The sequence below is a fragment of the Miscanthus floridulus genome, chromosome 5, assembly GCF_019320115.1.
Source record: "Miscanthus floridulus cultivar M001 chromosome 5, ASM1932011v1, whole genome shotgun sequence".
Classification (NCBI taxonomy): Eukaryota; Viridiplantae; Streptophyta; class Magnoliopsida; order Poales; family Poaceae; genus Miscanthus; species Miscanthus floridulus.
In genome coordinates, this window is record NC_089584.1 from 69,108,630 (window position 1) to 69,180,718 (window position 72,089).

General features: G+C 44.1%; 1 protein-coding gene and 1 long non-coding RNA gene across 2 annotated transcripts; both read left to right on the forward strand.

Annotated features, from left to right (window-relative positions):
* Positions 1-38,454: 38,454 nt before the first annotated feature.
* Positions 38,455-39,032, forward strand: LOC136452301 (arabinogalactan peptide 2-like). The gene has a single exon (XM_066452923.1). The coding sequence runs from the start codon at positions 38,470-38,472 to the stop codon at positions 38,752-38,754; it is 285 nt and encodes a 94-aa protein (XP_066309020.1). The 5' UTR covers positions 38,455-38,469; the 3' UTR covers positions 38,755-39,032.
* A 9,912-nt stretch (positions 39,033-48,944) lies between these two features.
* LOC136452302 (uncharacterized) lies at positions 48,945-49,606 on the forward strand. Its single transcript, XR_010758800.1, has 2 exons — positions 48,945-49,010; positions 49,210-49,606. It is a non-coding gene; the product is annotated as an uncharacterized lncRNA (long non-coding RNA).
* Positions 49,607-72,089: the final 22,483 nt, after the last annotated feature.

The window sequence follows — 72,089 nt, forward strand, 5'->3', positions numbered from 1 at the left end:
TTGGTTGGGACATTGAGGTAAGATGACCCCAAGTATGGCACTTAAAGCACTTCACATGCTTTAGCCTCTCTTCTTCTTTCTTCAACTTGAGCTTTTCTTCATTGGGGCAACCATTTGCAAGATGTCCCACTTCATGGCACTTGAAGCACATGAAATGAGAGAGCTTCTCTTGTTCTTGCTTCTTTATCTCTCTTTCATATCTTCTCTTGCCCCATCTTTTGCCCTTAATCTTGCTCTTGTTGAAGCCAATGCCACTTATGTCATTGTGGCTTTCTTGATGATTGACTTTGCTAGTCTTGAAGCTGACTCCACTCTTGTCACCAAAGTTTCTTTGAGTCTTCAACATATGCTCAAAGGTGACTTGAGAGTTGTAGCACCTCTCTAACTTGTTGCTCAATTTCTTCACTTGTTCATTAAGCTCATTGTTCTTCTTCAAAAGGTTAGTCTCACAAGACAAAAGACATAGAAGTAGAACAAGCATCTATATGTGAAGAGCATGGCATATCTAATAAATCATCACAAGAGGTGGATACATGCTTCTTGCCTACATCACAAGGGTTAGCAATAATATGTGATTGATCAATTGACCCATGTGATGAACTCTCATTATTTTTAAGTTTCTTGGTAAATATTTTAATGAGAGAAGCATGTTGTTCTAATAATTCATCATGAGATGCAAGTAGTGTCTCATGATTCAATTTAAGCTCATCATGTGAAGATCTATATGCATCAAGTAAGTCTTTATGTTCTTCACAAGAGTTTTTTAGAAATGAGTTTTCATTTTCTAATTTTAATATTTTAGCTTTCTCATTTTCTAAAGACATGGTCATGCTAGCAAGTCTACTAACAAGCTCATCATATGAATCAACATGATCAACCACATTATCATTTGATACTTTGGTGTCACCTTGTGACATGAGACAATGTGGTGTGGTTGGAGAGCATGTAGTAGCATCTTCATCATGGCTTGAGCATGAACCATCATTACCATCAAGTGTGCATGGGGTAGCATCATCACTTGCAACACTTGTGGCATCATCATCAACCTTGTCAAGTGAACTTGTAGTTGATCGATCATCATCATCATCACTTGACCATGAGGTGGAGCAATCTTCCACAATCACCAAATTATGGTTATGCTCAACACACTCATGCGCCTCCTTCTTTGGTTCATCCTCCTTCTTGAATTTGCCATCATCCCATGTGGAGGAATCACCGAAGGTTTCCTTGATGGACTCCCATATCTCACGAGTGGTTCCCTTGATGTTTATTTGTTTCATCAAATCAAAGCTTAAAGCATCCATTAGAAAACAACAAGCATGTGCATCAAATTCATAGAGAACTCTTTGAGCTTTGGTGAGATTTCTATGGTCCAAGACATGGGTGAGACCACTTGTGACAACCCACCAAAATTTAGGTCCCTTTGCACGAAAATGATCAATCATGTGATTTTTCCAAAGTGCAAAGTTTGTGCCACCAAACATGTGTGCCTCACAAACATCTAGCCCATTAGACGCCATCCTCTCGGGTTGGTGAAGACCACAAATGAGAGACCGGGCTCTGATACCAATTGAAAGGTTCGAGATGGCGACTAGAGGGGGGGGTGAATAGTCCTTTTTAAGATTAATCACATCGGCTAACCGAAATAAGTATAGAATTAAAACTATTGGTCTAGACAAGACTATACCCCTCTATCTATGTTCTCTAGCACCTTCCAAAGATACTAATCAAGCAACAAAGGTGCCGGGCTAGCTAAAGCTCACCTAACCAATTCTAGGAGCAAGGTCACACAAACCTATGCCACTAGTACTTTAAGCAATAAGGGAGCTCCTACATATGCTAGTAAGCAAAAGCACAAAGCCACCTAAGCTCACTAGCAATGCTCAATAACAAGGCAACCAATGCCAAATTAGAGAGCACAATTACTTAGCTACACAAACTAAGCAATGTGACTAACAAGGTTACACAAATCAAATTGGCCACGTAAGGGAGCTACTTCTATGCTACACAAGCAAGAAGGTAACCAGCAAGCTACACAAGCTAACTAATTACAAAAGCAACAACACAAGCTCAATGTATATGAAAGTAATCGCAAGCTTGTGTAATGGGGATGCAAACCAATAGGAAGAACAAGGTTGACACAATGATTTTTCTCCCGAGGTTCACGTGTTTGCCAACACGCTAGTCCCCGTTGTGTCGACCGCTCACTTGGTGGTTCGGCGGCTAATTGGCATCACCCGCTAAGCCCGCACGTCGGGCGCCGCAAGAACCTACCCTGAAGGTGAGGGTAGCACAATGACATGCTTTACTATGTTGCTCTTCATGACTCCCGTGGGGCAAGCACAATGCCCCTCACAAGGCTCTTCTCTAGAGCAGCGCACAAGCTTCTCGCGGGCTTCAACGGAGACCACCACCAAGCCATCTAGGAGGTGGCAACCTCTAAGAGTAACAAGTACCACCGGCTTGCAACTCGATCACCTCGTGCCACTCGATGCAACCTCATGATGCAATCGCACTAGAATCGCTCACTCACACAATCGGATGATCACTATCAAGTATGTGTGAGATGGAGGGCTCCCAAGCACTACTACACAAGCCACCAAGGCTCTAGTGTGCTCCCCTTATCCAAGCTCTCGGCCAAAGGCCGACCACGGCATCTATTTATAACCCCATGGGCAAAACTAGCTGTTACCCCTTCACTGGGCGTTTTTCGGGTCGACCGGACGCAGCACTAGACACTGCACCAGACGCACTGATCGTGAATACTGGACGTGTCCGATCGCTATACTAGACGTGTCCGGTAGCTCTCTGACCGCCACGTGTCCTACCGTTGCTCCAACGGCTCTCTGACAAGACGACTGAACGCACAATCCAAAACGACCGAACGCTCAGCCACTGAGTCCGGTCGAGTCCAGTAAGCCTCTAGGGCTGACCGGACGTGTTTGTTAGAAACTGACCGGATGCTGAGCCCTAGCGTCCGGTTGAGTACAATAAGCACCCATAGACGACCAGACGTGTCCGGTCACACCAGACCAGACGCTGCCAGCGTCCGATCAACTGTTCCACCGAACACCGATTTTGCTGATTCACACTGGACGCGTCTGGTGTGGCGACTGGACGCGTCCGGTCGCTAAGTACGTCGCCAAATACCGAACGTGTCTGGTAGCTCTATAACCAGCGCGACTAACTCATTTTCAACTCTCTTCTTCACCCTTGCTCAAATGTGCCAACCACCAAGTGTATCACCTTGTGCACACGTGTTAGCATATTTTCACAAACATTTTCAAGGGTGTTAGCCACTCAACTTGCCACACCACTTGATCCTAATGATGATGCAAAGTTAGATCACTCGAGTGGCACTAGATGACCGATATGCAAACAAGTTTGCCCCTCTTGATAGTATGGCCATCTATCCTAAACCCAGTCATAAACTTCTCTACACACCTATGACCGGTGAAATGAAATGCCCTAGGTTATACCTTTGCCTTGCACATTCCATTCCATCTCCTCCAATGTCGATGCAACACAAGCACCAACACGATCAATAATGATATGATCCACTTCATATCATCACGTGATCATATTGGTTCATCGATCTTGACTTCACTTGCTTTTCACCGTTGCCTTCGTCCATCGATGCCAAGTCTTGCTCAAGCTTCACCACCACGCGGTCCATCGCTCCAAAGCCTTTAACTTGCCCTTCATGCTTGCAACCGGTCCATTAAGCCAAGTCTTGTCTTGATCTTCTCCACCTTGATCACATGACTCAATGTCATGTCTCATGTGCAATGAGCTCCTTCATCATCATATGTGTGAGCTTTGTAACATCTCCAAGCCATTTTCACCTTCATGGCATATGTTGCTCATACATATGTACCTATGGACTAATCACCTGTGTATATCACATAAACACAATTAGTCCACCTAGGTTGTCACTCAATTACCAAAACCACACAAGGACCTTTCAGCTGGTTTGACTCTGGCAACTACAGCATCAAACTTGTCCCTCTATGTTCGAGCATCCTGCTCCAGCACATCGAATTGTGCTTTGACCCTTCGACGGTAGTCTGCATGCATTACAAAGTTCTGTCAAGAAAGGAAACTACTTCAGCATTAACTCCAACCAGGGAGTACTTACCGTTCAACTCCTCAGCCAGTTTATCTACTCGCCCTGTCTCCTTTGCCTTCTCCTCTTGGAGTTGTTCGAGGGCTTGGCACAGCCGGCCGAGCACCGTGTTTTGCTCTACAAGCACAACAGTCATCGCCAAAAATATGGTTGTTCAGCAATACAAAGCACATTCACCGATAGACCGTACCTGCTTTCTGCTCGGATACACTTCTGAGCTGCTCGAAAGTTGGTTCCAATTGCATGGAGGCACTCATCAGCTCCTCAGACTTGCACCGCAGCTGCTCGGATGTAGCCACTAGCTGCTCAGACAGGACCCCCTTCTGGTGTTCCAAATCTCACGCGTTGGACTCAACAAGGTCTCGCTCGCTTTGGGCTCTCTGGATGTTTCTCTCCATCAGGCTCATCGCCTCTCTATGTTTTTCGTTCTCTTCGGCGAGGGGTTCCATCCTCTTTATTAGCTGGTGCTGCTGCTCGATAGTCTGAGTTATCCCCTGCAAATACACAATTATAATGATGAACTTCGATCTCCAACGTCAAAGATGACCACTCTAGATGTAGTACTAACCTCGATTTGTTTCATCACTCTAGCGAGGGCGGTCTTCAATCTCCTCATCTCCCTGGTGGTGTCTTCCTCCTCAATAACCACCACTTTGTCGCCGCACTTGCGGAGGATTTGGATAACTTGGGGTCGAGGTTCAGCGCGCTCAATCTCCTCCACCTTGTCCTCTTCTATTGTAGCTAGAGGCACCACTGGGGGGCTCCATCACCAGACAGTGGCTTCGACCATGCCTTGCGACACCTTAGGAAGCGCCATTTGTCCCATGGGCACCACTGGCTTCACCGCCCTAGACTCTGGTGCATTGCCGACAACTCCAGCCTGTGCTCCCAAAGACCCAGTGGTTCCCACCATTGCCTTGGGCGTTGCCACCAATCCGTCTAATGCCAACACTGCTCATTCATCGTCACCAAGATCGCCAGCAGCAGCGGTTGACTCCTCTGACTGTTGAGCCCTTAGGGACTCTAGGACGATAGCTATCGATGTTGCTTCCACCATGGGGTTAGCCCTCGGCTGTTTGGTAGTCTGGACTGGTGGGGTCAGACCCTCCGCATGTTTCGCTCTACATCAGATCAGTACATTAAGCACCGAAAAAGCTAAGAAATGACAACAAAGTAACTCCAAGGAAAGCATACTCATGGTTTGGTCTGCCAGAACAATTTCTTGAACCAATGATGCCTACCCAAGCACCTAGGCGCAACCATGGGGTCGACTCCTATACTCTAGGGTGGAGGTCCGGTTTCCTCCACCTTTGGCCTCTGTTCTGCCTACCGCTCTATGACTCCCTCCACCTGCTATGTAGGGACTCCCATCGTCTACTGCTTGGGGACTCCCGTCGCCTGTTGCTTGGGAACTTCTTCGCCTCTCCTCGCTTGTTCCTCCATGCAAGTGCTGTGCAGAGGAGCTTTAGTGCTCGGCGGAGGAGCCACCAAAGTTTTGTTGTCGTTCGACCACTCGAGCACCACGGTCCTTCGTTGTTGAGTGGTTTGGTCGCCATCAAGCGAGATGCGACTCGGTTTGAGGGGACTGGCGGCCGTCGTCTTCCTCTTCTTTCAGGCTGACTCGTCTACCGCTACTCTTTTTCCTCGGACTTTCTTCGATACTAGGGGCAAATTTTCTGTCTGACCATCCTTGGACTCTGATGAAGCGCTGGCCGCATCTTCCTTAGGCTGAGCTGGTGGTTGGGCGTCTACACCCCTCGGCCAATCACCCCTCGGCATGCCGAAGAAGTACACTGCTCTTTGCTATGAATGGATCTTTGCATAAGTGCATCAATTCACTGCTCAATAATGCTTTAGGATTAAAAGTGTCAGGAAAAAACAATCGAGATGGTTACTTGAGGAGGCAGATTTGTATAGTTGAAGGCCCTCATTTGCTTTGGCCAGCTGAACGAGGCGTTGGGGGCGAATAGCTCTGTGGCTTGCTATAAGACAATTTGTTTCGTTAGCCATTCTGTCCTCTCTCGGGTCCCATCGTCATCACCTCTATAGTCAAAGCCCGGGTGGGCCCTCTCCATACAGGACTAGATTTGGCGCACTATGAAGCTCGTCGCCACTAGTTTGCCACTAATCTCTATGCCTTCAAGCAGGTCAAGGAGCTCCATTACTTGTTCCATGTCAGCACTATTCGGTTTCTCTGACTAGCTTTTCTGGTTCTCTGGGATATGGTGGATGTCGCAGCGGATTGTAGGGTGACTCTGTTTCATGTAGAACCACTTGGAGTTCCACCCTTTTAGAGAAGTGTTCAGTGGTACATTAATGTACTCGCTGGCCATTCCACCCCGGAGCTATAGATATATGCTGCCGACCACCTTGGATCCACTGCCGCCCTTCTTCTTCAACCAGAATAGGTGTCTGAAGAGGTTGAAGTGTGGCAGAACCCCTAGAAACATCTCACATAAATGAATAAAGATCGAGATGTGTAAGTGTTGGGGTGGAGATTGCATAGACTAATCGCCCAGAACTCCAGCAAATCCCACAAGAAAGGATGAACAGGGAACCCCAACCCACGCTAGAAATAATCCTCGAAGACTACAGCTTCATCCGTGGTAGGCATCGGGAAGGGCTCACCATTGGCTGGCCGCCATCCAGTGGTGACGTAGTCAGGAATCACGCCTGCCTCCACCAATCTCTCGAGCTCCGCTTCCCCCATGCGCGACGGCACCCACTCTTTGTTGCGACTGGTTCCTGCTCCTGCCTTCTTTGGGCTCGCCTTCTTTGGGTTCACAGCTCTCCTCTTTGGTGCCATCTCTCAGATCTGGATAGGGACTGACATCGGGAGCGTGCATGGATGCGAATCTAGAAATGTGAGGGCTGAGGATGAAGACAGAATAACAAAGCGGCAAAGGTATGAACGAGGGATGCGGTGGCGTAGTTATAAAGCACTTTCCCTACCCTTTCGCATTTAAGGGTTTTTGGGAAACCGTTCTCGTGATTTACGCCCCTCTGAATTCTCCAACGCAGCTTGTTGGGCCGTAACATGGGCTTTCGCACAACCGCATCCCACGTCGTTAAGTTATCGCTGCCGATGGTTATCACTCGCTAAATAATCGCTGACTTCTCTGCCATTTATTGGGGCTCAGTAACAGTTACTATATAGCCATCACTCCAGTTTTTTCGCCATGGTAGGGTTTTTTAGATATCTCCATAAATGGCTCAGGGACTGGCTGCTAGCTCAGCTAGTCTTTTTACTATTTTTCTGTTTCTGACCCTGGCACCACATGACTGCATCATCTACTGTTAGGCTCGGGGACTAAGTGGGCACACTTCACCTTGCGGTGAATGTGTGCTCTCTCATTTTAGGGCCACAATCGAGGGCTTGCTGCCTGCTCGGCTGGTCATTTATTATCCCTCTACTTTGGACCCTAGCACCACATGACTATGTCATCTACTATCAAGCTCAGAGACTAAGTGGGCACACTTCTCCTCGTGGTGATTGTGCTTGCTTTATTCTCGAAGACTCTGGGTCTCTTGAAGCTAAAGAAGACTATCTCCTTTCCTCATGGTCGGACTCTAAGTGGGCACACTTGATCCACTGCAAATAAATTTTTGTTTCTAAACTTGAGCTCCTTACACCCTTATGGCAAGCCATGCTTAGGTTATGCTGCTCGGCTACAATTCGTGCTTCTCGATGATAGTACACACTGCTCGGCAATTGTACACAACTATTCACAACTGTGTTAACAAAAGTTGCTCGGCAATCCACTGAGAGGCATCCCGCGATGGTAGATTGATTGGTGGAGGTACGCGTGATTAGGAACCGTATGGTGACACAAGGCGCAGAGACAATGATTTAGACAGGTTCGGGCCATCTGATCGATGTAATACCTTACGTCCTGTGTCTTTGGTGTATTGTATTGATCTAGATAACCATGTAGATGTATCGATCTGTCCACTAGGGGACCCCTGCCTCTCCTTATGTACTCTAGAGGGGTAGGGTTATAAGGAAAGTATCCTATTTGGTACTATATAATAACTTACGGTGCACGCCGAGCAGCGCCGTGCACGCCTTGATCTTGTGGGCTGGGCCACCTCTGATGGTATGGCCCATGTCTTGTCTTGTGGATACCAGGAGCCATACCCCCACAGCTAGTCCTCAAGCCTGATAGTAGGTGACATAGTCACATGGTGCCAGGGTCAAAAAGTAGAAGACCAGCTAAGCAGGCAGCCAGTCCCCAGGCGTAGCCTCAACATGAGAACAAGCACATTCATCGCAAGGTCAAGTGTGCCCACTTAGTCCCTGAGCCTGCTGGAAGATGAAGAATGAATCTTGTAGCAGGGTCAAAGAAAAAGAAGTCTAAAAGCTTTGTCGACGTCATCCGACATGCGCGCATCAAGACCCCAGACATGCTGCCTATGATTAGCACCCTGATCCGAACAACATAGAGTAACTTGATAGCACACCGATGAGATGTAGCAAGATTCGACCACCAAGGGAGCACCGAGGAGTCCCCAGTGTTGCTGGCGATGTTCGAGCATCGAAGAGCGAGAAGTCCTCGGTGTCGCTCACGATGTTCGAGCACCGAGGAGTCCCCGGCATCACTGGCGATGTCCGAGCACCGAGGATCGAGGAGTCCCTAGTATCGCTGGCAATGTCTGAGCACCGAGGAGCGAGGAGTCCCCAACATTGCTGGTAATGACCGAGCACCAAGGAGCAAGGAGTCCCCGACATCACTAGCGATGACCAAGCACCGAGGAGCGAGGAGTCCCTAACATCACTGGCGATGACCGAGCACCGAAGAGCGAGGAGTCTCCAGCATTGCTGGCGATGTCTAAGCACTAAGGAGCAAGGAGTCCTCAATGTCGCTGGTGATATCCGAGCACCGAGGAGCGAGGAGTCCCCGACATCACTGGCAATGTCTGAGCACCGAGGAGCGAGGAGTCCCCAGCGTCGCTGGCGATGACCGAGCACCAAGGAGCGAGGAGTCCCCGACGTCACTGGCGATGATCGAGCACCGAGGAGCGAGGAGTCCCCAGTGTCGCTAGCGATGTTCGAGCACCGAGGAGTCCTCGACGTCGCTGGCTATGTCCGAGCACCGAGGAGCGAGGAGCCCCCGGCGTCGCTGGCGATGTCTGGGCATCGAGGAGCGAGGAGTCCCCAGTGTCGCTGGCGATGTCCGAGCACCAAGGAGTCCCTGACGTAGCTGGTGATGTTCGAGCACCGAGGAGTTCCTAGCGAAGCTGGCGAGGTCTGAGCACCGGCGTAGCTGGCGACGTCCGTGCGGTGAAGTGTGCCCACGTAGTCCTCGAGCACGAAGAAACCGAGCGCCGAGGAGTCCTTGGCGTAGTTGGCGATAAAGCACGAGCGATGAACAGTCTGGTCAATTGGTCGGCGGTGAAGTGAGCATTGACTAGAAACGACTGGCGAACAGTCTGATCAAACTGGCTGGCGATGAAGTCAATAAACCAAGCGGTCCGACCAGTTGATTGGTGGAGAAGTTCAAGCACTAGGTGGTCCGATCACCTAGACGATGACCCTGCAATACAAACATGTAGAACGGGTAGTACATGATGTAAATATATATGAACTTTGGAGAAAAAATAGCGTATGTAGCTCGATGATCAGTTGGAGCAAAGATGTATTTATATTTAATATAAACCGCCTGACTAGTTAGTGTGTAGCTGAGTCTCCAGCCCTAGCTAGCCCATAGTCCATAATGTTGAGCGCAGAGCCCGTGCACGTGTAGGAGGAACAGGCATGACAAAGAAGCCGATGTCGACCACCCATAACGCAGAGCGCGGAGCCTGTAGCATGTGTAGGGAGGAGCCGGAGATAGGGCCGTCTCTGGAGGCGTCCGAGCATCAATGTGACTGTTCGGGGGTTTGAAAAATCATTTGGAGGGCAAACATAGAGAAAACAGTTCGGAGAAACATCATGGCAATATACGGAGATTGGGGAATATTTAGAAGAATATTAAAGCGTGACTTAGCTTTAGACGGAAAGTCTGGTTGGTGACGTATGGCGTTATTTGGTCATCGTTGACGGCGAGCACCTAGCGGGCGGTGAGTTGTTGGTGAAGACGACCTTAGAGGTGGTTTTGAGATCGGATCTGCTGTCATAGGGCTGGTGTAGCCAGCGATGAATCGTCGTCGTGGACCGACATAGATCTCCACGAGATTGACGACAAGAACACATTGTTGATTTGAGGTCCATCTGGCTCGCCATGGGGATCAAGCGCACACCCCTACTTGGCATGCCAACAGTTGACAAAAGATGCTCAATAGTCCACCTAGGGTCATCCCGCAATTGTAGATTGATCGGTGGAGGTGTGCATGATCAGGAACCGGATGTTTTACACAAGGCGCAAAGACAGCGATTTAGAGAGGTTCGGGCCGTCTGATCAACGTAATACCCTATGTCCTGTCTCTTTGGTGTATTGTATTGATCTGGTTGGCCATGTAGATGTTTTGATCTGTCCACTAGGGGACCCCTGCCTCTCCTTATATACTCTGGAGGGGTAGGGTTACATGGAAAGTATCCTATTTTGTACTATACAATAACTTGTGGTGCACACCGAGCAGCGCCATACACGCCTGGATCTTGTGGGCTGGGCCACCTCTGATGGTGCGGCCTATGTCTTATCTTGTGGATACCAGGGGCCATACCCCCACAGCTAGTCCTCGAGCCTGACAGTAGGTGACGTAGTCATGTGGTGTTAGGGTCAAAAAGTAGAAGACCAGCCGAGCAGGCAGCCTGTCCCTGAGCGTAGCCTCGAGATAAGAATAAGCACATTCACCATAAGGTGAAGTGTGCCCAGTTAGTCCCCGAGCCTACTAGAAGATGAAGAATGAATCTTGTAGCAGGGTCAAAGAAAAAGAAGTCTGAAAGCTTTGCCGACGTCATCTGACATGTGCGCACCAAGACCCCAGACGCGCTGCCCAAGATCAGCACCCTGATCCAAATAGCATAGAGTAGCTTGATAGCACACCGATGAGACATAGCAAGATCTGACCACCAAGGGAGCACCGAGGAGTCCCTGGCATCGCTGGCGATGTCCGAGCGCCGAAGAGCGAGGAGTCCCTAGCATCGCTGGTGATGTCCAAGCACGGAAGAGCGAGGAGTCCCTAGTGTCGCTTGCGATGTTCGAGCATCGAGGAGCGAGGAGTCCCTAGTGTCGCTGGCGATGTCCAAGCACCGATTAGCGAGGAGTCCCCGACGTCGCTGGCGATGTCCAAGCATCGAGGAGTGAGGAGTCCCCAACGACGCTAATGATGACTGAGCACCGAGGAGCGATGAGTCCCCAGCGTCGTTGGCAATGACTGAGCATCGAGGAGCGAGGAGTCCCTGGCGTCGCTGGTGATGTCCGAGCACCGAGGAGCGAGGAGTCCCCAGCGTCGCTGGCGATGTCCGAGCACTAAGAAGCGAGGAGTCCCCGGCATTGTTGACGATGACCTATCACCGAGGAGTGAGGAGTCCCCGATGTCGCAGGCGATGACCGAGCACCGAGGAGCGATGAGTCCCCAGCGATGCTGGTGATGTCCGAGCACCGAGGAGCGAGCAGTCTCCAGCATCGCTGGCGATGTCCAAGCACCAAGGAGCAAGAAGCCCTCGGTGTCACTAGCGATGTGCAAGCACAGAGGAGGGAGGAGTCCTCAGCATCGCTGGCGATGTCTGAGCACTAAGGAGTCCCCGACGTAGCTGGCGATGTCTGAGCATCGGCGTAGCTGGCGATGTCCGTGCGGTGGATTGTGCCCATGTAGTCCTCGAGCACAAAGAAACTGAGCGCCGAGGCATCCCCGGCATAGTTGGCGATGAAGCACAAGCGATGAACAGTCTGGTCAACTAGTCGGTGGTGAATTGAGCATTGACTAGAAACGACCGGTGAACAGTCCGATCAACTAGTTGGCGATGAAGTCGATGAACCAAGCGGTCTGACCAATTGATTGGTGGAGAAGTCTGAGCACTAGGTGGTCCGATCACCTAGATGATGACCCTGCAATACAAACATGTAGAAAGGGTAGTACATGCTGTAAAAATATATGAATTTCGAAGAAAAAAATAGCATATGTAGCTCGGCGATCAGTTGGAGCGAAGATGTATTTATATTTAATATAAACCACCCGACCAGTTAGTGTGTAGCTGAGTCTCTAGCCCTAGCTAGCCCATAGTCCATAACATCGAGCGTGAAGCCCGTGCACGTGTAGGAGGAACAGGCGTGACCAAGGAGCCGCTGCCGATCACCCATAACGCAGAGCGCGGAGCCCGTAGCATGTGTAGGGAGGAGCCGGAGACAGGGCCGTCTCTGGAGGCGTTCGAGCATCAACGTGACTGTTTGGGGGTTCAAAAAAATTATTTGGAGAGCAAACATGGAGAAAATAGTTCGGAGAAACATCATGGCGATATACGGAGATTGAAGAATATTTAGAAGAATATTAAAGCATGACTTAGCTTTAGATAGAAAGTCTAGTTGGCGACGTATGGCATTATCTGGTCGGCGTTGACGGCGAGCACCTGGTGGGCGGTGAGTTGTTGGTGAAGATGACCTCAGAGGTGGTTATGAGATCAAATCTGCTATCATGGGGGCTGGTGTAGCCAGCGATGAATCATCATCGTGGACCGACATGGATCTCCACGAGATTGACGACAAGAACGTGTTGTTGATTTGAGGTCCATATGGCTCGCCATGGGATCAAGCGCACATCCCTACTTGGCGTGCCAACTGTCGATAAAAGATGCTCGGCAGTCCATAGAGGGGCATCCCGCGATGGTAGATTGATCGGTGGAGGTGCACGTGATCAGGAACTGGATGGTGACACAAGACATAGGGACAGCGATTTAGACAGGTTCGGGCTATCTGATCGACGTAATACCCTATGTTATGTGTCTTTGGTGTATTGTATTGATCTGGATGACCATGTAGATGTATCGATCTGTCCACTAGGAGACCACTGCCTCTCCTTATATACTCTAGAGGGGCAGGGTTACAAGGAAAATATCATATTTTGTACTATACAATAACTTGCGGTGCATGCCTTGATCTTATGGGCTAGGCCACCTCTGATGGTGTCTTGTCTTGTGGATACTGGGGGCCATCTCAATGCAATACATCAGAACATAGGATATAGGTATTACATCATACTGACGGCCGAATCTGTCTAAATCTTGTGTCTTGGTGTTTGTATTACCATCTCGCTCTTGATCTCGCTCACGTTTACGACAAATCTACCTTCATGGGATACCCCTTGGAGGACTGTCGAGCATCTTTTATCGACAGTTGGCACACTAGGTAGGGGTGTGCCCTTGATCCCATGGTGAGCTAGATGGACCTCAAATCAACAACACATTCTCCTCATCAATCTCGTGGAGATCCATGTTGGTCCACGACGACGATTCATCACTGGCTACACCAGCCCCCATGATAGCAGATTCAATCTCGGAACCACCTTTGAGGTCGTCTTCACCAACAACTCACCGCCCGCTAGGTGCTCGCCGTCAACACTGACCAGATAACACCATACGTCGCCAACCAGATTTTCTGTCTAAAGCTAAGTCACGCTTTAATATTCTTCTAAATATTCTCCAATCTCCGTATATCGCCATGATATTTCTCCGAACTATTTTCTCCATGTTTGCTCTTCAAATGATTTTCTGAACCCCCAAATAGTCACGTTGATGCTCGGACGCCTCTAGAGATGGCCCTATCTTTGGCTCCTCCCTACACGTGTTACGGGCTCCACGCTCTACGTTATGGGTGGTCGGCAGTGGCTCCTTGATCACGCCTGTTCCTCCTACACGTGCACGGGCTCCACGCTCGATGTTATGGACTATGAGCTAGCTAGGGCTGGAGACTTAGCTACACACTAACTGGTCGGGTGGTTTATATTATATATAAATACATCTTCGCTCCAACTGATCGTTGAGTTACATACACTATTTTTTTCTCTGAAGTTCATATATTTTTACATCATGTACTATTCATTCTACATGTTTGTATTGCAGGGTCATCGTCCAGGTGATCGGACCACCTGGTGCTCGAACTTCTCCACCGATCAACTGGTCGGACCGCTTGGTTCATCGACTTCATCGCTAACCAGTTGATCGGACTATTCGCCGGTCGTTTCTAGTCAATGCTCACTTCACCACCGACCAGTTGACCAGACTGTTCGTCGCTCATGCTTCATCGCTAGCTACGTCGAGGACTCCTCGATGCTCAGTTTCTTCATGCTCGAGGACTACCTGGACACACTTCACCACACAAACGTCACCAGCTACACCGGTGCTCGGACCTCGCTAGCTTCATTGAGAACTCCTCGGTGCTCGGACATCGCCAGCTACGCCGGGGACTCCTCGGTGCTCGAACATCGCCAGCGACACCGGGGACTCCTCGCTCCTTAATGCTCGGACATCGCCAGTGACACTAGGGGCTCCTCGCTCCTCGGTGCTCGGACATCACCAGCGACGCCGAGGGCTTCTCACTCCTCGGTGCTCGGACATCGCCAGCAACACCGAGGACTCCTCGCTTCTCGGTGCTCGATCATCGCCAGCGACGTCGAGGACTCATCGCTCCTGAGTGCTCGGTCATCGCCAACGATACTGAGGACTCCTCGCTCCTTGGTGCTCGGTCATCGCCAGCGACCTTAGAGACTCCTCGCTCCTCAGTGCTGGGTCATCGCCAGCGACATCGAGGACTCCTCGCTCCTCGGTGCTCAGTCATCACCAGCGATACCGGGGACTCATCGCTCCACGGTGCTTGGTCATTGCCAGTGACGTCGGGGACTCCTCGTTCCTCGATGCTCGGACATCACCAGCGACGCCGGAGACTCCTTGCTAATCGGTGCTCAGACATCACGAGCGACGCCGGGGACTCCTTGCTCTTTGGTGCTCGGACATCGCCAGCGACGTGGAGACTCCTCGCTCTTCGGCGCTCGGACATCGCCAGCGACGCCGGGGACTCCTCGGTGCTCCCTTGGTGGTCAGATCTTGCTATGTCTCATCGCTGTGCTATTAAGTTGCTCTATGCAGTTCGGATCAGGGTGCTAATCTTGGGTAGCACGTCTGGGGTCTTGATGCGCGCATGTCGGATGATGTCGGCAAAGCTTTCAGACTTTTTTTTCTTTGACACTGCTACAAGATTTATTCTTCATCTTTCAGCAGGCTCGGGGACTTAGTGGACATACTTCACCTTACGGTGAATGTGCTTGTTCTCATCTCGAGGCTACGTCCGAGGACTGGCTGCATGCTCGGTTGGTCTTCTATTTTTTTACTCTGGCACCACGTGACTACGTCACCTACTGTCAGGCTCGGGGTCTAGCTGTGGGGGTACGGCCCCCGATATCCACAAAACAAGACATGGGCCGCACCATCAGAGGTGGCCCAGCCCACAAGATCAAGACGTGCACGGCGCTGCTCGACGTGCACCGCAAGTTATTGTATAGTACCAAATCTGATATTTTTCTTGTAACCCTGCCCCTCCAGAGTATATAAGGAGAGGCAGGGGTCCCCTAGTGGATAGATCGATACATCTACATTGTCATCCAGATTAATACAATACACCAAAGATACAGGACGTAGGGTATTACGTCGATAGACGGCCTGAACCTGTCTAAATCGCTGTCTCTACGCCTTGTGTCACCATCCGATTCCTGATCACGCGCACCGATCAATCTACCATCGCGGGATGCTCCTCGGTGGACTGCCGAGCATCTTTTGTCGATAGTTGGGCTGGGCAGCACGCGGCCGTAGGCCAAAAAAAATTGAGATTTCTTTTTCTATTTCTTTTTATTTTATTTTATTTTGTTTTTCCAAAAACAATCACCGGAGTTTATTTACAGAAATATATTTCTTTCTCCATCTTTTCTTTTTAAGTTTATGAAATGTACTACAGATGCGACGTACGTACATACACAACATATCTCATATTTGATGAAGTTACTAAAACTTCTCGCTATCAACGAGCACATCATCTAACACTAGAAAAGTCATATGCAACGGGTTCCAAGACATATCTATTGAGCACAAAGAAGACAAATCAAGTGGCACAGAAACTAGCAACGAGACCTATGCACTCTAAACAAAATTATACTTGGAACTATGAGCGCTCTAGTTTTATTCATGGTTTATTGATAAACAATGTAACTATCCTCAATGAATAAAGTGCACCGAATTATTTCAAAAAAAACACTAGAAAAATAGTATCATTAAATCCTAAAATAAATTTATATACATATGAGAAACCAAGTTTAAATCTGACTCTACATTCGGTTCGCACTTCTTTCACTGTCAATTAAAATTGTGGTTTAAACGTTCCACTCAAGTGTGTGGAATTTAGCTTTTCTGCCTAATGCATTTTAATAAAATCAGAGCCTTCTTATATGAGCTTAGATGACGACGAGATCTACTGACTTTGAAGCACATAATTTTTTGTTTAAAATTATCTTGTGTCATAATTGATACTGAACCATAGAAATATATGAAGGGGTGCTGAAATCAAAGGCTATTTAATTAATCAGACAGGACTGGCCTCTTTGTACTATTTAAATAGGTCAATAGCGTTTAGGTGAATAGTGTAATCCAAACAAGTATCAGCTTGTTCGGTTCACTGGTTCGTATCGTTGCTGATTTGTGAAGAAATATTATTGGCTGGTTTGTGTGAGAGAAAAATATTGTTTCGGCTGGAAATTTACGATCGTTTACGATAAGCCACAGCCAAACGAACAGGCTGTATATCAACAGATCTACCATACATTATCGGCATGTTCAGCTTGTCTAGTCTCAACTTGTTTCAGCTTATTCTCTCTCATATAATACTATTGAATCAGCCGAAACCAGTCGAAATACAGTATTTTTCTGTACCAGCCGAACACCCCCTATATCAGTTATTACTTCGACACCCCTGTTCACTTGGCTTATAAGCCATATTTTTTTATCCAACGAACAGTATTTTTCTCTCACAACAAATCAGCCAACAGTACTTCCAGTCATGGCTTATCAATCAAGCGAACATGACGCAAGTTAGATTTAACAAACTGACACTAAGGTAAAATGACTCTTATGTTCGTACTTATTGGAGGTAGTTCATATGAAAAGGTCGGTTGTCATTTGCTACCGCTTAGGTGTTTGGATGCGCATGTATTAATCCCAATCCATATGTGTTGAAGTGGATTGTAGTGGAATTAAACTAGATTTCATTCTATTTCACTCCAACACACGTGGATTGAAGTGAATACATATGCATCCAAATAAGGCCTTAGACAATTGTGGTAATTAAGAAATTTGCATGCAACCATGCAGTACGTAGTATATTAACATCCTCGTGCCAAAAAAAAACTGCATGTTAATATGGGAATTAAAAGAACTGCTAATTTCTAACTTCAGCTCGCGTGTAGCTGCTCATAATCCACGTTCATGTAACTTTGGTTGCCCATGGTTTATCAGCTTTAGGGACAAGTCTCAGACCGGGTACTGTCTCAGTTTTGGACAGTATTCCAGCTTGTATCCGTTACCGTGTGGCCAAAGGATTTGGCCTCAATTGCTGCGTAATGGACTTTTTTCATGTTAAAAAAATCAGCATGTAAATGAAGTAAACGTGGAAGGAATCAAGGAATACTAAAACGACATGTTTTCTGGAAAAAAAATGAGTCATGTAATGTCAAGATTTTTTTTAGAAAGACACTCAAGAGAGTAGAAGTTTTGTCCAGGTGGGATTAAAGTATAGAAACGGATTTTTTTTATATAAGAGAAGGGAGATGGAGAAATTGGATGATCCTTCTCTCAGGAAACAATTTCAGAAAACACGTTGTCATGGTTTATGCAGATAGGAACAGTATATAGTAAGTGTTTTCACCTGAAAGTGATATGCAAGTGCTCCATGCTCCTGCATTTGAGGATTAAGTTATTTCTTTCTTTCTTTTTTCTTCAATTCAATGTCATTCAGAAAATACAACCTAACCTAACTGTGCTCCCATCAATTCAATGACTTTCAGAAAATACTTGAGTTTGTTTGCCAAAACATATATAGAAATTCAATAAGGTTCCCATCAAAGGAATCACGGGGTCTGAATTCTGAAATTGCTTTCAATTAAATATACTACTAAACTGTACACCCGTCGGTCATATCAGTCGTACCTTTTTAGCAAAAAATAGTATTTTTTCTTATAATAAATCAGCGAACAATATTTTTCAGTTTATCTTCTCAACGAAGTGAACAGGGCAAGCTGGTGTGCTGGTCTGCTGACCTGGATAGCTGGCTGGATCATCAGTAGGCAGTTAGGCTAGACTCCAAACCATGGAAATTCCCCGTTCCAAACGGCATTGTTTGTCCTGAATTGTTAGGCCTTGACTTCTACTTTGTAATGGCGCTCCTTATGACACCCGTAGTTGTGGATAAAAAAAAATCACCGGCCCTTGAACGTTGGGATAATAATGTTATTACTGATGGTGATATAATGTTATTACCAGCGACGAAGCCAGCGGGGGGCTACCCGTGCTCCAGCCCCCCCTACGGCCATGATTTACATGGAGCCCGGGCTTAGCCCGGGCTACCGCCATGAGGAGGAAGAAGAAGGCAAGGAGGGGCTGGAGGAAGAAGAAGAGGAAGCCAGCCCTGGCTTTGTCGATTCCTGGCTTCGTCGCTGGTTATTACTGATGATGATATGAAAAGAGAAAAAACATGTCAATCTTCACGAACTTCCGTTAATATTAATATTCTTTTTGTTTTTATAAACGTTTTTTGTCTTCACAAACTTCCGTTAATATTAATATTCTTTTTGTTTTTATAAACGTTTTTGTTTTATAAGAAGTTGGGCACTTGGGCTTTAGAGATAGGACCATCGACGCCAACCACTATAATACTAATCGTGTGACACGTGCACCCTTCATTTCAAAAGGAAAGTTTATTATGCTTTTACACATAGCGCGTATCCAAATGCGTAGCAAAATTCATATATATAGATAGATAAGTCATAACAACTTATAATTTAGAAACGAGAAAGAATATCATTCAATTTATCATGTAATATAGTTTCATAGTATATCTCATTGATATCATAAATGGTGATATTTTTCTCTTTTAACTTGGTTAAATTTATAATAATTTGATTTTGACTAAATCTATAATGGCTCCGTTCGGCTTGCTGAATCTTGGCTGAAACTGATTGAAAAATACTGTTTTGACTGAATTATTATGAGAGAAAAATACTATTCTAGCTAAAAAAATAAGTTAAATATGGGTAAGCCAAACGGGGCCTATATCTTTTTTGAGACAGGAAAATAGTATGTATTATGTGCAATGGTCATACTTGATAACTGATTGATACTGACATTTTATGACACATCAACAGCGGGCCTCTCTAGTAGCTGATAGTGTGCCACCACACGCCTCTGCCTTGCCATCGGCAATTAAGAGAAACAAGGACTCTTTGCTCTCTTTCTTTCTCACGTCAAAATTCTGGAGCCAGTTCGGTTGACCGGTTCGTATCGTTGCTGGTTTGTAAAGAAGTACTGCTGACTGATTTATGTAAGAGAAAAATATTGTTCTGACTGAAAATTTACGATCGTTTACGACAAGCCACACCCAAACGAACAGGCTGCTGGTTATACCCCTTCGATCTAAATAAATGTATTTCTAGGTATGCATATGCACCTAAAAAATTATTTTGAGATGAGGAGTAATTTGTTAGGTTTTAAACTAAATAAACTTTACCCTTTCAAGCTATCTAGAGCATTGTCTTCGTTAAATCCTACCTTGTTTTGTTTTCTCATGGAGGCCTATGATGCGCGTAGTTACCTATGCGTCCAATTCGACAATCTTCCCAATATTTTTGTTTTCTTAGGGTTGATATATGATTGAAGAGGATAGTTAAGCCTCAATAACTTATCTAGTGATAGGAGAGGCTCTTCATCCTTACTTTTTTTAAATTTAGCTCATCTTTCAAACTTCAATTACTACAAAATTATAGTGGGGCTTTAGTGTGGCAGGATCGCCTAATCTAATGCCTCCCAGAAATACTCGTCTTTCATTAGTCACTAAGTACTCAAGAGAGGACACTAAACTATGCAGTTCCGTCGAGCACGCCCTAAGAGAGAACTCGAAAATCCACATTTTTCCCTCAGGATCATAAATGAGAGAATAAAGCTTACAACATTCTAAAGCCATTCTTACATCACTTTATTGCAGTAACAACATATTACCTCAATTAATTATAACAACATAATATAACAAGGTTATCAGAGTTACAGAGGAAACAAGATTAATTTAATGATATGGTGGAGCATTAACATAGTGGACATTTTTATATAAGATAAGAGATGCTAGCCGATTTTATATTTTTTCTTATACAAACCTTTAGTGAGGGTTCTAAATAAACACTATGGTCGTAGCGGGAAAGGAATTGTCGATAAAATATCGCCGGCAGTCCTTCGAGGGGTATTCTACGAAAGTAGATTGATCGGTACGGGAGCGTGAGATAAAAAACAAGAAGACAACAGAGACACGCGAGTTAGACAGGTTTAGGCTGTCAGTATGACGTAATACCATACTCCTGTGGTCTGTTGGTTCGTATTAGCTATCGTATGATATTGCGTGAGTTTGGAGGAGGTCCCTGCCCGCCTTATACAGTTCGGGGAGCAGGGTTGCAAGTCGATTAGATCTGAGAGATAACCGGAAAATAATAACTGATTATAGGAATCTTGAGATCATACATATCCTAACAGATCTCATAGTATCTTCAGGATATCTTCTAGATGTCTTGCAGAAGACGCCGACCAGAGTCATGCCCCACAAAGTTTTGTCTTGTGGGCTGGGCCGCCCCTAAGGGCGCACCCATATGGTCTGTCATGGGTATCTGGGGTCATACCCCCCACAGCTAGTCTCCGAGCACCTTGTACCTGTTGTGCAACGCCGTCTTGAGCTTGTCCGAGCAGGTGCGAACAAAGCCGAGCAGTAGAACTCATGGTCCGACCACCGTGATGAGTTGTCGAGTAGTTGTCGAGCAGCGTGTGCTGTTACCGAGCGGCACGAATCGTAGCCGAGCAGCATAACCCAAACATAGCTTACCATAAAGGTGTAAGGAGCTCAAGATCAGAATCGAAAATTTCTTCGTAGTGGACCAAGTGTGCCCGCTTAGAATCCGACCACGAGAGAAAGAATTAGTCTTGTTCAGCTTCGAAAGGCACGGAGTCTTCCAGAAAAAAGCAAGCACATTCACATGAGGTGAAGTGTGCCCACTTAGTCCCTGAGCCTGACAGTAGATGACATAGTTATTTGGTGCCAGGGTCCAAAGTAGAAGAATAGAGTACCAGACGAGCAGATAGCCAGTCCCTGGGCGTAGACCCGAAAAGCACATTCACTGCAAGATAAAGTGTGCCCACTTAGTCCCCAAGCCTGATAGTAGGGACGGAGTCACATGGTGCCAGGGTCAGAAACAAAGAAATAGGGAAAGACCAGTTGACCAGGCAGCCAGTCTCCAAGCCGCAAGGCGGAGGTATCAGAGGAATCCAACCGTGGAGAAAGAACTAGAGAAATGGTTGTACAATAACGGTTACTAAGCCTCAATAAATGGCGGAGAAGTCAGCGATTATTCGGCGAGTAACAACCAATGGCGGTGATAAATGAGCAACATGGGCTGCAGTTACGCGAAAGACCAGGCTGCGGCCCATTAATTCGCATTGGAGAATTCGAAAGGGCGCAAACTGCGGGCACAATTTCCCACAAACCCTCAAATGCAAGAGGGTGGGGAAAGTGCTTTATAACTGCACCGTTGCATCCCACATTCATACCTTTGCCACTCTGCCAGTCTATCTTCATCCACAATCCTCGCATTTCTAGATTTGCTTCCACATTTACTTCCGCCGCCAAACCCCAATCACATCACAGAGATGGCACCGAAGAAAGGAGCTGCCAAATCGAAGAAAACAAGCCCCAAGAAGGCGAGCGCCGATGCTCGGTGGGACAAAGAGTGGGTGCCATCATGAACGGGAGAAGCAGAACTTAACAGATTGGTGGAGGCTAGCATTCTTCCTGACCGTGCTACCGTTGGATGGTGGCCGGCCCTCGGTGAATCCTTCCCAACACCTCATACCGATGAACTGGTGGTATTCAAGGATTATTTCTGGCGTGGGTTGGGATTTCCTGTTCACCCATTTCTGAGGGATCTGTTGGAGCTTTGGGTGGCCAGTCTATGCAACCTCCATCCCAATACCATTCTGCACATCTCAATCTTCATCCATTTCTGTGAGGCATATCTCAGAATCCTCCCGCATTTCAATCTCTTATGTTACCTGTTCTGGCTAAAAAAGAGAGGCGATGGTGGTTTCAAAGTAGTCGGCGGGGTGTACCTTTAGCTGCACGATGGGATGGCGGGCGAGTACCTTACTATGCCGCTAAACACATCATTGAACGGGTGGAATACTAGGTGGTTCTACATGAAACAGAGCCACCCAGCCATCCACTGTGACACCGACCACATCCTAGAGAACCAGAGGAGCTGGTCGAAAACGCCAAACAACGCTGACATGGTGCAAGTGAAGGAACTTCTTGCCTTGATAAAGGGTGTGAGAACCAACGGTGGATTGGTAGCGGCTAGCTTTATAGTACACCATGGGTAGCCCTGTAAGGAGAGAGCGCATCCAGCCTTTGAGTTCAAGGGGGAAACCGACGGTACCCGGGAGAGGCCGGAGATGCTGTCAAGGAACATTTGTGAAGAGCGGGTTGTAGAACTATTCGCTCCATTTTCCTCTTTCAACATGTTAGGGTATACGAGGCCCTTTAACTACAAAAATCTGCCTCCTCAGGTAAATATCTCAGTTGTGTATTCCTGATGCATTTTATCCTTCTTCATTGCCGAGCAGCAAACTAATTTACCTATGCAAAGATCCATTCACAGGATAGGGCGGTGTACTTTTCAAGTGTACCAAAGGGCAATTGGCCACCCGCTGTGGATGCACGACCAGCAACCCAACCTGAAGGAAGTGCCATCAGCGTCTCATCAGACTCCAGAGGTGTGGATGTTGGTTGAACGAAGAGTTCTCCCCCGGTGTCAGAGAAAGCCCGGGGAAAGAGGGTAGCGATAGATGAGTCAGCCTAGAAGAGGAGGAAGACGGCGGATTCTGCTTCCATCAAACTAGGCGACATCTCGCTTGGCGATGATCAGACCAGTCGAAAGTGGAGGACCACTATGTTTGACTGGTCAGATGATGACAAAGTTCTGATGGATCCTCCACCAAGCACGAAGGAGCCTCCACGTAGCACTCTCATGGGGAATCAATCAAGGGCATGCGAAGAAGTCCTTGAGCCATAGATGAGGGAAGTCCCTGAGCAGCGGACGAGGGAAGTTCCAACACAGCAGACGATGGGAGTCCCTACGGGGCTAGCGACGGGAGTCCCTGAGCAACAGGTAGAGGCAAACCCAGAGCAGCAGGCGGAGAGGGCCCTAGAGCTGTAGATAGAAAAGAGGTCAACTATGGAGGAGCCGAGACATCCCCCGTAGAGCATGGGAGTCAACCCCACTCATGTGCCTAGGGGCTCGAGTAGGCATCGTTGGTTTAAGAAATTGAACCGACAGACCAAACCATAAGTATCCTTGTCTTGGAGTTACTTTGCTGGAGTTTCTTAACTTTTATGGTGACTGACGAGCTGACTTGATGCAGAGCAAACCATACGACAGATCTAGTTCGGCCCACCTAGACTGATGAGCAGCCAAAGGCTAGCTTCGAGATGGAGGGAATGCCGGTGGACCCCATCCTGAAGTCCCCGGGTACTCATCAGCATGCGGGGGAGCCAATTGCCCCTGTTGGCAGACTTGACGACAGCGAACAGTTGTCGTCGACGGCGAACGAGTCGACGACAGCACCCTTAACAACAGCAGGCACCGCCGGGTCCACTGTAGTAGAAGCTGTAGTTACCAGCATCACGCCAGAATCTAGGGCGAAGAATCTTGCGGTGCCGAAGGAGCAGACGACGCTCCCTGAGGCGTCAGAGGGAATAGTTGGACCTGCTATCCAGCCACTGAGTCCCCAGGTGGTGCCTCCGGCTGCAGTAGAGGTGAGGTGGAGGAGATCGAGCGTGAGGAGCCTCGACCCCATGCTGTCCGAATCCTCTGAAAGCACGACGATGACATTGTAATTGTCGAAGAGGATGACACCACCAAGGAGTTTAGGAGACTGGAAACCACCCTTGCTAGAGTGATGAAGCAGATCAAGGTTAGTACTATGTTTGGAATGCTCCTTTTTGATGTTGGGAATTAGATTTTGACATTGTCATTGTGCATTTACAGGAGATAACGTGGACTGCCAAGCAATGCTGTTAGTTGATAAAGAGGATGGAGCCCCTCACCGAGAAGAACAAAAAACTCAAAGAGGCGGTGAACCTCTCAGAGAGAAACATCCAGAGGGCCCAGCGTGAACGAGACCTAGCAGAGTCCAACGCGTGGGACCTAGAATACCAAAGGGGGGTCCTGTCTGAGTGGCTAGTGGCGGCGTCTGAGCAGCTATGGAGCCAGTCCGAGCAGCTGCAGAGCCAGTCTGAGCAGCTGGCTACTGTCTTTGGACAACTGAGGAGTGCCTCTGAGTAGTTGGAACAGAAATCTGAGGAGCTCAGAAGTGTATCCGAGCAGAAAGTAGGTAGAGTATATCGGCGAATGCACTTGGTATTGCTGAACAACCATATTTTTAGTGGTAACTGTTGCGCTTGTAGAGCAAGATGTGGAGCTCGACCAACTGCACCAAGCTATCGAACAACTTCGATAGGAGAAGGCAAAGGAGTCTGAGTGAGCAGACAAACTGGCCGAGGAGCTGAAAGATGAATACCTCCTGGTCGGAATTACTATTGAAGTTGTTTCCTTGTATGATGGAACATTGTAACACTTGCAGGCTACCGTCATAAAGCCAAGGCATAGTTTGATGTGCTGGTGCAGGAGGCCAGGACCCAAAGGGATAACTTCGACGTTGTAACTGCCGCAATTAAGCCGGTGCTTGACTGTGTCGACATGGAACCGGGTATTCAGCTCGATGGCAGGCGGCAACATTTGGACACCATCATCCAGAGGTGCAAGATAGCCTGGGAGAACTTCAAGAGCTTCAACCGCGATGCTGTACTTTCCATCGCTACTCATGTCCTTGTAGTTGTTCGGTCCCATTATCCGGCTATCGACCTTCAGGCGATAGGGGGTGGGTTCACCGAAGGGCTGAGCGATGCGGAGACCCAGTAGCTGGAGGATCAGGAAGAAGACTCGGTGAAGAAGTTGGCCAGTGATATAGACCTGTTCGGTGAGACAGACGGCAACGGCGAAGCACAATGATCTGCTTGGTGGATATCATCTTTAATTTCTGGACAGTGTAGTTAGAACGCGCGAAAGCACAAAAAACACTTATATACATGATAAATGTTATAAAGTGCATGTGCATGTAGTTAGATTGTATTTCGGCAAAAAAAATCTTCGTAGTTGCGACCATAAGGTATTTATATGGAGTATAAGTAGAGTCCGGGCAATTAGTTCGCTACTGACCCCCATGGCCTCAGCTAGCCCATAGTCCATGGCATCGAGCGCGGAGCCCGTGCACGTGTAGGAGGAACATGTGTGACCAAGGAATCACAGTCGACCACCCATAACGCAGAGCGTGGAGCCCATGACACGTGTAGGAAGAGATCAGAGACTGGGTCTTTTCCATAAAGAAAAGAGAGGAATGTGTGCTGCTCGGCGGTTATCGAAATAACTTGAAGATATATATAGTATAAGTGGCGTCCGAGCAATTAGTTCTGTGCTGAGCTCTCGGTCTTGGCTAGCCCGTAGTCCATAACGTCAGGCACGGAGCCTGTGGACGTGTAGGATGAACATACATGACCAAGGAATCACAGCCGACCACCCATAATGCAGAGCGTAGAGCCCATAGCACATGTAGGGAGGGATCAAAGACTAGGTCTTCTCCAAAGAGAACAAAAAAGAAAGTATGATGCTCGCTGATCGGTGAAATATCTTGGAGATTTGGAGCAAAGTGTTCGGCGACTTGGAGAAAACTTATTTGGCAATTTTAGGTGAAAATGTGTCAACGAATAGGAGAAATCGTTCGGCGATATTAGAGAAAAAAAACCGTCGACGATAACGTTGGAGATTTGGAGAAATGTGGTTGGCGCAGTTATGGCGATTTCATATTGGAGTTCGCAATGGAGTAGCATGGAGCTTGGCAACCACAAGTGGAGATTAAACCATAATGGAGAAAAGGTGGAGACAATTTATGGTGACCAAAACTTTGTTCATCATAAATTGGATAGCACATATCTAGGGTGTTTCAAGGATAGAAACGTATAAGGTGCTCGATGTGACACGAGTTGGAAACATCGATTCCTTCTAAGTCACATGGGTGATAAGACCCTGGTCGGGTCACCTCTTTGACAACATAAGGCCCTTCTCAAGGGGAGGAAAGCTTGTGCATCCCTTCGGTTTTTTATTTTCTGCGGAGAACGAGGTCATCGATAGCAAATGAACGACCTTTGACGTTGCGGTTGTAGTACCTCTACAAGCCTTCCAGATATTTGGTTGTGCGGATGTAGGTGATCAGGCATCCTTCCTCAGCCCTATCGATGTCTTCTGTCTGAACAGCTATAGCCTGCTCTTCATCATAGCTTTCCACCCTAGGTGCTTGGAAAGCAATGTCCGCTGGTAGTATGGCTTCTAAGCCATAAACCAAGAAGTATGGAGACACATCGATGCTGCAACTAGCTTGAGTACGTAGTCCCTAGACTATAGCTGGTAGCTCCTTGAGCCATCTGCCCTGGTGCCTTTCTTCTTTCTGATATAGTCTCTTTTTGAGGGCACCAAGAATCATGCCGTTTGCCTATTTGACCTGGCCATTGGCTCTAGGGTGAGCAATAGAGACATGTTTGATAGAGATGCAACAGTCTTCATAGAAGTCCCAAAAGTGATGGCCAGTAAATGTAGTTCCGAGGTCGGTGATAATGCTGTTCAGGAGACCAAATCTATGGATGATATCTTTGAAGAGTTCGACTACTTTTTTGCAGTAGCCGAGACGAGCGGTTTATACTCAATCCACTTGGAGAACTTATCAATGGCGACATATACGTACCGGAAACCACCTAGCGCTGGCTTGAAAGGCCCAATCATATCTAGTCCCTAGCATGCGAAGGGCTAGGAAGCTGGGATGGTTTGCAGCTCTTGTGCCGGCACGTGTATTTGCTTGACAAAAAATTGGCATCCTTCACAACGTCGTACGAGGTCTTCAGCATCAAAGATGGCTGTGGGCTAGTAGAAACTAGCTCAGAAGGCTTTGCCGACTAGTGTTCTTGAGGCCACATGGTTGTCGCAGGAACCAGAGTGAATTTCAAGAAGTAGCTTCACTCTGTCTTCTTAGGTGATGTATTTCTACAGTATCCCTTCCTTGGCACTTTTCCTCATCAAATTGTCGTCTACCAGCACGTAATGCTTGCTACGACAAATTAGGCGTTCGGTTTTAGTCTTGTTGGCGGGTACTTCGGTGCTGGTCAGGTACTTGATGAATTGTTCCCTCCAATCGGCGGTCGGCGAAGGTAACGATAGTACCAACTGCTCGACGGGGGGAACTTCCTTAATTTCCTTATCTTCCTTAATGGACGGCGCCAGGAGATCTTGAATGAAGACCCCTAGTGGGATCGTAGTGTGAGAAGAGCCCAACTTGGATAAATGGTCGGCGAGCTGATTTTGGTCACGTACCATGTGGTGGTACTCGATGCCATAAAATTTTCCTTCAACTTTCCTGATTTCGGTGCAATATGCATCCATCTTCTTGCTAGAGCAAGAGCAATCTTTGTTAAGCTGGTTGATGACTAGCGCAGAGTCCCTGTATACCATGAGGCATTTGACGCTAAGCTCAATGGCTATACGGAGTCCGTGGAAACATGCTTCATATTCGGCGGCGTTGTTGGAGGCCGAAAAGTTTATCCGGAGAACGTATCGGAGCTTATCCTTGGTCGGCATAATGAACAGGATGCCCGCACTAGCACTATTGATGTTAAGGGCGCTGTCGAAGTACATCACCTAGTGCTTGGGGTAGGTGGCGGCAATGGGCTCTTGGATCTCGGTCCACTCAGCGATGAAGTCAGCAAGCGCCTAAGACTTGATCGTAGGCCTGCTTCTAAATTCAATTGAGTAAGTGCCGAGCTCAATGGCCCACTTGATGATATGGCTATTGGCTTCTTTGTTATGAAGGGTGTCCCCCAAAGGGAACTCGGTGACCACGACGATCTTGTAATACTCGAAGTAGTGGCGAAGCTTACGCGATGTAATCAAGATGACATATAGAAGCTTTTAGATCTGAGGATAATGAGTTTTGGGCTCGTTAAGGACCTTACTGATGAAGTAAACTGGATGTTGCACCATATAGGCGTGCCTGGTCTCCTTATGTTCAACCACGATGGCTGTGCTGACGACACGGGAAGTAGCGACAATGTAGATCAGTAGAGTTTTGTCTAGCCGTGGTGCTGTCATGATCGGAGGCTTTGTTAGGAACACCTTAAGCTGCTCGAAAGCTGTATCTGCCTCTTCCGACCAAGAAAAGCGCTCGGAGGCCTTGAGGAGTTTGAAGAATGGTAGCCCTTTTTCATCGAGGCGCGATATGAAGCGGCTTAAAGCAGACGTGCAGCCTGTAAGTTTCTATATATCCTTGACGCATGTTGGCCGTTTCATGTTGGTGATGGCAGAGACCTTGTCAGGGTTGGGTTCGATGCCACAACCACTGACGATGTAGCCCAGCAGTATACCGGACGGAACTTCAAAGACGCACTTTGAAGGGTTCAACTTCCATCGGTATTTTTTAAGGTTGGCGAATGTTTGTTCGAGGTCAGCGATAAGATTGTCGGCGGTCCTAGACTTGACGACCACATCATCGATGTAAGCTTCGACGTTGTGGCCGATCTGTTGATCGAGGCACATCTAGATGGCCATTTGATAGGTCACCCCGACATTCTTGAGACCGAAGGACATGGTGGTGTAGCAGTATGCACCGAAGGGCATGATGAATGACGTTTTGATCTGGTCTTCTACCTTGATGGAGATCTGGTGATAGCCAGAGTAATAGTCAAGGAAGGAGAGCAGTTCGCAGCCGGCGGTGGAGTCTACAACCTCATCATTCTGAGGCAAACCAAAGGGGTCTTTAGGGCAGTATTTGTTAAGATCAGTGTAATCAATGCACATTCTCCATTCTTTATTCTTTTTTTGAACAAGAATAGGATTAGCTAACCACTCAAGATGATACACTTCTTCTATAAATCTAGCAGCAAAGAGCCATTTTATTTCTACCCTAATAGCCTCCTTGTCTGGCACGAATCGGTGGAGTTTCTGCTTGATCGGTTTGGTGGTCGGCGAGACATTTAAGGAGTGCTTGATCTTCTCCCATGGTACCCCTGGCATGTCTATAGGTTTCCAAGAAAACATGTCGGTGTTGGCACATAGGAAGGAGACAAGCGTGCTTTCCTATTTGGAGTCGAGGTGAGCCCCAATCTTCATGGTCTTGGAGGGGTCGTCGAGGTCGAGGCCAACCTCTTTTATTTCCTTGGACTTGGCGGAGGCATGGGGGGGGCTCTAGCTCTGGGATCTCCATGTCATTGGTGGGCAATGTCTTGACTTTGGTGACCACGCTAGCCATCTGGATGGAGAGGTCGGTGGCTTTGGTGAGAGCGAGGTTCTTTGTCTCGCAGGCGTAGGCGATGGAGAGGTTGGCCAATAGGGCCAAAACTCCTACAGGCGAAGGCATCTTTAGCACCAGATACGCGTAATGTGGTACAACCATGAACTTGGCCAAAGCTGGCTAACCAAGTATGGCGTGGTAGGTGGTGTTGAAGTCAACGATGTAGAAGTTGATGTGTTCGACGCGGTAGTTGGTTGCCATGCCAAACTATACTGGTAGGGTGATCTCTCCAAGCGGTGTGGAGGCCCTGCTAGGTACCACACCCCAAAAGGAGGAGTCGAAGGGTGTGAGATCTGATAACCCAAGGCCTAGCTCCTTTAGGGCTTCGGCGAAGAGGAGATTCAGAGCGCTCCCACCGTCAATGAGCACCTTTCTGAAAAGCACATTCTGAACGGTTGCATCAAGGATGAGGGGAAAATGCCCTGTATAGGGGATGTCCACCCACTGGTCGGCCTTGTTGAAGGTGATGGGTACCTCATACCATGGGCGATAACTGGGGTTGGTGGTGGCGTCGTTCGTAGTGATGGAGAGCACCCACTATGCAGCGAGCTTCCATTCTCTTCTGCTCTCGGTGGAGGTGAGGCCCCCGAAGATGGTGGTGACCACCTTGTCGTGGTCCTAGAAAGCATTGTTGTTGCCCCCGAGTAGTCAGCGGTCTCTAGCTCCATCGTTGGTGTCGTCTTCTAGCTTTTTGTCCTAAAACTCCTTAGCCAAGCTGAGGTAGTTCTTCATCTTGTGTTTGGCATTCTTATGAAGAGGGCATGGGCCGTCGAGGATTTTTTGGTACTGTTCATTGTAGTTGCGCTTAGTGCGAGGTTGACTGACAGCGGCGGCGATGTGGTCTGGCCAGCAGCGATGATTTTGGCCAGGCTTTGGTCCTTCTGTTCGATCATGACCGCTATCATGATGGTAACTACGATCATCGATGTAGCAGCCATTGTGGCGTTGGTCGTCGGGGCGATCAGCGTAGCAGCGAGGTGGGCGATGGGTGCCCGCATCCTCATTGAAGCGCACCTCGGTTTCCTCGGTGTTAGCGTACTAGTTGGCAGTAGTGATCATCTCGCCAATGCCTGTACATGGCTTGCGATTGAACTTGGAGCGAAGCTCACGATGGAGGAGTCCTCGGGTGAAGGCGGTGATGACCTTAGCTTCCGTGATGTTGGGAATAGAATTCCTCATCTCAAAAAAGCATCGAATGTAGCCGCGGAGGAGCTCGGACGGCTTCTGGTTAATGCGGTTGAGATCATGCTTAGTGCCTGGCCGAGTACACGTAGCCATATAGTTGTCAGTGAAGACTTTTTTTAGCTCTTTCTAGGATCCAATGGAGTTCGGGGCAAGGCTAGTAAACTAGCTCATGGCGGGTGGCATGAGTATGATGGGGAGATAGTTTGCCATGACACTGGTGTCTCCTCCGGCGATGCTGACAGCGGTGGCATAAGCCTGTAGCCACTGTGTTGGGTTCATCCTTCCCTCGTAGGGCTTGACCCTAGTGATTTTAAAACCATGGGGCCATTGAAGTGTTAGGAGTGCCCTTATAAACGGTGGGGGCCCTTCAGGGTTGTGGTCGGTGTCGGCTACAGTGTCGCCAGTGTTGATTTGCTCAAGAGCTGAGTCTGGGTTTCTGTACTCCTACTCGTACTCCTAGCGGCGGCATACTTCGTCTTCATGGCGACCGAAGCGACATTGCTCGATACGCCATCGTGCATCCTAGAGGTTACTGAGGTGCACTCAAGCATCCTATTCGACCTCCTGGTCATGTTGGCGATGGTGTTCGACGTGGTGTCCCCTAGCTCCCCCTAGAGAGGCAGTGACTAGTCGGCGAAATGGCTTTGACTGGAGCAGCGATTGGATCTCGGTGCAGCTGATCGGTGAATCATGCTCATGGAGCACAAAGGTCTCTGATCCTCACGAATCTCGTTAACCTGACAGTGTGCCACTTTAAGCATGGTGGTGACCTTAGCAAGCTCGGGTATCTACGAGAGGCGGGCGAGCTCGTTGGTGGCTACTGCTAGATTAGCGCTTGGAGTCTTAAAGATGTTGTGGCCGTCAATGTGGAGAAACTCTTCATTGAGGTCGTGGTGGAGTGGGAGTGGCCTTCCTTATGAGTCGAGCTGATTATTTTGAGCAGCCTTGGCCCTCGCAATAGCTGCCTCGTTTTCTCGATGCTGCGCACGGTTGATGTTCCGGTTCTCATGAGCGACACGTTCCTCCTTGGTTTCACTGTTCCAAGAAGGGATGTCAATGCTGACGTTGAAGATCGTGCCACCCTAGAAGGGTAGGAGAAGGAGTTGCTCGATGAAGGTTTCGGTGAGGGTCTCCATAGAGCCCCGAGACTCGGAGCCTGGATTTTCCTCTAGGATGGTCTAGAGGGACGCCCTGGGGCACCAGCCTATGTGTAGCATGTTGATGGCTGGCGGAGGCTGGACAATGAGCGGAGGGGAGTCTCCCACCTGGTCGGTGAATTTTCTCCTCAGGGCATCTTGGTAAGTAGCGGTGACATTGGTGAGCTCGAAGGGCAGAGCCGCAACTCCTAGAGTTTTCTGAGCAGCCTTCGATAGATTTGGATCAAAGGGTGGTCAACATTGAACCAAAGTGTCTAGGGCCGATTTGGTGACCGAGAGGCAATCGGCGAGCTTCAAACTGACCCGATTGATGGATTCGATCAGATTATCATTGTTGACCTACCTCCTCTGGTAGCGAGGAAGCGGGTGGCGGGTCATTGATGAAGGTGACCTCAGAAGTAGTTCCAAGATCGGATCTGCAGTTGTGAGTGTGGGGGTGGTCGACGTAGAACCGATCTACACTGGCTCGAGGAGCTCTCTGACTCCGTCAGCGTTGATGACCCACGAGATGGATCCAACCATGAAGATCTGGCCGAGCTGCGGAGGGGACAAAGAGCCTACAAAAAAACCCATCTTGTTCAACAAGGGAACAACACGTACACCCCTACTTAGCGTATTAACTGTCGATAGAATATCATCGGCAGTCCTCCGAGGGGTATCCCATGAAGGTAGATTGATCGGTAGGGGAGCGTGAGATCAAGAATTAGAAGGCAATAGAGACAGATGAGTTAGACAGGTTCAGGCCATCAGTATGACATAATACCCTACTCCTATGGTCTGTTGGTTTATATTAGCTATCGTATGCTATTACGTGAGTTTAGAGGGGGTCCCTGCCCACCTTATATAGTCTAGGGAGCAGGGTTACAAGTCGGTTAGATCTGAGAGATAACCAGAAAGTAATAACTGATTACAGGAATCTTGAAATCATACATATCCTAATAGATCTCATAGTATCTTTAGGATATCTTCTAGATGCTTTGCATGCCAACCAGAGTCGTGCCCCATAAGGCTTTGTCTTGTGGGCTGGACCGCCCCTGAGGGTGCAGCCCATGTGGTCTGCCATGGGTATCTAGGGTCATACCCCCCACAGGAATCCTCTCTAAGCCCACCAGAACATTTCCACATACAAGAGTCAGATCTACGTATCCTCCGGTCACCTACAATAGGGGAAATAAAAAAACTAAGTACTCGATTGTACTCAGCAAGACTTACCCGACAGATGGAAAATAAAAGACTCCAAGGATATGCAAGGCTTATTTGGCTTATGGGTTATTGCATGTGTGGAAGCATGACTAAACGTGCGTTCTTATAGTCAATTTTATTAGCAATCATCATTAGTTCATTAACTAACCATTCTATATAAGCACCTATGCTACTTTTAAGCAGGTGGTGAGCAATCAGAACCATTTTACCATCTTTCATATTCCAGTTCTTACTACGGTGCTAGACCATAGCCAAGTCGGTACCGTCTTATGGAAACGACGATTCACAAAACAATGTATCCCAGCTAGGTACCCCAAAACACACGCCACGTTTGTATCCCAGGCACAAACAACACCAACCCATTCCACTCCTATCATAGGGTCTAGGTCCATATTCAAACTTGGACTCCAAGCCCCCAATACCTGAGAGCTGGTCTCAGTATGGTGCATAGACCTCCACCTAGTACACGCCCCTAAAAGTTGGTCCAGATAGAGCCGAAACCCATGACAAGAGAGTAATAAGTCTTTCCGCTCCCATAAGCAAGTATGTGCTTAGGATAATAAGTCTGTGACCTGACTACCATCCACAACAACGAACGGTCCTCAACCGACTCAGGCAGGACAAATGCAGCTGGAGCCTCACTTAGTTGCCTAACCAAGTTCAAATCCAATGTACAATCTCGCTCGGTCTCCACTTATCATCCATATATATTTCATGTGATAGTAATATGATAATAACAACAATAATATCTTTCCTATCTCTCGCGAGTGACAGGTAATCACTCGACTTCTACAGGGTCCTATAGCATAGCAATCTACACGATCCTGACATACTAGTAGGACTCATAAGATAAGGATATATATATGAAAGTGGGTTTCATTCAACTTCTTAAAACTTAATGCACAAGCATAAGATAAAATGCAGAATAATAGGGGTTATGCACTAGGGCTTGCCTGTGCAAGATATAACCAAGGATTAGCATTCCATTGGCCAACATGATCATCGAGGCACCATCTTTTCTACTACTTCAGTCGACTCCATGATCCATTGTTGTTGCTATTATAATATACGTGGATGCAACGCATAGACGTAAATAATCAACGACAACCGAAACTCTTAGAAATATGATTATGCCTCGCAAGCTAATGAAATAGCTCTAACGTGCTAGGCTACGTATCCATATTGTCGAATAAGGCGTTGTTTCCAAACAAGTGTTTTAGTTCTGCAATCCCAAGGTGTTTCAGCATTTTATTGATTAAATATATATTTTTGAACTAGGACTCATTTAGCTATCTTAGCAAAACTAATTATTATAGAGCTACAAAAATTACAGTGAGCACCTAATAATGTTAGGAATTTACTGTGAAAGTTTCAGAGCCAACGCTATCACCAATTTACCGCAACAATTCCTACAAGTTTATATCTTACAATATTAAACATCTTGAATTAATTAGATAACTCCTGAAAATATTATAAAACTATGTGAGCAAAATATACTAGTAGATAGATCATGATTTTAGAAACTTAACAAAATTGATTTCACAATTTTTTGGTTAACTACATAATTTCATATTGAATTTACAAGTTTACCTTAGAAACTAAATTAGAAAATGCATTAGAAAAAAGGAAAGGGCCGGCAGCAACTCCTTCTGACCCGACAGACCAGTGCGGCACGGCTGCGCGCATGTCGCGGTGGCCCAGTACAGCCCAAGGCCGGGGGCGCCCGCGTGCGTGGCTATTTTGTAGAAAGGCCCCTGAGCTTTTAGAGATTAATACGACTACTATGCATACTATTTCTACCGTCAGTAACTTTACAACCAAACCCTCGGATATTTTGGCCTTTACCACGGGAAGATCCCTAGAAACCCCGCGCATGTCGGCGTGGCGGCCGACGACATAAGACAGCTACGCTGGGCCACCTAGGCTCACTTCGACAGGAGTAAGGAGCCGACCACCATCTACAGCTAAACACACAAGGATGGGTGGTGGTTAGGGACTCGGAGGCGCACTATCGTGGGCTACAGCGGCGAGTGGCTATCTACGGTGGCGGCACGACTGTTCCGGTAGCCTAAGAATCTATCGAGGTGGTAGAGATAGCGGATAAGCACCGGCATCTCACTAGAAATCGTGCTGCGGTGGCGGTTGAGGCGTAGGAGTGCCGAGGTGGCCTGGCCACATGCGCGCATTGATATCGATGATGCTCCAAGGTTGACACTGACACGTCAGGTCCTCACTCGCGTCGTTCCTAGTCAAACGAAGATGAGCAACAGCATGAGGGGACCAAGGTGAGCTCATAGGAACAACTAGTTGAACCCCTACCGAGGGGTAGGGCCTTACCCCTAAGTCATGCTCTGTTTTGGAGACGTGATGACCGACGGCCGTAGAAACACCAATTTTGTCCACGTCGAGGCGTGGCAAAGCCTTGATAGGGGTCACCTGGCTAGTCGACTCCCAAGGCCACTTGCTAGTGCAAGGAATTGAATTGCGAAGCTCCGAGCTAAGCGAATCGAGAGGCAGAGCGCGCGGTGCACCCACTATGGTCATGTCGTGGAGAAAAGCATGCGGATGAGCTTGAGCGGTAGGGCGTGTTAAAGTGGGGCTCCGATCGATGGTGGCAGAGCGAGCTCGTGCACACAGGCGACGAGACCAGGCGGCTTGGCGCGACGCGCTTGAATTGGAGCGGTCAGACCCGAGCAGGTCTCACCAGCGTTGGCTAGCAGGGACAAATGAGGTAGGACGAGCAGAGAGGCGTCGCCGTCACCCTGTGACTAGGGTCGGTTGACCCCGACACGGCGAGCGACGGCACAACTCACGGTAGGTGGGACGCGGGGTAGGGCGACTGCCATGTCGACATGGCGATAATGGCCACGACCAAGGCTCAACCCCGCGTCCCCGCGCGTGGCTCAGCGGACACGGTGGTGCACGCATGCAGCGACAGCGGGGGCACACATCAACCGTATTGCGATGACGCCTCACCACACGACCGTGCAGTGGATGCACCTGCGTAGCGCTCATGTGCACATGAGGCTAGGGCACAGCTCGACCGGACCGACGCGCAGCACGTGCGGCGACGAGACCGCCATCGGCAAGGTCACGCGCGGGGCACGCGTGCGATGGCACGAGCACCCACGTGCAAGGCCGCACACCCGAACACAGTGACCGCGCACAGTCCGAATGGCTGCCCTAGATGACGTGCACGCATTTTAAAGCACGTATAAAAACTAACCTAACACAGTTGAAGCTAAACTACCTCGACCATGCTAACGAGGGTACATTAGTCTACCATAAGGAGCAAAAACACAGCATTGACCTTTAGCTAGATTTTTCAGAATTAATTCACCAACATGGCATTATCACACTGTTTTCAAACTTAAAATTTCTTTAAGTCTTGAGCTGAATTTGACGTCAAGTTCCATTTCCAAGCCATTAGAAATACTAGTTAGCAATATTATTTTTCTACAGCAAGAGTTGCATTGTCATCTACAAAGTTTATACTTCAAACTTTATTTAAGTATCACACGCATGTTCTATAGTATTTTTGCTTAATAAAAATTGATTTTTAACCCTACTTGATACACATGAGCTATTGAATCAACATTCATTTAATATTTTTATTGGTTATTTTAGGCTACAAGAAATTTATCAACACCTTCTATCACATGCATTATTACATAAACACAATGCTCATGACATGATTTAGTAGTTGGTTTAGGACGTAACACCGCGGGTGTTACGTTTAGGAGGGGCTCCATGCTTCCACTAGTGGTAGGGGAGCTCGAGCCTTGGATGCCCTAGCTTTGGATCTACTCCTAAGTCTCATGATGCCTGAGTATTTGTATGGACTGTCACTTCTAGTATGAATGGCACTTCTGGTGCTAGATTTGTTCGTTGATCATCTTTTGACAATAAGGCATGCGACACTCTTTCAATGTGTCATATGCGTGATGAAAAGTTTGAATGGTGTTGTTAGCTCATATAGCTTTTCTAATGTTTGAGACTCATCTTTGTAGATTATTAGAGGGGCGATGCTTAGAAGGTGCCGGTTAGCATCACTGAGCTTCGATGTAGGAGAGATATGTAATCGTTGATGAGTGCACCGGAGTTGAAGAATGTGAAAGGAAAGGAGTTGAATATACTCTAATAATTGTTTTATTTTAATAAGATCGAATGCTTGGATGTAAATCATACTCTCAACTTAATACAATTCTTGTCCCCTTCAGAAAAATTGTTAAGGTTAATGATCACAAAGTCAGTTCTACCGTGTTAGAGTCCCACCACGATTATCTTAAGATATTTAGCAATAGAGTTAGAATCAACGGCCAATTTGTGATTTATTTTAAAGTAATGATTCTAAGACACCCATGCTATTATTCATCCATTGAGGTGCTTAAAATCCTTCTGCCATCTCAAAATAAATCAACCTTTATAGTATATCTAACTCAAACTTTTTTATGTTTAATCAAATCAAATTTATAAAAATAAGCTTTATATAAAAATATTTCATGGTGTATCTACGGATGATAATTTGATGTCATAAATCTTGACATCTTTTTTCTATAAATTTAGACCATGTTTGGATCCAAGAGATAATAGCTAGCTCCTAATAATTAGTTTCTTGATCAAACATGCCTAGCTGATAGTTTAGCTAATTATTAGCTGAATACTTAAGAAGCTAATAGCATTAGCTAACTATTAGCCGGTACTAATGGATCCTATGGGCCTGTTCGCTCGACTTATTAGTCGATTTATCAGCTAGAATATATAGTATTTTTCTCTCATGACGAACAGGCCCACATGTATTATTTTGAGAAAAGGAGTTCCAATTCACTGGTCACATCAAACCGGAAGAGGGCGAGAGGAATTTGAAAGAAAGGCGTTGTTACCCGGTAATGATTGTGTCCTTGTGGGTCATCTCATCAGTGACCGTCCTTACCCCAGCTCTTGTGAACACCACTCTGTCAACGTGGGCCCCTCTATGATTCCTACTAACCCTAATTTACCTGGAATATCTGTGAACCCCATGTATCTTCCCACAAAACCGGGGTCAATAATCGTAACCCCCCTGCACGACAGTTCAGGCCAGGCTGTTAACTGCCAAACCTCCCCTCACCCCCTATAAATCCGCCCCCATGGGCTTCCGCCAACCCCATTCCTCCTCACGCAGCCTCCAGCAGAACCCTAGCTGCTCCCGCTCCGGCGCCGCCACCTCGTCGTCCGTCGATTCGATGGCCCGCGTCTCCGCCGCCGCCCGCGCCGTGATCGCCGCCTTCGTGGCCTTGGCCGCGCTGGCCACCGCCGCCTCCGCCGCCGAGGCCCCGGCCCCGGCCCCGGTGTCCGGCGCGGCCGCCCTCTCGGCGCCGATCTTCGTCTGCTTCCTCGCGGCGCTGCTCGCCGCCTTCCTCGCCCACCACTGAGGAGGTGGTGGTGGTGGAACCGCCGCCCCGTCTGCGTGCGTGCGCGTCTTCAGATCTAGTGGTACAGTGGTGGTGAGAGTCTGCAGCAGTCTAGTAGTAGTAGCAGCAGCAGGAGGAGGTATCGTAGCGGTGGTGACAGTGTTATGAAGAGGAGGCATTTGTTTTGGTCCGCGTGGTGGATAGATGGATGGATCTGAGGGTTTGAAGAGGTTTTTGATGATGGATTTGAGTACGCCCTGTTTGTTTCTGAAGCCGGCCGACGCTGATTCGTTGGTGAGGATTGGTGTGAGTTTATATTACTATTATTTATTTATTGTGTGCGTTGTACCTACTGCTCGCCGGCTCTGAGAGGATTTTTATTATTATGGATTTGTGATCTATGTTATTGCATCTTCTTTGTGCAGTACTCCTAAGAACTAGTCGATTTTTGTTTGCAGTACATTATTTTTTTACTGAAATTTCGTACTTCGACTGATGGTAGAAAATTGTTCCCTTCTGAAATTTCATACTTCGACCGATGGTAGAAAATTGTCCCAAAATCTGAATTCTCTCCACATGGCGAACGTGTGCAGTGTGCTTTCATTTAATCATCGTGGTCGACGATTGATCTGCACAGCTAGCGCGGATCTGATAGATTTGTCTAGCCTCTGTCCTGTTGAGGCACTGAGGTGTGTATGGCTGTTTTGGTGTGAGAGAAAAACACGGTTTCTAGTTGAAAATTTACGATCGTTTACGATCAAGCGAACAGGTTGACAGTGATTTGTCCTGTTGAGCAAGAGATCAGATGTAGGGGTGTTTTGGATCTTTTGTCGCTTCTAAAATTTATGTCGAATTTTAGATACTAAGAGTATTAAATATAGATTAATTAAAAAATTAATTACATAGATGAGGCTAATTTATAAGATGTTTTTTTTAAATCTAATTAATCTGTTATTAGCATATGTTTACGGTATCATTACGCTGTTAAATCATTGTTTAAAAGATTTGTCTCGGAGATTAATTATAAGTTGTGTAATTAGTTTTGTAATTAGTCTATATTTAGTAATCTATATTGTGTTTAAATATTTGATGTGACAAATTTTAGAAGCGCCTCTTCCAACCAAACAGGCCCGTAGTATTTGGTTTGATATGGAATCTGCGCTGTGTGTCCCGGCAGGAAGGAGAAGAGGAAGCGTGTAGCTTAGGCTAAGCAAGCGCGCACACGCTGTACCTGTGCGATGGCGATGCCTGTACGGCGGTTGTCCATCTGTTAGGACAGCACATGGGTTCGTTGTGACCACCTGGGCACCTGGTCCAAGGCCCCGCCACCCACCAGTGCACCACCCGCATCGCGATCCTAGTTCGAGGTTCTTCTAGAAAATTCTGCGTATAATTACACTTGCCAAACGACGTTGCACTGATCCTGTTGCCTTGGAAGGCAATGATGCCACGGAGCCTACTAAGCATTCATCTCTAAAGTTTGATAAAAGAAACAGAAAAATATAGCAAGCAAACAATATTTTTTGTGAAATAAAAAATAGATAAAAGAACTGAGACTTTCATAAAAAAAATCTGAAAAAAAGGTGGGACAGTGCATGATCTAAATCTGCAGAGACTCGTCTCATCTACAATTTAATAGAGCATTTTATTCAAAGTTACAAACTAGGTTCGTAGCAAAATTAAATATCTTTGTTGGTCTTCAAACCACATGCTAACACATAACCTTGCTTCCTTTTCCTTGGCAATATTGCAGGCCAAATCTTCCATACCTTCAGCTCCTGCAAAGCAAGAATCAAAGGAGACTTAGTTAACTCTTAAGTCTTAACTGTCTTTACACAAACAAAAAGGAAGAAAATTCCCACTGTTAACATTTCCTGTTTGTAGCCTTGTTAAGATTTAAGATAAACAAACAAACAAACTAGCCTTACAATGAACAAGCACTGCAATTATTTTGATTACAGTAATACTGAAAACTAATTGATAGTGCACTTCATCCCAGACTTATCTTAAGCCCTACAGGTGTTACTCACACTACCAAGACAATGACTACACAAAGCGGATGCCAGGCAGCGGAGAGCCCTGCATTAGTGCATGGCATGTCAACTGTCTATAGGCCCGTTCGGCTTACCCAAAAGTCAGTTTGTTCGGTTTCTTTTTTCAGTCAGAACGGTGTTTTTCTCGGGGCCATGTGATCAAGAGTCTCTAAATCCTGTTTTGCAAAGTAAATTGTTTTGCAAAGCAAATAAAGTCGTCTGTGCTGATGTGACTGTGCCCCGTGGTCTGCGTACAAACAACACCATCCAGCGAACCGTTTCAAAAAAAAAAAAGCGTCCAGCGAATCATTTCAATCAAAAAAAGAAAGAAAGAAAAAACATCCAACGAACACTCGCAGCAACAGAACGGTTGCTGCAGCTACAGAATAAACTGGGCTGATTCGCTTATGTTTGATAGTTTTTACCTTTTCCTATGCTACTGCAAGCATTCAACATCTTATATGTTTGAGTTCCAAGCATTCAACATCTTAGCTTGTTCACTTGCTCGTATACGATCGTGGATTATAAGCTGGAATAGTATTTTTCTCTCACACCAAACCAGCCAGCAGTAAATAATCCACGATCGTTTACGACGAAACGAACAGGCCCGCTTATATGCATATCTGTGAAAGAAAGTCCCTGAGCATCCGTAACTCTGTTTCTACAATGTAAGTGTAGTACATTTTTAGCTAGTATATAAGTCATAGATTAGTACATCCTAACACAATGATGAACTCACAAGAGAGGCAACCAATAGTGCACATGGAGACTTTTTCTAAAAAAAAGCAGGACATTCAAGCAAGAACATTCAAAAGCTGAAAGGATAAGTAGGAGCTTCTGTTCAGCCAAAGGAAATATTTGTTTCTTAAGCTTTCCTCAGAAAATACATACAATAAAGTTAATTATATCTTTTCAACCAAGCAATGGGACATAGTACATAAGATGCTTAGAATTTATTCTTCAATTGGCCGGCCTACATACAATGTGTCAAGCATGCAGGGATCTTAGATTTGGATAGTTGTCACAATAGTACAATGCAAAGAAAAAACAGACATATATGAATTTTTTCTTTACTTCATTAGACATAATGCATCATCCACTGCAGCTGCTCTGTCCAACAGTACAATGTACTAGCACATGGCAAAATAGACTACACATATCAACTTCCATCATAAGGCATCAGTATATGCATCTTCCATCACACAAGAAGGAAATACATTTCTGAATCTTTGATCTATCTTGTTCATGAAACACAAGTCATGATAGGATAATCAGATCAATACCTTCTAAGGTTCGATTTATCTAAAACAGAGGATGGTATCTAACCAATCAAGCACATAGATTTCACATTCCTGCTGTAACGACGTAACATCACTGCGCAACACAGCCTAGTTACACACAAAAAAAGACCCGCCTTCAGAACTCGCTTCTTGTAGCTCCGAAAATACCAGGTCCCCACCTACACAAGCAAATTGTTGATAAAACTCCAAAATAGCTTTTTCTTTTGACTCAATCCTCTTCTTCTCCTTAGCATTCGGGAAAGACAAGAAAATTTCGGGGTAGGAAACATTATCTAAAATTTCTCTTAGATTCGAACCCATAGCTGATGATAGAACTAAAATAGATATCTTTTGTTTTCTACTAGTTACGGTTCATTTACATTACCTATTAACATCCTAGAAGATTTCACAAAACCATTATCACTTAGTTTTCGACTTTTCGGAAATATATTGGCGGATGAATTAGTCGTTGTTGTTCTTGTTTCTTTAGTCCCCTTAGTAGTCCCTATACCGGTCATGTTTCTTGGATTATTTACAAGCGGTATTCAAGCTCTTATTTTTGCAACGTTAGCCGCAGCCTATATAGGTGAATCCATGGAAGGTCATCATTGAATTAACTAGTTTTTGAAATAGTCTTTTTTTTTTTTTTAGCTTAGCCCAATTCATGCATGATTCCGGATAATCCTCTTAGTTGGAAAACTAAATAGTTCGAAAGGCGTATGAATATACAACCTTACTGTACTGTAAAGTGGTTCACAGCCACCAGCTAGATTCATGCTTCCTTCTTTCCCATCTGACGATGAGCAGAGCAGAGGCACCAATTAAAAAAAATAGCAAAATATTAGAGAACATGGAGAAACTAGTTCTGCTAGCTACCTAAAAGTTTCTCCATGTTCTTCTTCCATTGAATCTGTGATATGTTATTAACTTGGCTTAAATCTTTCTTCATCTATGGACATGGCAGCTCATGAGATAAACGTGAATACATGGGTTAGATCACTACCGCTAGAGTTGAAAATAAGGGCAGTAATACAATTGTCCCAAAAAAAAACAAAGAGTCGGTGCACGTACCAAGTAGCAACTTTAATTTCGTGACTGAAATAAAAATAGCTCTGAATTTAAAAGTAGCCTAAAAACAATATAAAGCGTCACGACGGTGAACTGCAACAGCTTCGGGCATCATTTGTTTGTGCGAAGTCATGGGGCAAGCCTCCGTGTGGGTCACGTGGGAAGAGCGAAGTCTTCCTGATGTTTGTCAGGGCGCAGGATAGCATCACAGCCCTCTCCAGACCCACCCCAAAAACCCCATGAGGAGGCGCACCATAACTACAATAGAAAACAAATACTAAAATGAGTACCAGATACCGAAAGGGATCCGGAATATAACTGCGAGAATGCAACAATATTGTACGAATGTTAAAAACGATACTCAATATAAAGCTTAGAAGGTGGAAAGAAAAAAACCATGGGCATCAGTCAACAAATCTTCACTATATCGGGTGAAGTTACAAACATCGGGGATTTATAATTTTCTTATCCTAAGACGATGGCTTACATGAAGTATATATAGGAAGAAAAAACCCTACACCCTCGTCTATTAGCAATACGGAACTAATAGATGGTGTAGTCCCTCTTAACGCCAATAAGCCGATTCGCTTCGGCCCAAGCTTGAATTTGGATCATAACTCAACAAACTCCACATTAAAACAAATTCCTTCTTATAACATAAAATGAACCTTCACCCTAAAACAACAACAACAACAAAAAATACTTTCGGTGCCAGCCTCTTGGGCTAAACAGTTATATCAACTAAGCTTGAGCAAAGCTCAACCTTAGCAACAGAAACTGGCTTTGTCGACATATTAGCAAGATTATCATGTGTGCTTATCTTGCATAGCTTCAGTTTACCTTGTGCGACCACATCGCGAACATAATGGTATTTGACATCAATGTGCTTCATTCTCTCATGGAACATCTGATCTTTAGTGAGACATATAGCACTTTGACTGTCACAAAATAAATTAATGCAAGAATCATCTCCATAAAGTTCAGCAAACAAACCTTTCAACCAAACTGATTCTTTACATGCTTCGGCAATAGCCATGTATTCTGCTTCAGTGGTAGACAGGGCAACAACGGGCTGCAATTTTGCCCTCCAACTCACAGCACAACCACCAATAGTGAACACATAACCTGTGAGAGATCTTCTCTTATCCAAATCAGCAGCAAAATCTGAATTTACGTAGCCAGTGAGTTCCTTATCAGTCCTGCCAAACTTTAAACAGGCATTTGTTGTGCCATGATGGTACCTGAAAATCCACTGAACAACCTTGCAATGTTCTTTACCAGAATTAGCCATGTATCTACTAACCAAACTCATAGAATATGATAAATCAGGACGAGAGCAAACCATGGCATACATCAAAGAACCAACAGCACTAGAATATAAAACTCTTGACATGTACTCAAAATCCTCATCCGTACTAGCACATTGTAAAGCTGATAATTTGAAATGAGGAGCAATAGGAGTACTAACAGACTTTGCATCATGCATGTTGAAACGATAAAGAACTTTAATATAACTTTACTGACTAAGAAATAATAAACCAGAATTTCTGTCTCTTGTAATTTCCATACCTAGAATCTTCTTAGTAGCACCAAGATCCTTCATCTCAAACTCACTACTCAACAGTTTCTTCAACGTAGTGATTTCTTTTTTGCTCTTGGCAGCAATCAACGTATCATCAACATATAACAGCAAATATATAGGTGATCCATCAACAAATTTAATGTACACACAGCTATCGAATTCAGACCTCTTAAAATCATGTGACATCATAAAAGAATCAAACCTTTTATACCATTGACGAGGAGACTGTTTCAAATCATATAAGGACCTCTTTAATTTACAAACATGATCCTCCTTACCAGGTACTATGAACCCTTCTAGCTGGTCCATGTACATCTCCTCCTCGAGCTCTCTATGTAGAAATGCAGTCTTTATATCTAACTGCTCAAGCTCAAGATATCGCATAGCAACAATAACAAAAAATATACGAATGGAACTATGCTTTATAACTAGAGAGAACACATCATTATAATCAACGCCAGGAATCTGACTGAAACCTTTTGCTACTAACCTTGCCTTAAATCTTGGAGGCTCACTACAAGACAAACCCTCCTTTCTTTTAAAGATCCATTTGCAACGAACGACCTTCTTTTGTTTTGGCAAGCGCACAACATCCCATATGTCATTTTTCTTGAGTGACTACATCTTCTCTTGCATAGCAGAAATCTACTTCTCACGGTCACCAGAAACAATAGCTTCAGTGTATGTAGCTGGCTCATAAATGTTCTCAACCTGTTCAGCACAACTAAAGGTATAATGAACAATATCACATTCCTCAATTAAACGTGGACGAGGTCCACAACTTCTCTTTGTTCTGTGATCTGCAATAGACTGATTTTGAGGCTGCAAAACAGGAGGTGGGTGCTGAACAATATCATGAACATTGTTATCAACAATTTTAGTTTCCTGATCATCTATGTGCTCCACCTGCATGCTAACATGTTCCTACTCCTTATCAGAACCAACTAGTAAAATATCTGTGGACAAGCTATCATTAAACACAACAGATTCATTAAAAACAACGTTCCTGCTCATGAAAGTCTTTTTAGTTTTAGGATTTCATAACTTATATCCTTTAACTACAGAACCATAACCAAGAAACAGACACTTAATGGCTCTAGGTTCTAGCTTTCCATTATCAACATGAGCATAAGCAGTGCAATAAAAAACTCTCAACTGTAAATAATCAGCAGGCATACCAGACCATACCTCAATGGGAGTTTTCTTATTAAGTAGGATAGAAGGTGACCGGTTGATCAAGTAACATGCGATGTTAGCATCCTCAGCCCCAAAACGTCTGTTCATATGAGCATTGGACAGCATGCAATGAGCCCTCGAGATGATGGTTTGGTTCATGCGCTCAGCCACACCATTCTGCTGAGGAGTGTATGGGATGGTGTGGTGCCTGACAATGCCTTCTTTCCTGCAGTAATCATTAAAAGCATCCGAACAGAATTCACCGTCATTGTCAGTACGGAGCAATTTTACCTTCTTTTTAGTTTGCCTTTCTATCATAACTTTCCACTCTTTAAAAGTAGCAAAAGTATCATCTTTATTTTTTAGAAAGTAAGACCACACTTTTCTAGAGTAATCATCAATAATGGTAAGCATGTAACAGGCACCACCATAAGAGGGCTTACGAGACGGCTCCCACAAATCAGCATGTATATAATCAAGTGTACCTTTGGTGGTATGAATAGATGCATTGAATTTTATCCTCTTATGCTTACCAAAACACAGTGCTCATGAGAACTTCATCTTACCCACAGTGTAGCCATCCAGTAGGTCTCTCTTGATCAATTCCGCCATACCAAGTTCACTCATATGCCCAAGACGCATATGCCAAAGATTAGTTTTACTTGGTTCATCATTAGAAACAGTAGCAGCAGTGACGAAACCATGTAAAGTACTTCCTCTAAGAACATATAACTTTGCAGAATTCATATCACCTATCATATGAATGAGAGAGCCTTTTGATACCTTACACACTCCACCTGAACCAGAATGTCTGTACCCCTCGGCATCAAGTGTGTTGAGGGAGATGAGATTTCTGGCCATCCCTGGTATGTGTCTCACATCTTTTAGTGTGCGTATCATGACATCATGCATCTTGATCTAAACGGAGCCATTGCCCACGATCTCACGTGGGTTGTTATCTCCCATACGCACGACATCTCCACTCTGCATAGACTTGTAAGAACTGAACCAATCTCTGTTAGAGCATATATGAAACGAGCATGTAGAATCAAGTATCCATTCATCATGACCAACAACACAACCAATAAAAACAACCAGAACATCTCCTGAATCAAAATTATCAACAACGGAGACAACAGAGGCCTTACCATCACCATCCAATTTATTTTTCGGTTTATATGTACCGTTTCTTTTCTCCTTATTCTACAGCTTCCAACAATCCTCAATGACATGAGTATATTTCTTACAATACCTGCAAAACTTATCCCTGCCTCTGGACTTTGAACGGCCTTTACCGTTCTTGCTCTTGTCTCAATTATTGTTGTTGTTGTAGGTTTTCTACTCGGGCCTGCCTCTAACCTGCAACACTTCACCCTCGAAGGACGACACATCAGATTGAACCATACCTTTCATCTTCTCCCTCGTCTGGAGGGCCTCATATACTTCCGCAAGGGTTAGTTCATCATGGCTTAATAGTATGGTATCTCAGAAATTTACAAACGAAGTAGACAGTGAGCATAACAGTAGAAGAGCTAAATCTTCATCATCATATTTTACCTCCATCGACACTAGGTCGGCAACGATCTCCTTAAAGATCGATAAGTGGTTCATCACCGAACCACCTTCTTGCAGCTTGTACGTGAACAACTTCATCTTCACGTGCATCTTACTGGTTAGATCCTTGGACATGCAAATCGATTCCAGCTTGAGCCAAAGTTCTACGGCAGTTTTCTCCTGCAACACTTCTTGCAAAATATCATTATGTAGATAAAGTTGAATCAGAGACAGAGCCTTACGATCCTTCCGCTTCTCTTCAGTGGTCCATGACTTCTACCATTTTCCTCCAAAACTGTCCAGCGCCTCATCAAGATCCGAAGATTGTGCCAGAATCGCTCGCATCTTGACTTGCCACAGTGCAAATCTCGTCTTATAATCCAGCAGCGGTAGATCAAACTTCATCGATGACATCGTGAAACCCTAAGGTCAAACTAAGCTTTGGTACCACTTGTTAGAAACGATAGGCAATATAGACAACGAAGAACAGTAGATCAAGCACAGGGGACACGAGATTTTAAATAGAGAACCCTCCCAAGGTGGAAGGGAAAAAGCCAAGAGCACCAGCCAACAAATCTTCACTATATCAGGTGAGGTTACAAATGTCGGGGATTTACAATTTTTCTTATCCCAAGACGATGGCTTACATAAAGTATATATAGGGAGGAAAAATCCTACACCCTCGTCTATTAGCAATACGGAACTAATAGATGGTGTAGTCTGGTGTAGTCTCTCTTAACGCTAATGGACCGCTTCGCTTCAGCCCAAGCTTGAATTTGGATCATAGCTCAACAACGTAGATAGTATTTACATCAACTCCACACTGTACTGCATGATTTACCAACAGGTCAGGTATATGTATTCTTTGTGCTCTAGAAATGATCTCCTCACCTACGACATTAGCACATTTAAAATCCAAAAAGATGGCCAGCTCCTCCGAACGAACCAGTGGCCACGTCACCCAAAATGTGCCCTTCCGTTGGATCTCGATCTGTGTGGCCACGATTTGCTGAATCAGCTTCCAGCGAAATCAGCTTATTGCATGAATCTTGTTTACTTTCTGCTCCTCCTCTGTAGACATCTGCTCCTCCTCTGTAGAAATTTTTTGAATCTAGCTTCCGCTCCACATTTTACTGCCCAGATATTTACATCGGCACCTCGGCTTCTGCCCGATCCGGCCTCACCAACCTTCTCTTCCGCACGTCTTCCTACTCTTCGATCCCTCTCTCCCGACGCCGTCGGTGCCACGCCTCGAGCGGCCCGACCACGTCGGTCGCCGGCCCTCGGCGCCGCGGTGCCCAGCCTCCTCCTCCTCCACGCTCCTCTCCCTCCCGAGACCCGACGCGAGCAAGGCGGCCATGTTCTCCTCGCCGGCGTTGTGCCGTCCACGACGCCACTCCCCTCGTCAGCTCCGCGACCGTGTTCTCCTCGCCGGTGTCGTGCGGTCCACGACGCTAGCCGAGATTGTGTTGCCGCTTCCGCCGTTCCCCTTCGTTCCCCTTTTTGGCTGACGTGCTACGCCCTTTGCCGGAGTCATCGGGTCCTAGAAGGACGGCCGGCTCAGTTGCGGCCACAACCCTAATAGTAATTCTGCCGTCCTTCCCCTCACCCTTTCTTCTTGGTTCGTCGCCAGGTTCAGTTCTTCTCAGGTTAGGTCTCCCATTTTCCCTTCCGGTTTACTCCTCATTCATTTCCTTGTTCTAGATCTGGATGATTTCTTCTTCCAATTAGCGATTAGTTCGCTCATTCGAATTCTTGTTTTGTTGATGGTGATGTGCTACAGGTGGCCCTAGGTGCTTGTGGTGGAAGTCGTGAGGGGCCGCGCGCGCGCTGTCCTGCTCTGCGTTTCTCACTCCGGCCAGAATTGGAACAGCGGTTCAATGGTTGAACGAGCTGCCCTGCATCTCTGACTCCTTTTCTTATTGTTTTCCTATCCCGTTCCTGAGCTATGTGCCGTGCCTGGAGGAGCTGCATGCTCTTTCTTTTTCCTTTTTACGTTTGTGTTCTTCCTGATTGATCTTGTATATTCTATCAGAGTTTGGGTTTTTCGATGTGCTCCTTCAAATTGATTTTTTGCCGCATTTGGGTACTGTTCTCGTAGTCATGAATAGTTCAGATTGGTTCCTATGTTTCTTTATACTTGATTCGTCAAAATAATTCATTGTACATTTTTAATTACATATTAGATTGATCTGTTGGCTCATCAGTGTTGCTTCATTGTGAACTGCACCAAGGCATTGCAAAATGCTATATCATGGTCCCTGCCCTTCTCCCAAACCAATAGGTGCAGGTGCTAGGTGATATGTCATAGGCATCAGGTCAAATATTATTGTTTCTTATCCACGCCATCATGCTCCATATATATGCCCTTTACCTAGACACAGATTCATATGCATGGACATAATTCTAAAATCATAGATTTGGTGGTTCATACAGTTTATTTTTCTGCATTGCTATATGCATGGATATAATTCTAAAATCATAGATTTGGTGGTTCATACAGTTTATTTTTCTGCATTGCTATTTGCTCATATGTGATTATTACAGATATGGTCTGTTGATGGTTTAGCGATTGTTTGACCATGTTCCTTTTGTTATTTTTTTACAGGGTTCAGGTTTGCGGACACAAATAGTTCCAACAGCCTTGTCTTTTCAACAGATTCTCGTTTCAGAGCATTAGCGCCAGGCTTGTATTTTGCCTTCACTTTTTTTTCTCTCTTCCTACATAATATATTTGTGCTGTATGAATGAAACACCTAGGAGCTTATTAGCTTGACACATGCATAGATTTGGATGACAGGCCCAGAACCAAGAGTCCAAAGGAGTAGGTAGGTCGCCAACTCACCATTGAGCCTAAACGTTTGTTTTATTGCTTGCAACTGCCCTCGTTATTTGTCTAAAACAATAGCCAAAGAACTATAAATATAGCACCAAAAGATAGCTGGACGACATTTTGTGTACACCGGCTTAGAGATCAGCTACCGTGTATAGCTTTTTCACTATAAAATACTTATCCCAATTAAATCTTAAGAATGTTTTGTTTTCTGATAATAGGTACCTTAGTTTTCTTTGACATTTTCATATCACCTCATCGAATGCTTGGTACAACAAAGAGGAATAGAGCGACCTCAAAGTACACTAGAATTAAAATTACAGTGTGGTTCTCTTTGTCAGATTCGTATCCTTTATGTCGTAGGATTGTAAAATTCACCTCTCCCTACTCTATATGCACAGTGGTAAACCATGTGTTTCATCATCAAAGATACCCAGTTTAGTACACCTTATAACATTCAAGCTACAGTTCGTTTGACATATGAGTTGTGCTTTCGGCTCACTTAACACCATCCAAACCGAGTTGCATGGTTCTGGTGCAATGGTTTTTACTCAACATTTAGGCTACACTTCCTTTGGAAATGTTGGAAGCAAAAAATTAGTACCATGTACAGGCCTTATAATGATATATGATATGCATGGATCTGTTGGAGAGCTTGTGCGTAGGTGCGTACCAATCAGTTCTTTTGAGGAAACATATAAGTTGATGACTTTCTTGTACTTTTGTCCAATCTGTAATTTTCTATGTATATGGCCAGATACTCCTACAACATGATCAGGTGGTGATCTACAATATCTGATGATTACATCATAAATTATGTTTAACTTTTACAGCAATGATCTCGGGAGATCTTTCCTTCTTGTGTTTTTCTTTTTCTAGAATTGAGCCTATTTTCGGTGAGTTCCGTTCTTAATGTTTGACTGATTTGTTGTGTTCAAGTTTTATTAGAGTCAAATTGGGTTTGAACCCATTCCTGGTGAATTTTGGACAGCCTCCGTTTATACACTGCATACTATTGTGCTTTTGAAACAATGGTTTTCACATACACAGCAATAGCAAAAGCAGCACTCTTCTAATTTTTAGAGCCGTGACTCCTTCCCAGCAACAGTTACCTACTCATTGTCCTTATCTAATTTTCCCACCTTTTATTGGTTTGTTTTTTTTGGTGAATTTGAGAGTTGTTTAGTCAGCAGGCTTATGTACTGTTCCGAAACTTATTGAGAAGCAAAAGTTGCCAGGCTGTTTTGGTTTCTCAGTCTAGCTGCAATGCAGCGTGTGCTGTTCCTCCGACCGCCAGATAGCTGCTGACTGAGTTTGGACAACAAGTTCAATCCGCTGAACCTGGTAGCTGCATCTCCTTTCAGTGTTTTAGTCATCGGGAGTAGTAGGATTTCGGTGGCTGCAATCTACCAGGAAAACATCAGTTGTAGCTAGGCCAATATTATCTATGCACTCCATAGCTTGTGTAACAAATTTGTACTATTCTGGAATTCCGAATACAGGTATCTTATTTGCATTTGCTTTTTCCAGTTCCTAATTCCCATGACTCTAGACAAAGGAAGTTATCAGTCATGGTTGATCCTATCCGTTTTACCTTGAATCGTTGCATCCATTGTAAAATGCTTATCTACTTTTACCTGTTTAAAACTGAAAGCTGAGTGCTGATCAGGTACTTCTTTGCATCCATCTAGAATCCACTGTTCTCTATTTTCATACATAAAAATAAATGTATTGTCTTCTATCTCCTGCTTGTTTCAAAGTTCTGCTATACACATATTAGAGGTTCATACTATGATAGTATAAGTCTTGAATTTCCATCGGTAGTTCTACATTTGCCTACCACATTAACAAGCAATTTATCCATTGCAAGCTTGGGATCAAAATAACAAAATCAATGATGCTTTGTACATTCATTAAAATATTGTGTTTCTTGTGCTTACTCACACTTAAATTTGAAGCTCCCTCTTCATGACACTGCTTAACTGCTAATGTCGATTTATTGTACAGAGTATTGCTTCATCTGGTTGATCTGCTATTTTTTTTATAATGCCTCTTCTGAGAAGATTACATTTTAAGTTTACATAACCTAGCCTTGTATCTTGCTTCCAGTAATTTGTTAACATGGTGGTACACTCTATTTTTTCAGAGAAATAAGAGGCAGTGAGGAAGCTGATGGAGACCTCAGGTATCTATGAATCTTTTTTCTAGATCTCTGAATGTCTTCCCTCCTAATGCTACAGCTGTCATATCCTCCATTGATTATTATATGCCTTTAATACGTTGGGGCTAAAGAGAATTCAGGGTGTAGTTTTTTTAGAGCAAGGTGGTGCTGGAGGTTTTGTCGGTATCAAATTGAAAAATCCTGAAATGAAACGTGTGTGTGCTTCTATGGAATAATTGCATTATGGTTCTACCTCTGCTTTCTATTAGGTAACTAAAGGTACCTGTACAGATAAAAAGCGGTATGCATTTCCATCAATTTTGTACCATTAAATGGTGCATTAACAACTGTGTTCCCTGGACTAAATATAGTGGCCTGATCCTATTCATGGCTGCTGATATGCAGGTTCTTTCCCTTATCAGGATCTCGGGTTGATGATATTTGTAGCTCATTCTAAGGTATCATGTTTCTTTGATGTTAGGTTCTCATAGTACATGCTCATTTCTTTTTATTAATCTTACATATAGCGCCATGATCCTTTTCATGGACAAGTGCTCTGCCAATTTGAGTTTTTCAATGGTTCTTCCACAAACATACCATGTCACAATTCTTTGACTGCCTCATCCAATAAGAGATTGAGAAATGTATCATGATCCGTGTTAGGATTCGATTCCTATATATTTTTAGATTCAACGCTTTTCCTTGTGTTCTATTTTTTAGATTTAAGAGGAATATATATCAACTGAGTTTAGGATAATAGGTACATTTAACTATGCCCAGCTTTATCCACTGTTAACATGATTTCACCATGATATGATATTTTATTACAATCTAGGTTTACCGTACACACATTATTCTTCAATTTAGTTTGCAAACAAATAATAGTACTGAGTCCTATTTTTTGCATTTCAGTATTGGCAGCCATTCATCAATAATTTAACGTACCCACTGATCACAGCTTGCTAAGAGAACTTCCTATTTACATCAGCACCATCATGCATCGCCTATCACCAGACCTTCACCAGCACCACCACACATCAGCAGCGCTACTACCACCGAAGACAACTATTTGTGTACACCGGCTTAGAGATCAGCTACCGTGTATAGCTTTTCCACAATAAAATACTTATCCCTGTAATATATTTCAATAGACCTGTATAACCTCTGAACGTTCTACCGCGCGAGCGCGCGGAATCGCGCGCCGATCGACTAGTTGCTAAGTAAGTTTGGGCATGGAAAGGAAAAACACATTTTCTTAACTCAACGCTGGTCCCACAAAAAACAGCATCACATCTTTGGTATTGAAATTATACTAGTATGTGGTAAGCATACCTCGAATGAAGACATCAAAAGAATTGCTGTAAGCTGAGTTGTCATAACAAGGCATGGTGTGGAATGGACGGACAGCCAAAGGATATCGATAGAGAATGAAGAAATCCGTGCCATACCTACAAATAACACAGAAGGTTCACTTACAAAATAAAGAAACATAGTAGTTCAGCAACTGACTGGAAACAGATATATAACATAAAAGTAGGCATCTTAGGCTGTGCAGCAAGGCAACAATAAAAGCGAATATAACTTATGCATATCAACAAGAATTAGTGAAGTATAAGTGGTGGAAAAATATAGGTCACCATGTTCGTTCTCAAAGTGGAGACAAGATGATTCAGGACTTCAGCTACAGATCTAATATCACTATACAAAGAGAAGAGGAGCAAAATAGCAAATAGAAGAATACCAGAGTTATCTTGGTACTTTGCAAATTGCACAGAACCAGATGACCAAGCTGGCCCATGATAGCCCCTGTTTAACCATGGGACAAGTTCACAACATGCCTACATAGACCCTCTGACCCAACATATATAGTGCACGCATATTTCAAGATTCAAACTTCTTTGACAAACAATTAGTCGAACAATATGAAAAGTTTGTGCTACAGAAGTGGTTACTAGGGCTGGACAAAAAACTGAAGCTCATCAGCTCAGCTAGTTTATGGCTGGCTAGACTTGGCTCATTGCAATTACCTAAGCTAGGCTTAGCTTTCAGCTCATTAGATCCAGAGCCAAACTAACAGGAGCATCTAGCAACGGCAAACCAAAAAACAGGCCCACACAAACAGCCCAATAGCCAGCAAGCCTAATCCTCCCCAAAACACTAAAAACTATCCGAGACCTTGGGCCACCGGACCCATGTGACGCAACCAGCTGCCAGCTCTAGTCGTTTCTATTACTCCTTTAGGCGTCCCACGGCTATCCTCAGGTCCTGCAAGTGGAGCATGCATCCAGAGGACGATAAAATAAAACACACTTTTGATGCCACCAAATTAAAAATAGAGAAGCAAGCGCAAAGGCTGCAGTTGAGGATATGCATCTGCAAATGGCACATCACCGGCTAGGGTTCTGTTCGGTAGGATTTATTACTGCTGTAGTTGATTTGTAGGGCTGATTTTTTGTGAGAGAAAAACATTGTTCCATAGTTGAAAAAGTATGACTGATTCTAGCTTATAAGCTCAAGCGAACAGAGCCGGACTCAATTGACATCCTTGTCTCTATTCTCTGGCTCACGATCGTGGTGATTGTGAGGGGTTCTTGACCTTTCCCCCGACAGAGAGTCAAAAGGTACTCTAGTGGATTGCTCGTGGCTTGTGTGATCCTCATCTTGTGTTGGTTGTGCGGCACCCTATTGAGGGTTTGGTGTGTAATACCAATTAGTGCGTGAACCTCCAAGTGAGTGAATCGTCACAACGAGAACTAGCTCGCCGGCAAGCAAGTGAACCTTGGTAAAAAATCATTGTGTCATCATTTGATTCCGAAGTGATTGGTCTTCATTGTTATTCATTCTTGTGATTGATTGGCTTCTTCCTTGACACGGCAGTATAACCTTCTTGCTCACTCTCATTACATTACCGCAAACTAGTTGTCAAGCTCTTTAGTGTAGCTATGTGTGAGAGCTTGTTAGTTTGGTTAGTGTGGCTCTTTAGTTAGTTTTTGAGAGCACACTAACTTAGTGCAGTGTCATAGCTATTGTGTGGATAGAAACTATATAAACTAGAATTATGGTAGGTGGCTTGCTATTTTAGTAGGCTAGCGCAACACTTGCTTCGCCTCATAATTATCTAACCAGTTTGTTAAGTGTTGTTGTAGAAAATTTTAATAGGCTATTCACCCATCCTCTAGCTATTAGGACCTTTCAAGTGATATCAGAGCCGAGGTCACCGTGATTTGAGGCTTAACAACCTTCGGTATAAAAATGGCTCAAATCAACGACGCCAAGAAGCCACCCCAATTTGATGGCACAAATGATCCGTATTGGAAATCAAAGATGACCACACATATCAAGTCAATCAATAGAAAAGTATGGAAGGTGGTAGAAACCAAAATTGAGATTGGTGATCCAGAGAATCCCATCGCAACCGAAGAAGTGCTTCTCCAAAACAATGATATTGCTCTAAGTGCCATTCATGATGTAATTGATGAAAGAACATTTAAGCAAATCAAGAATATTGAGATGGCTCATGAGGCTTAGAAGAAGTTGGAAGAATCATTTGAGGGCTCTCAAGCTATGAAGGGTGCAAAGGCATACATTCTCAAAGAGAAATTTGTAAGCTTCAAGATGAAGGAGGATGAGAGTATGCCGAAGATATTTCAAAGGCTTCAAGTGCTTGTCAATGATCTCAAAGCACTTGGAGAAGAGGTGAATGATATGGACTTCTCCCACAAGTTCTTGAGATATTTGCCTTCAAGATTTGGCACATTGGTCACTATTCTAGTGAGGAGCGGTTTGGACACCATGACACCAAACCAAGTGTTGGGAGATATAATGACCGATGATACATATAGAGATGATGATGAGAAGAAAGAAAAGAAGGAAAAGAAAGATGAGAAAAAGAAGAGCGTGGCATTCAAGGCCACATCATCCAAGGGCAAGGCAAAGCTAGATACATCAAGTAAAGATGATGGTTCATGGGATGATGATGACGATGAGAAGATGGCTCTCTTTGTCAAGAAATTTGGCAAGTTTATGATGAAAAAAGGGTACCGTGCTAGAAGAAAAAAAATCTTCATCCAAGAACAAGGAAGAGTCAAGAAGGTGCTTCAAATGTGGAAGCAAAGATCATCTTGTTGCCAATGTTCATACAATAGCGACAATGATGACAACAACAAGAAGAACAAGAAGGACAAAAAGGAAAATAAAGAGAAGGACAATATGATCTTCAAGAAGAAGAAGGGTGGTTCATGTCATAGAACCGACCAATTTATAAGAGCACAAGTACAAAAACAATCGCCGAAACGATCAAATTCTTGAACTTGAGCCCATATAAACCAGGTAGTCAACAGAAATCTCGAAGGATTTCAAACCAACTTGCATACAACCAAGATCATAGTAATTCAACATAACATATTGTACATTACAACATTTCACAGACGTTCGCAAATAGATTACATCATCACAGAGTCATCATTATTACAAAACAAGTCTTGTAAACATGCGGAAGCAAATAGTTTAATTCACACACCCGAGTTCAAATACACATACTGGTTCACTGATCACAGCCCGCAAAAGCATTCAGATAAGAGAACAGAGATCATGCCCATGATCTAGTCTTCATCACCCACCGGGTGGAGACAATACTTACAGAATCCCTAATATAGAAAGTCATCTGCAACAAGAGGGAATAAACCCTGAGTACGGGAATATACTCAGCTAGACTTAGCCATCAAAAACCAAACAAATGACACCAAGGATTATGCATAGCTGAATGTAGTGGATCTGGCTGACACTTTCTTTTTGCAGAAAAGCATAAGTAATATGATCAACTCTTATCCTGACTAGCAGTGACTTTTTAGCCATTAACCTGTCATCTACATTAGCACCTATACTAAGCAATCATTTTATTAGGGTGCAAACATTAATAACCATATCAAGTATTCATTGTGGCAACCTTATCATCATCATCCATTTAACCATATCGTTAAATTAATTAAATCTACGTTGCCGCTGCTCAGTCAAGTTCTCACTATCCGGGAGAGACGGCGATTCGAATCGATTCCTATCCAGCTAGAGGGGTATTCCTAAACACAAACCATGCTTCCCCCATCAGGGCCGCAAACAAGTCACCTTTGGTACGATTTAGGAGTTGCAAGTCTGAACAGATCAACATTCTCAGAGAACCACTCTGCCAAGGTTGTTCGGGACTCTAACCCGCCTTGGACTTATGCAAATAGCTCTCCGCACATCCTTACTACCTCTAGAATGCACGCCACTGCTCGCGTCCCTAGCCTAAGTCGAGCTACTTGGCTTCGCGGTCAGAATGACTTATCCAACCAGCTAAGTGTTAGGCTACGTTCAACATGACATGAGGACATACAGCGTATCGGTCCTTAAACGACTCAGACGGAGTCACTATGTTCAAACCTACACAAGACCCCGTCTGGTCTTAATTCATTATTCACATGGTTCTTTTCCACGATAGCAAATATAGCCAACCGTGATCCACCTCATCCTAAAGCTCGCATGTGATAGGAAATCACCTGACTTCTACCGCACTAAGCATGGCTAAGCATTTAACCCGTCCTAAACTTAAATAGGATTCTAGTGCGATATCTAGACAAGGAAAGATATATAATATAGCAATTGGTTCCAACCAATTCCTATACTTAATGCATCATCAACAATAAAAGATACTCAATGTATTTGTGAAAATATGGGAGGCTTAATATGCTCTGGGGCTTGCCTTTCAGGAACGAGGAAGGCTGGTGGTCAGGGCACTCGGGCAACTCCTCCGCGGCGGCTGCTTCGTCGGCTTCCTGCACCTCGGGCTCCCCCTCCTGGTTGGCTCCCTCGAACTCCAGCAACGTCACTCCCTCCGGCACACCTATTGCATGAATGCACAAGATAAATATCATGGATGCACATGACGAATGTCAGGAATGCTCAGGGAATGCGCATGTTCGCTGTAGTTTGCATATTCCAACTTAAGCCCTATTCAAATATCTTTACTTACCAAGTTTATACAACCTAATGTATAATTGCTCATCTTCAGTTAATGACCTAGCACCTGCACCTAAGCATATTCTCAAGTTAGGCTAACCCCTAAACAATCAACGAGAACATTGCACAAGCATACACTCAAGCATTTGTATTTCAACAAAATGAAGACTATGTAGCGGTACAGTAAACTAGCCATAACTAGAGATTTATAAATCCAATTGACACGCAACAAGACAATCTGGAAAGCTTATGAAATTGTCTACAATTCATTTTCAGACCTCAAAGCATGATTCAAAACTTTACCAGGTCGAATTCATAAATCAACAGAACTCTGTCCTCACAAGGTAGAGAGTAAGCAAAAACTGGAACCTAACTTTAAACAGTTGTAGTTTCTAAACTACTAGGCCAAATGCCCTCAAATTTTGACAGACGCTAGATACCAAAATTATCTACAACTCTTGTATTTACCACATCCATAAAAAATCAAAATATCATGTGGAACTTTCTAAAGTCCCCAGATCTGTCCAGAGGGACATAATGTAAACGAATAATTAATAACTTATGATGTAAACACACAATTGGACAAAACTAACTCTACTCACATGTCACACATATAACAAGAACACCAGAAAGTAGAGTGTTCATCCCCAAAACATTTCTTTTAATACCTTTCTTAATTTATTTAATTAATTAGAGGAAATAGTAAACATATATGAAAACTACACCATTAAATCTACAAAAATTACAGTAGACACTACATTCCCTAAGTAGACTACCATAAAAATTTCACACCATTTGAGTAAGTATAACAGCCTACACAAAATTGGTAAGGCAGAATGGCTTAAAATGGCATAATTAGGAAACCTTAGTGAAAAGCGTCAAGCAATAGATTTCATATTTTTCCTATTATCCTTAAGGTACCAAGATACTACCTACCAAGTTTCATGGCCATAAGATTCCTAGATAATTTACAAAAATTCACACAAGTATCCACCAATGATAAAAGGAAAATCTATAACTCAAAAACTACACATGCAATGTCTCTCAAATTTTAACCAGAGCTTTTACTAAGCAATACTAGCTTACCCACAAAATTACACAATTTTTGGATCATAGAAGATCAAGATATGATTTAAACAAGTTTGTATGCATTCAAAAACACTTTTCAAGTTCCTATTTAATTCATCCAAAATTTCTACATAAAGTGCTCAATACATATTTTTCTTAAATACTAGACCTCACTGTGAGTCTAACAAAATTTGAATCATAGTATTTGGATCTACACAAATGGAGTTACAAAATTTACAAAACATCATTCAAAACTGAAATTTGAACTAGCTTATGACTCAAACAGTCACTGACGTGTGGGACCCGGTTGTCAGCCGGACCCACTGGTCAGCGAGACAAAATAGGGGAGGCAGCGACGACGATGCGGCACACGGCGAAGCTCGCCGACGGTGGCTCCTCCAGCGAAATCGACGGCACCGGCGTGCTCCCCAAGTTCCCCCGCGTCGATTGACCCCCCTAAGCCTAGACCCTAGCGGCCCCTAAGCACGCCGGCCATGGCGCACAGCGGTGCACGGCCGCATTCTGGCATGACCGGACCGTCTTGGTCGGTAGCATCTTCATAGGAGCGACTACACGAGCTGGGGAAGATGAGACGAGGGCTAGGGATAGAAGAAGGGTGCGGTGGTGCGCTGGCCACGATGAGCGCCAACTCCGGCAAGGCTCAGCCATGGCAGGCGGTGGTGGAATGGTCACAGCGACCTTACCAAAGCTCGATGGCTCGGCTAAGTGATGGAGGACGTAGAGGCGAACACAGCGGAGCTATGGTGAAGACGTAGCACATGTTTTTGCAGCGGTGCATGAGTTCGGCGACGGTGAAGCTCCGCGGCAACGATGGCGGAGTGGCTGCGCTTCGGCTGCTGCTGCTGCGAGCTGGAGAAGTGAAGGAGGATGAGGAAGAGTGAGCAGACAGGCAGGCAGACGCGGCTTCAAGACGGAGGACACCGGGCAGCGACGGCAGGCCAGCCACAGCGCGTGGTGGCCACGCGGCGGCCGGTCTCTGTTGCCGGTCGGCCATGATCGGTCTAAACTTTGCGTTTCAGAAATCATCGAGCCCGATTGACAGACAAAGTTCGACACTGATTTACTCCTAAACCATGACGTATTAGTGGAAGCAATGAACATGAAAGTTGTAGAGCTATAGTAGGGCTACAACTTTGATTTAGAAATCCATAGCTAACTCTCAACGGATCACGAGTTATATCAAGCCAAAGTTGGCCCATTCAAACTAAAATTGCATTTAGGACTTAGCAAATTTTTCAAGTGTTGAATCAGCTTTCAATTCTGACTTGTGGGTCCCTTTTGAACATGTTGTGCACATTTTCATGACTTGGCTTCTAAACAAAGTTTGTTCTTCATAAAATTTTCTACAACTTTGTTTTAGGTTGCTCAGACATGCAAACATCCTAAGCTACCCTTTTTAAACAGTCAAACCAAAGTGTTTAGGGGTCAAAATGGGTCAAACCATGACTTGGGAACCCAATTAGTCAAAGTGATCAACATGAACAATGTTCCAAATGACATTCTAGGTACAACTAAGTTACTTACAAGAATTTTTAGCCACACCATACATTGGTCACTCAAGAATCAAGCAAGGTATATACTAAAACAATGAAAAACACATGAAATGTTACAAATGTTTCATAGTCATGTTTCACATGTTTCATGATCTTGTTGCATAATATTAACTAACTTTGTTTCACTAAGTGAGTGGCACATGTTGCACTTAAGTGTTGCACACTTTTCATTTCATAAAGGAAACAACACACATGAAACATAACGATACGTTGCACTGTTTCAAAAACATGTTTCATATGATATAAGCTTGTGAATGAATGAATGATGCTCATGTTCATGAAATGCAAGTGCAAATGTGGAAGGCAAACACCTGGGGTGTTACAGTTCATATGTGGTCACTTGGGATAGTGATGCTACCTCAAGTGATGATGATGATAGTGATGATGACAAGACCACCAAGAAGAAGGCACTAGCAAGCATTGCAATCAATGAGAAGCCTTCTCTCTTTGACACTCCATCAGGCTAAGGCCACTAAGGTATAAAATTGTGATGATGGAAGTGATGAGGAACATGATAATAAAAATGAAAATGAAAATGAAAGTGATAGTGATGATGAAGAACCTACTAAGGATGAACTATTTGACATGCTAGAAGATGCTAAAGAACACTTTGACATCAAGAGAAGGGAATGCAAAAGCTTGCGTAAGGAACTAAAAGCCCTTAAGCAAGCCTTTGATGAGCTCAATGCATCTCATGAGAGGCTAGAGGAAGTCCATGAGAAGCTTGGCAAAGCTCACAAGAAGCTTGAAAAAGCTCATTCCTCTTTGTTTGATGAGCAAAATAAAAAGAAGCATATTGAAACTTATAATATAGGCTTAACTTATGATATAATTGATGAATCATTATCTATGCCTATCATTGTTGCTTCCACTAACCCTTCTTATAGTACTTCTACTTCCACTTCATCTAGTAGTGATGGTTTCATTTGTTTGAAACAACCATCAAGAGAGTTAGAAGTGACAATGGTAGTGAGTTCAAGACCACTAAAATTGATGAGTTGTGTGATGAATTCAGAATTAGACATCAATTCTTGGCCAAGTACACTCCATAATCAAATGGCCTTGTTGAGAGGAAGAATAGAACACTTATTGATATGGCAAGGTCTATGCTTAGTGAGTATAATGTGAGTCAATCTTTTTGTGTCGAAGCTATCAACACGGCTTGCTATTGTAGCAACCATCTCAATTGTCACCCATTGAAAGAGAAGACACCATATGAGCTCTTGAACGGTAGAAAGCCCAACATTGCATATTTTTGGGTCTTTGGATGTAAATGCTATATCTTGAAGAAAGGCACTAGATTGGGCAAGTTTAACAAGAAATGTGATGAAGGATTCCTACTCAGTTATTCCACTACAAGCAAAGCATATAGAGTTTGGAATTTGGATAGTGGTACTCTTGAGGAAGTTCATGATGTTGAATTTAATGAAACCAAGGGTTCACAAGTAGAGAATGAGAATTTGAAAGATGTTAGAGGCATTCAACTTTCAAATGCCATGAAGAACATGGATATTGGTGAATTGAGGCCTAGGCAAGTGAATGATGATGAAGATGATCAAGTACAAGTGATCTCTAACTCAAATGTGCAAGATGATACAAATCAAGCTAGTACAATTGGCTCTTATGACAATGAACAAGATCAAGTGGCTCGTACATCATCTAAACCTTTTGATCAAGCAAGTGCAAGCAATCAAGTTCTAATCCTCTAACCAACCAATATTGCAAGGGATCATCCATTGGACACTATAATTGGTGATATTTCTAGAGGTGTACAAACAAGATCAAGATTGGCTTCATTTTGTGAGTATTTCTCATTTGTGTCATCCATTGAACCAAAGAAGATAGATGAAGCATTGAAGGATGTTGATTGGGTAAATGCTATGCATGAAGAATTGAATAAATTTACAAGAAATTAAGTATGAGAATTAGTAGAGAGACCAAAGGTACACAATGTGATTGGAACCAAATGAGTCTTTAGAAACAAGTAAGATCAAAATGGGATAGTAGTAAGGAACAAAGCAAGATTGGTAGCATAAGGATATACACAAGTTGAAGGTCTTGACTTTGGAGAAACATATGCCCCGGTTGCTAGATTGGAAGCAATTAGAATCTTGCTAGCCTATGCTTGTGCCCACAACATCAAGCTCTATCAAATAGATGTTAAGAGTGCATTTCTTAATGGTTACATCAATGAAGAAGTATATGTTGAGCAAGAAGCCCGACCATGCGTACAAGTTGAAGAAGGCATTGTATGGCTTGAAGCAAGCACCTAGAGCATGGTATGAGAGATTAAGGGACTTCCTACTCTCTAAAGGGTTCATGATGGGCAAGGTTGACACCACTCTTTTTATCAAGAAGATTGAAAATGATTTATTTGTGTTGCAAATCTATGTTGATGACATCATATTTGGATCAACTAATAAAGACTTTTGTGATGAGTTTAGAAAGATGATGGCTAATGAGTTTGAGATGTCTATGATTGGAGAGTTGAGTTACTTTCTTGGTCATCAAATCAAGCAATTGAAGAATGGTATATTTATGAGTCAAGGCAAGTATATCAAGGACATGATCAAGAAGTTTGGCATGAATGATAGTAAAGCCATTAGCACACCAATGGGAACAAATGGCAACTTGGATAGTGATGCAAGTGGAAATATAGTGGATCAAAAATTGTATCGGTCTATGATTGGAAGCCTACTCTATGTGACCGCATCAAGGCTGGATGTCATGTTTAGTGTATGCATGTGTGCAAGATTTCAAGCCTCACCAAGAGAAAGTCATTTGAAGGCTATGAAGAGAATATTGAGGTAGTTGAAGCATACATCAAATGTTGGTTTGTGGTATCCGAAAGGAGCAAAGTTTGTGCTAGTTGGTTACTCCGACTCAGATTATGCGGGATGCAAGGTTGAAAGGAAGAGCACCTCAGGCACATGTCAATTGTTGGGAAGATCAATTGTTTCATGATCATCAAAGAAGCAAAATAGTGTTGCATTATCGACCGCCAAAGCCGAATACATATCCGCCGGTAGTTGTTGTGCACAAATACTTTGGATGAAGGCCACTTTGAGTGACTTTGGAATCAAGTTCAAGAAAGTGCCATTGCTATGTGACAATGAGAGTGCAATCAAGCTAACCAACAACACGATTCAACATGCAAGAACAAAGCACATTGATGTCTACCACCATTTCATAAGAGATCACCAACAAAAAGGGGATATTTGCATTGAGAGCGTGGGCACCAAAGATCAACTTGCTGATATATTCACCAAGCCATTGGATGTTGCAAGCTAAGGAATGAGTTGAACATATTGGATTTCTCAAATATGTGTTGATGCACCCCCACTTATATGACATGTCTCTTCTTCAAGCAATCCAAGGTAAAAGTTGATTGGCATTATATATATCCTTGCTAAGGACATGATTAGTGCATCTAGTCATCTCTCAATTTTAATAGGCTCATTCATAAAAATCAAATGAATTTGATGTTTGTATGGTACCACTATTGCTTCTATGCTTGACTTGATCTAGTGGTAGCATATGACATGTTTATGGGCTTGTAAACCTAGTGTTTAATCTAGAAAATGAGCTCTAAGTGTTTAACTCAACATGGTATAAGATAACCCTTATTTGGAGGTGTGAAGAAGCTTGTCCTTGGATCAAACCATGTTAAACATCTTTGGCAAGTATTTTAGATTGAACCAAATTTGAGAATATGATCTTCACCCCATTAATTGATATTGATAATCTCAACCTATCTACATTTTAACCTTTGTGGTCATTGATGACAAAGGGGGCGAAAAACAAAGATATTAGTATATGGGGAGAAAAACAAAGATATTAGTGTACTAAGATTATGAAAATACAACAAAGGGGAAAAACTTGACATAGGGGGAGAGATATGACAAAGGAAAAGGATCAATTAAAATTTTGAGTATACAAGTAGGGGGAGCATGCTCATGAACTTGTATGGTGCATTTGAATGTGCATTTCATATGTTTGCTTGCATGGTACAAGTTTTAAATTTCAAAATTCATGCTTGTGTGGTGTATGCTAGTTATAGGTTTGAATGATGAAATGAAAATCTAGTATGCATAGGTTATCTAGTGATTTCATTTCCGAGTGTTTCCAAGTTGTATCTTGCTAACCATGGTGCTAAGGATGGTATAATAGTGCACTCCGATTGGTATCACGCTTCAAAGGTCCATCTTTTATACCTTAGCATTATTTGGTAGACATTGTCTCCTATATTTCCTATCTAAGCATATGTGCAAGCTTTAATCCAAACTCTTAGCACATATGTAGGGGGAGCAATTGCTACCATTTGGAGTTCATAAAACTTGTCCATATCCTTTTACACATAGTAAATATGCTTGGGAAGCAACATGAATTTAATTGAATTTCAATTAATATCTTTGTGAAAGGGTTGTCATCAATTACCAAAAAGGGGGAGGGTGAAAGCTCTATTTTGGTTTTGATGAATTGATGAAACCCTAAGTGCTAACCTAGTTTATCAAGTGATCATGAGATTGGTAGCACAGTCCAAGTGGTGAAGCAAATGAAGATCATGATATGATGATGGTGATGCCATGGTGATGATCAAGTGCTTGGACTTGAAAAGAAAAAAAGAGAAAAACAAAAGGCCCAAGGCAAAGGTATAAATGCTAGGAGCTATTTTATTTTGGTGATCAAGACACTTAGAGAGTGTGATCACATTTAGGTTCAATAGCCATACTATTAAGAGGGGTGAAACTCGTATCGAAATGCGGTTATCAAGATGCCACTAGATGCTCTAACTCATTGTATATGCATTTAGGATCTAGTGGAGTGCTAACACCCTTGACAATGTTTGTGAAAATTTGCTAACACATATGCACAAGGTGATACTGAAAGTGCATCTAGCCCTTTAGTGGGTTTTAGATGGTTGAATGACAACATGATTAAAGGTCTAACCCGTTTGCTAAGTGTGGACAGGTAATAGGTTATCTCATAGGTACTTAATGAAAGCAAAAATGATGCGTTATTGTATAAAACAATCTAGTTCAAGCACAAGACAACAATGCAAATAGAATTCCTGCAAAGGCTTATTTACTGTGGGATTTCCATGTTCTATGTGAAAGCAAGCTCGTAAGAATTAAATAATGAGACATGAGGGATTGCATATGGAATGGTCTCATATTTGAATCTTGCTAAATTGAAATGAAAAAGTTAACAATACAAATAAATGGTTGATTCAACACAAGATGTGACTTGATGGCTTGAGATGGTGAAGATAGCAAGGAAAGGTTTCGAGGTACTAAGCAAGGGTGAAGGGAAAGCGATGGCTTGGTGGCCGAAGAACCTAGCTAGGGTGAAGAAGAAAGTACTTGCATTTAGTTGAGGTACTAATCAAGCTACGATGGTCATATTGATGTGGAGGATCAAATCTATGTTGGACAAAGTGTTTGAAGTGACTTGATGCATTTGGAGTTATTAATATTTGATGAATGGAATCAAGTCATGTGCTCAAGATGGCTATGCTCAAGTGACAAGATCAATATCAACATGTTGGCACCCTTGATGAAGATTGAAAGAGACGGCATTAATTCAAAAGAGTTCAACTCAAGCGGTATAAATTCATTTTTCCTTTAATCTTGAGTTTAATAGGTATGCCGTACTATTAAGAGGGATGCATCTTGTTGATAGATAATGTTTCATAAGTGCTCAAGCCAACCCATGTGAGTTTTGAGTATTTGAGAGATAAAAGAGCTAACTGATTTCTTGCTGGTCTGGCAATACCGGACGTGTCTGGTATTTGCCCAGCAATGGTAAAATTGTTGTTCTTGGTTTGGTTCATCGGGAGTTCCAACAATGGTTGGGAGTTTCGACGTCTCGTGCTTTAACTGACTTGGAGAGTTCACTATAGTGGTCATACCGGACGTATCCGGTATTCATACCGGACGTGTCCGGTATGGACGACCAGAGGCTAATGGCTAGTTTTTCAAATGCTTTGAGAGTCAAGAGTTCCGATGTAAGTCGAGAGTTCTGACGGTCGAAAGTTCCGGCATGCGTCGGGAGTTCCGACAACTCACAAATTTTAACTTAGCTACTTAGTTTTCAAATATGCTAAGGGTCGAGAGTTCCGACGTGAGTCGGGAGTTCCGACTATCGGAAGTTCTGACATTCATCAGGAGTTCCAACACCTCACATTGACATTGTAACTTAGTTACCGTTGGCGTAGTGTAAGTCATACCGAACGTGTCCAGTATGCATACCGGACCGGTATGGCAACGGCTATAAAATGGCTAGTTTTTCCAAGGGGGCTATAAATACCCCAAGCCTTCACATTTGGAGGCTACAGATTCTGCTGATACACATACACATTTTGACCCTTGTCAACTCTCCCAAACCCTCTCTTAGTGAGTGTGTGATCCAAATAGCAAAATTAATTTGTGGGTTAAGAGAGAATTTAAAAAAGAGAGCAAGCCACCACTTAAGCACTTGTGCATATTGTCTATTTCGTGATTCGCATTTGTTACTCTTGGACTCTTCGGTCCTAGATGGTTAGGCATCGCCGAAGAGCACCTGAGAGATTGTGGTGTGGCTCGAAAAGTTTGTAACGATCGATTATGTCGCCTTGGAATCAACTAGTGGAAGAAGGAAAAGGAGTTGGAAAAGACTCCGGCTAGAGTGACCTTCATGGTATCCTCTAGGGCTGACCTTCGCTGGGTCACCCACAACCCCCTCAACAGAGAGTAGGACTCGAACGAGTCCAAACTTCAGTAAAACAAATATCATGTCTCAATTCGCATTTCATTCGATATTTGTGTTGCTCTTGCTCTTGTATAGGTTATCTGTGTATATTGTCATATCTAGTAGGTAACTGTAATTTGATTTGAAGTTAGAAATCGAAAGAAGCAAGTTTAGGGTTGTTCCACTAAAACCGTGTATACCGGACACGTCCGCTATAGCTACCGGACACGTCCGATATTGATCATTGTGCCAGGATGTTCTACAGAACACGTCCGTACCGAACACGTCCGGTATACCTACCGGACATGTCCGGTATTTCCTACCTATGCTGAATATATTCATTCTCTGTTCTAACTTTGTATTGCATGGTTGTAACTTCTATATATATATTCTTTATACCTTATTTACTCTGTGGCTAACTTGTGAGGGGTGGTGCTACACTTAATTTGGAGTTTCCATTTTGGAAACTCTCTTTACTAATCGTTTCTGCATTTAAAGGTGTTAATTTTTAGAAACACCTATTCACCCCCCTCTAGACGACATCCTAGGTCCTTTCAATTGGTATCAGAGCCAGATTCTCACCTAAAGCTTCACCACCATGAGAAAAGGATGTCGACGCCTATCGAGTTGGAGCCGGTGCTTCTCTAAAATGATGGTTCAAACTTTCTACCTTGGTCAATTCATGTACTCAATGCTTTTAGGGATATTAGTCCTCTTGTTGAGCATATTGTGGATGCAAGTATACCTCTTCCTATAGTTGATTGGAGCAACTACAAAAATTTGTCAAAAGAGGAAGAGATATGCATGCAACTCAATGCTCAAGCTATTAATGTCATGTTGAGTACATTGAGTGCAGAGGTTTAAGATGAGGCAATCTTCAATGGACAACCACCTCCGAAGAGTGCTCATCATATTTGGACTAGACTATTTGATTTATATAGAAAATCCAAATGTGATGATGCACTTGAGATCGAGTCAATGAAAAGTATGTCCATTGTGTCCTCATGCAGCGAAGAAGCCTCACAAGACCTCAAGAGCACCGAGCTAGAGCAAGAAGTGCAAGCAACGCATGACATGCTGTCTGCCTACACATACCGGATGTGTCCGGTATGGCCGAGGCAGCAGAGCATCAAGTAGCTATTTGCAACGATACTCAAGCCTGGTGGTGACCAAGTGATGAGTCAACCTCAATATCTCATGATACTCATCACTTGTGTCTCATGGCCAAGAAAAGCAAGAAGAAGAGTAACAAGAAAGATCAAGAAAAGGAGAAAGCACAAGTAGATGATCAAGATGAGAGTGATGTTGAAGTTGAAGACAACTACAACCTTGATCATCTCAACCGCAAAGATAAGTTTATCATCATGAAGATAGTTGAAAAGAATGATGAACTTGAAGAAGAGATTAAGAAGCAAGAGCACTCACTTCAAAAGCAAGAATTATTTCTCATCTCCAAGATGGAAGAACTAAAGGCTCTAAGTGAAAGGTATGAAAAATTGTCAATTGAGCATGCTTTAGTTACTAACTCCTCTTCTAGTGTTTCACAACTAGAGAAGGAAAACTTTGAGCTCAAGGCAAGGCTAGATGAACTATCAAGCAAGTATAATGTGCTACAAGCAAACTATGTTCATCTAAAATGGTCTCATGATGAAGTAGTAGAATCAAGCATCATGCTTGAGGTAGCTCATGAGGTTGTGATCACATCGGTAAAATTTTCTCAACCTCTCACACATTCTGTCCACACAGAATTTTCGCCTCCATGCCGAGGACACACGCAGCAAGCCGGAAGGGTCCACTCGATGGAGTAGATCCACCTGGCTTCAGCGTAAGGGTGGTCGATCCTGCGCAATCCTTCCGAGACATGCCAGTCAATTTGACCCTGCAATTGACAAGGAGAGAAATCTTATCAGTAATTAAGGGCGGAACGTGCCGATGTTACCAGACAGTCCCGAATGTGCGGCTCTGAGAGCCGATATGAGAGGAAATCGACTAAATAGCCGATCCCAGCATGTTCACAAGAATGAATCGATTAAAGCTCATGGGGTTGTATAAGAAGGATCGGTTATCATTTAGGATAAATGTTATTTAAGCAAATATTAATCAATGGCAATAAGATATCAATGATGATTGGTTTATACTAAGCCAATGATTACAAGTAACCGAACTCCTTTAATTTAAAGAAACAACTCAACACTTCTTAACCATTTAATAAAGGTAAATCTAATGAACATGTTAGATCTCATCTATCGCCATGACTAGTGGGGCATGAGGCAGAATCATGCAGGCTATAGAAACAACAATAGACTCGACGACCCTAACTCATTACTAATATCAGTGGGGCATGAGGCAGAATCATGCAGGCCATAATACCATAACAAGATCATGGGGCTAACGCATCTTTCAACTTATCTCTACTTCAATGATCTCGTAATGTGAACTGTTCGTGAAAGCATTCAATATCGGCTAAATAGCCGATTCAGGCATAGCGCACAGTTAAGGTCATGCCTTCTTAGAAATAGGACTACTAACTACCGATCCCCACTCCATGGTGCCAACAGTGGGGTGAGAGACAGAATCCCATAGGCCATGATGACAGGCCATGGAACGGTTTTCATTAACTAATAGATCTACTCAAGATCGGACATGCCTTAACCGCACGCTATGCACGATTAAGATTGACGCAAAACAGCCGATAAAAACATAACTCATCGCTTAAGATGTAGATTAGATCAGTTTTAGATTAGCAAACGATGAGTTGAACAAGATATAAGGCCGATCCAGATCGATCTCAATTGGGCATAGTGATATTGCTGTAATTATATAAACAATGAAAGCAATAAGCAATATTAGTAACTTAATGAATCTACCAAAGACTGCCATACTAAGGTAGAGCAGATAACCTGACCTTGATCTAATTCAAGTAGTGGGGTATGAGGCAGAATCACACATGCCATACTTGAATTAGACAAGAATCGATAACTAGCCTATACCAGAGTCGCAGTGGGGGTCAACCGGATCGATGCATCCATACCAACAGAGATATAAACTATGATGGTACTTATAGACAAGCAGTGGAGGTCGACCAGATCGATGCAGCTGTACTCGCTGAAGAACTCGTCGAGATCTACTCTACTCCTACTCCTAAGGGGTGGCCGGAGCTAAAAAAAGTAATTGACTTTGTATTTGATTGACTGTTCTTTTTTTATTACAATAGCCGAGGGTTTATATTTATACCCTAGGCTGATAAGAGTCCTAAACGAACACGACTAGATAACAAAAAGAAATATAGATACATGGACTCTAATTTTCCTCATGTAGATTCCTTGCTAATGAAGTTTCCTTGATTGATATGTGTCCTTGTTTCGTCATGCCTCTATCAAATTTATTAAATAATATTTCCTGGCCAGCTTGTAAATATCCCTTAATTAGGAAACTTTCTTGCTCTTGACATCATCGGCCGATCTCTTCCTTTCTAGGATAAGCTTACCAAATTTTGGTGTAAACACAGGCCCCCTAGTTCAAAGTATGAATTTTCATGCTTTAAACTATTTTGATCCGATGGTCTTCTTTTCCTCAGCCGATGACGTTTGAACGCAGTCACTGAAAATTGCATCGGCTCTATCTTCTTTTTGATCTTGATAACTTCAAAATTGATCTTTCTCTACATCTTTGCTCATCTGCTTTAGCCGATTAGGAGCTGCCCCCCCCTCAAGTTCGATCATAACAATACAAGTTAACCGGTAGTACGGAAATATGTTGTATAAAAGTTCAGGCATTCTAGCTGATAGTCTTCTTCCAAGGAGCTGAGAAATTTACTGGCAGCGATATTACCTTATTCCAAGCCTCACCTACACATGTGAACTTTGAAGTGTTTACCATACCATCTTGGGTGATTGAGGAATGGAACGGATTAAAATCCAGTCATCCTCGCTTCCCGTGCTTAGAAAACTTGGGTTTTTGAAAGATTTTTAAATTAAAACATAGCTTCACTCCTCAAATGATTCTCTTAGATCGCTCAATGTGTATAGTTCCTCGTCAAAGCATTGTTTTGTCTCTCCTTATCCTACTTCTAAAAAGCTTATATGGAGTTTTAGGTAGGGATAAAATATGTAGCGTACTTACCTTTTATATATTGTAAGGTCAAATCCCGGACCCAAGGACAGAAATGTCATACTCTTAGATCAAGATGTGCATGTGCATGGAATATTTGGTGGCTAACCTAGTTCTACTATGCTCTTTGAAATATATTTCTCTCTTATGGTATATTTTTGCGAGAACATGGGCTATCTTTTCTCATCTTTTCT

Coding starts and splice junctions, on each gene's coding strand:
- LOC136452301 (XM_066452923.1), top strand. CDS start 38,470: ATGGGCTTCCGCCAACCCCATTCCTCCTCACGCAGCCTCCAGCAGAAC.